Source organism: Oncorhynchus kisutch, linkage group LG5, assembly GCF_002021735.2.
Source record: "Oncorhynchus kisutch isolate 150728-3 linkage group LG5, Okis_V2, whole genome shotgun sequence".
NCBI classification, from domain to species: Eukaryota; Metazoa; Chordata; class Actinopteri; order Salmoniformes; family Salmonidae; genus Oncorhynchus; species Oncorhynchus kisutch.
In genome coordinates, this window is record NC_034178.2 from 51,882,343 (window position 1) to 51,944,866 (window position 62,524).

Genomic DNA, 62,524 nt, shown 5'->3' on the forward strand with positions numbered 1-62,524 from the left:
AGCCATGAGGTCAAAGGAATTGTCAATAGAGTTCCAAGACAGGATTGTGTCAAGGCACAGATCTGGGGAAGGGTCCCAAAACATTTCTGCAGCATTGAACGTCCATTCTTAAATGGAAGAAGTTTGGAAACACCAAGACTCCTCCTAGAGCTCTCCGCCCAGCCAAACTGAGTAATCAGGGGAGAAGGGCCTTGGTCAGGGAGGTGACCAAGAACCCAATGGTTACTCTTGACAGAGCTCTATAGGTCCTCTGTGGAGATGAGAGAATCTTCCAGAAGAACAACTGTCTCTGAAGCACTCCACCAATCAGGCTTTTGTGGTCGAGTGGTCAGGCGGAAGCCAGTCTTCAGTAAAAGGCAAATGACAGTCCGCTTGGAGTTTGCCAAAAGGTACCTAAAGACTCTCAGACCATGAGAAACAAGATTCTCAGGTCTGATGAAACCAGGATTCAACTCTTTGGCCTGAATGCCAAGCGTCACATCTGGAGGAAACCTGGCACCATCCCTACGGTGAAGCACAGTGGTGGCAGCATCATGCTGTGGGGATGTTTTTCAGCGACAGGGACTTGGGAGACTAGTCAGGATCGAGGGAAAGATGAACAGAGCAAAGTACAGAGAATCTTGATGAAACTTGCTCCAGAGCGCTCAGGACCTCAGACTGGGGCGAAGGTTCACCTTTCAACAGGAAAACGACCTTAAGCACACAGCCAAGACAACGCAGGAGCAGCTTCCTTCAGATCCTCTTGTGGTATTATGTATGCATGTAATAAGACCTCAAAGTCCAATATAATAACATGTCCTAGCTACTCAGTAGCTCACCATATAAGACGCTTCTAGCCCCTTCTAATTGGTATCTGTTGCTTTTATACATGTCTTACTACTCGAAAGTCGCCTTTATTCTCGCTCAAAAAACTCCTGTGGCTTATTTTTCAAATGGTCATGCTTTGTTTCTAAATGTCTGCTTATGAGTGAAGGTTTCCCGCGAGAGAGTAACGGTTAATGTGATTGGATGTTAATTATTTGACTAGGCTACCTGTATTTGACATTGTGTTGTTATTTCGCTGAACACTAGATAATTGTATTTTATTTTTGGCAGTGAAACGAGGCTACTCAGGTGAGAGAAAAAAACTCACTTGTTGAAAAATATAAATATACTGTTGGAAAATGAGAAGAAAAAATCATTAAAAAAAAAAAGTTAATCACATTTTTATTTGGCGTACCCTCGACAGCATTGCGCGTACCACAGTTTGGAAATACCTGGTCTGGAGGATTAAGAAATGTAGAATATCTGTTATATTGGCAATCACAGAATCTTTGCAACACCACCTGCAAAACAATGCAATACCAGGCAGAAATGTAATTAATCTATAATGATGGTATGTTTGCATATGGGTCTGTTGGATTTTTATTTTTTTTACTAATTGTACTAAGCGATTAAGATATTGAAAGTGTTCACCAGCTGATACAACACAGCTGGAAAATAAATGTATCAAATTAAAACAGAAAACAACATGCATAACAGAAATGTCAGGAAAAAGTTTAAACAAACAGCAAGTAAAGAACACAGGAAGTGTGGTTTTTTATAAGATAAAAAGCTCATGAAAATACAGCAGTCTGAATAGGCTGCAGATAAGAGCTATACATTAATTATATGAATTTCATTGTGATATACAAACAAAATACATTGCAGCGAATAATAAATAGGCCAACATGTCTATAGTTGACACCAGGATGATAGATGTTTTCTATATGTTGTTTCATCATGGCCTCTGAGGACTAATGTAATGGACTAAACTTTCACATGTAATGTCTCACTCTCTGACAACATACTCTTCCAACAACCTGTGCCTGATCAGCAATATAGTGTGCTGTGCATTGTGCGAGGTACTGCTTGGCCTTGAACTATAGATTATCCTATACATTGACCTATAGGGAGAGAGACTGAAGAAAAAAACACGTGCAGGCAGGAATGAGGTAACAGGGAAACCAAAGGTTGTGATACTGGATGCCCATTGGTTGAATATGAGGAATTTATGGAAAACCTATACAGAGGTCACGTGATCCTCAGGGTCTGGCAGGAATGAGGGGGCTGGAGAGAGGGAGACAGGATAAGCAGAGAACACCAGAACTCACAAGGGTGGGGCAGGCTGACACACATAACGAAGCTAACTAAAACAGTGGTGTAGAAATACTACACAAAGCTGTGGCAGGATGGACACATATGTGTAGTTGGCATATCAGGGTAATCGCCCACTGTACTCCATGCTTCCATTTATCTCTCAACCACATCGTAGACCACAAGCTGAACTCATTTAAGACAAGAAGTGAAGGCACCTCCTGTACCATGTGATTTGCAGGAAGATGCCTGTTCCCCCTACTCCTTCCCATCTTGCCCCGAAACATGCCCCGAAACATAGTGCCGTTTCCAGGAAAAGGGTCCTAGAAGGCAAACTGTGACGCCTGGGTTGAGCGAAACAGGGGGATATGAGAGAGGGAACGAGATAGAGAATGTGAGAGTGAGGAGAGAGAGACAGCCCAAAAGAGAGGTGTAGTGAACAGAGGTGATGAAACAAGAGAAGCAAACAAAATTGCCCAAATGGAGAGAAGGAAATAAAAGGCGCGAATACCCTCCCATCTTACATACCTCCCAAAACAATCTCACTGCCCAGCAGTGCAGACTGCTCACTTTGGGATAATTGGCATTTCATTGAAATAAACCATCTGTAAAGTACACAAGTCGCTGTACCTGTAAAATGGTATAGAGCAGGTATTACCCCAAGGGTACGTGCAATGCCGTCGGCGGTACGCCAAATAAAAACGTGATTCTCATTTGAAAAATATATAAACTCCCTTTTAAATATATAAACGTCCCTTTTCTGGACCCTGTCTTTCAAAGATAATTCGTAAAAATCCAAATAACTTCACAGATCTTCATTGTAAAGGGTTTAATCACTGTTTCCCATGCTTGTTCAATGAACCATAAACAATTAATGAACATGCACCTGTGGAACGGTCGCTAAGACAATAACAGCTTACAGACGGTAGGCAGTTAACTTCTTGGTGACAGGGGAGCATTATTGAGTAGCTTGGATGAATAAGGTGCCCAGAGTAAACTGCCTGCTACTCTGTCCCAGATGCTAATACAGTGGGGCAAAAAAAGTATTTAGTCAGCCACCAATTGTGCAAGTTCTCCCACTTAAAAAGATGAGAGAGGCCTGTAATTTTCATCATAGGTACACTTCAACTATGACAGACAAAATGAGAAAAAAAATCCAGAAAATCACATTGTAGGATATTTAATGAATTTATTTGCAAATTATGGTGGAAAATAAGTATTTGGTCAATAACAAAAGTTTATCTCAATACTTTATTATATACCCTTTGTTGGCAATGACAGAGGTCAAACGTTTTCTGTAAGTCTTCACAAGGTTTTCAAACACTGTTGCTTGTATTTTGGCCCATTCCTCCATGCAGATCTCCTCTAGAGCAGTGATTTTTTGGGGCGGTTGCTGGGCAACACGGACTTTTAACTCTCTCCAAAGATTTTCTATGGGGTTGAGACTGGGAACTGGTTAGGCCACTCCAGGACCATGAAATGCTTCTTACGAAGCCACTCCTTCATTGCCCGGGCGGTGTGTTTGGGATCATTATCATGCTGAAAGACCCAGCCACATTTTATCTTCAATGCCCTTGCTGATGGAAGGAGGTTTTCACTCAAAATCTCACAATACATGGCCCCATTCATTCTTTCCTTTACACGGATCAGACGTCCTGGTCCCTTTGCAGAAAAACAGCCCCAAAGCATGATGTTTCCACCCCCATGCTTCAGAGCATTCTTTGTCCTCCAAACACGACGAGTTGAGTTTTTACCAAAAAGTTCGATTTTGGTTTCATCTGACCATATAACATTCTCCCAATCTTCTTCTGGATCATCCAAATGCTCTCTTGCAAACTTCAGACGGGCCTGGACATGTACTGGCTTAAGCAAGGGGACACGTCTGGCACTGCAGGATTTGAGTCCCTGGTGGTGTAGTGTGTTACTGATGGTAGGCTTTGTTACTTTGGTCCCAGCTCTCTGCAGGTCATTCACTAGGTCCCCCCGTGTGGTTCTGGGATTTTTGCTCACCGTTCTTGTGATCATTTTGACCCCACGGGGTGAGATCTTGCGTGGAGCCCCAGATCGAGGGAGATTATCAGTGGTCTTGTATGGCTTCCATTTCCTAATATTTACTCCCACAGTTGATTTCTTCAAACCAAGCTGCTTACCTATTGCAGATTCAGTCTTTCCAGCCTGGTGCAGGTCTACAATTTTGTTTCTGGTGTCCTTTGACAGCTCTTTGGTCTTGGCCATAGTGGAGTTTGGAGTGTGACTGTTTGAGGTTGTGGACAGGTGTCTTTTATACTGATAACAAGTTCAAACAGGTGCCATTAATACAGGTAAAGAGTGGAGGACAGATGAGCCTCTTAAAGAAGAAGTTACAGGTCTGTGAGAGCCAGAAATCTTGCTTGTTTGTAGGTGACCAAATACTTATTTTCCATCATAATTTGCAAATAAATTCATTAAAAATCCTACAATGTGATTTTCTGGAGAAAAAAAATCTCATTTTGTCTGTCATAGTTGAAGTGTACCTATGATGAAAATTACTGGCCTCTCTCATCTTTTTAAGTGGGAGAAGTTGCACAATTGGTGGCTGACTAAATCATTTTTTGCCCCACTGTATATGCAGATTATTAGTAATATTGGATAGAAAACACTCTGAAGTTTCTAAAACTGTTTGAATGATGTCTGTGAGTATAACATAACTCATATGGCAGGTGACAACCTGAGACAAATCCAACCAGGAAGTGGGAAATCTGAGGTTTGTAGTTTCATTTATCCTATCCAATATGCTGTGTCTATGGGAACAGATTGCACTTCCCAAGGCTTCCAGCAGATGTCAACAGTCTTTAGAAAATAGTTTGAGGCTTCTTTTGTGGAAGGGTGTCGAATAAGAGCTGTTTCAACAAGTGGACTAGGCTGAGGCCAATCAGTTGTTTACTGCGCGGTCACGCGGGCGAGCGCCGTTCCTTCTTTTTCCTCTGTAATGAATACGCTATTGTCCGGTTGGAATATTATTTAAGATGTATTATAAAAAAGACCCTAAAGATTGATTGTAAACATCGTTTGACATGTTTATACAAACTGTAATGGAACTCTTTTGACTTTTCGTCTGGATTTTGCACTCGCGCATTGTGCCTTTGGAATAGTGAGCTAAACGCGCAAACAAAATGGAGGTATTTGGACATAAATATGGACGTAATCGAACAAAAACATTTCTTGTGGGAGTCCTGGGAGTGCATTCCGACGAAGATCAGCAAAGGTAAGTGGAGATTTATAATGCTATTTATGACTTTTGTTGACTCCACAATTTGGCGGCTATGGCTTGCTTTTTTGGCTGAACGCTGTTCTCAGATTATTGAATATTGTGCTTTTGCCGTAAAGCTTTTTTGAAATCTGACACAGCGGTTGCCTAAAGAACAGGTTTATCAGTATTTATGTTATTTTATGTGGCCCTCTGTAATTTCTCTGGATGTTTTGGAGGCATTTCTGAACATGGCGCCAATGTAAACTGAGGTTTTTGGATATAAATATGAACTTGATCGAACGAAACATACATGTATTGTGTAACATTGAGTCCTAGGAGTGTCATCTGATGGAGATCGTCAAAGGTTAGTGATACATTTTATCTATATTTCTGCTTTTTGTGACACCTCTCTTTGGTTGGAAAATGGCTGAATGCTTTCTGTGACTAGTTGCTGACCTAACATAATGATATGTTCTGTTTTCATAGGAAAGCCTTTTTGAAATCGGACACTGTGGTTGGATTAACGAGAAGTGTATCTTTAAAATGGTGTAAAATACTTGTATGGTTGAGGAATTTTAATTATGAGATTTCTGTTGTTTTGAATTCGGCGCCCTGCAATTTCACTGGCTGTTGGCGAGGTGGGACGCTAGCGTCCCGGATGATCGCAGAGAGGTTAAGGTCACAGTTATGAAAACTTAGAACACTTAAAGAGACTTAAAGAGACCCTTCTACTGACTCTGAAAAACATCAAAAGAAAGATGCCCAGGGTCCCTGCTCATCTGCGTGAAAGTGCCTTAGGCATGCTGCAAGGAGGCATGACGACTGCAGATGTGGCCAGGGCAATAAATTGCAATATCCGTACTGCGAGACGCCTAAGACAGCGCTACAGGGAGACAGGATGGACAGCTGATCGGCCTCGCAGTGGCAGACCATGTTTTACAACAACTGCACAAGATCGGTATATCCGAACATCACACCTGCGGGACAGATACAGGATGGCAACAACAATGGCCTGAGTTACACCAGGAACCGCACAATCCCTCCATCAGTGCTCAGACTATCCGCAATAGGCTGAGAGAGGCTGGACAGAGGGCTTGTAGGCCTGTTGTAAGGCAGGTCCTCACCAGACATTACCGGCAACAACGTTGCATTCGGGCATAAATCCACCGTCGCTGGACCAGACAGGAATGGCAAAAAGTGCTCTTCACTGACGAGTCACGGTTTTGTCTCACCAGGGGTGATGGTCAGATTTGCGTTTATCGTCAAAGGAATAAGCGTTACATCAAGGCCGGTACTCAGGATCGATTTGGAGGTGGAGGGTCCGTCATGGTCTGGGGCGGTGTGTCACAGCATCATTGGACTGAGCTTGTTGTCATTGCAGGCAATCTCAACACTGTGTGTTACAGGGAAGACATCCTCCTCCCTCATGTGGTACCCTTCCTGCAGGCTCATCCTAACATGACCCTCCAGCATGACAATGCCACCAGCCACACTGCTCGTTCTGTGCGTGATTTTCTGCAAGACAGGAATGTCAGTGTTTCTGTTAGTCAAGTCTGTGGAACTTGTTCAGTTTGTCTGTTGTCGAATGTTATGTTCATACAAATATTTACATGTTAAGTTTGCTGAAAATATACGCAGTTGAGGCTTTGAGTAAGAAGTTGGAGCTCTTCTCTGTCTGCATTAACAAGGACAACACACAGATCTTTCCATCATTGTATGATTTTGTGTGTGCAAATTAACTCAAGCTTACAGACAATGTCAAATGTGATATAGCAAAGCACCTGAGTGAGTTGCGTGTGCAATTACGCAGGTACTTTCCCGAAACAGATGACACAAACAACTGGATTCGTTATCTCTTTCATGCCCTGCCTCCAGTCCACTTACCGATATCTGAACAAGAGAGCCTCATCGAAATTGCAACAAGTGGCTCTGTTAAAATTTAATTTAATTAGAAGCCATTGCCAGATTTCTGGATGGGGCTACGCTCAGAGTATCCTGCCTTGGCAAATTGTGATGTCAAGACACTGATGATGCTTTTTGCAACCACATACCTATGTGAGAGTGGATTCTCAGCCCTCACTAACATGAAAACTAAATACAGGGACAGATTGTGTGTAGAAAAAGACAGACTCTCTAATACAACCCAACATTGCAGTTCAAGCACACCCTTCTCATTAAAGGTTATGTAATATTGAGCCGGGTTGTGACAAACTCACACTCATTCTTATGTTTAATAAATGTATCGTAGTGTGTGTGTGTGGCAGGTTTACAATGGTGGCAAAAAAAACAACATTTGGGAGTGCGCTGACCCTGGTGACTATTAAAAGTTTCGGAACCACTGGTATAGAGCATTATGTTTGAGGAAGAATGTAAAAAGTATGTAAAAATTATGTGGTTTATTTGATCGAATACAGGTTTCGTAATGATTAGGTTCTTACACGTGTACTGATTGATATAAGTAGGAATCGTGATAGCCCTGTGTCGATGCCAGATCTAATTGCCTACCGAATCTGAATGACCGCTGCACTGATCTGCGCCACAATTAAACGTTTTGCTGCGTCTCTCCCACAACTCCGCTCAATAGTTGACGTGGAACCCCGTATTACCGGCATATTCAACAGCGTTTCAAGAAATATATTACCTTCAACGGTGTTATCTTGTGATCGAGCCATCAATGTTTTGTGATTATTGGTGTCGTAAAATGTTAGTTAACGGGTTAGCAAGTAGACATTTCTGTTTGACATTTCTGTGGCAATACTATCCGCTTTTTGATAAGCGGTTTAGCAAAATAAAAAGACGTCCCGTATTTTCGGCATACGGTCCCCGCCCAGTTATTGCCCACCTTACTATTTTGTTAAATTACAAGACATATCCGTTTAATTTTGTTCCAAAAATAGACCGCAACCTCGTATCCGAAGTGTTTACTAGATAATTGACTAGTTGGTTAGTCTACCGGTTTTAAAAAATTAATAAAATTAGTTGCTCGTCAACTTTTCGTTGCGTAGCCTGGTGCGCCCTCCTGTGGACTCTTAAAAATGGTTCTTCACCAACATCTTCAGTGTTTTATCCAAATAATCTCTCAATTTGTTTACCAGATTAATTTTATATTTTGAGAAAGTAGATACCAGTTTAATAGTAAAATATAAATGAGTATGAAAAATTTACATGAAATAAAACTTACATTTTATTAATGTGCATTGACAAACAATGAAAACACTGTTGTAGTTTGTGTTGCAGACATGCACTTGGAAAGTAAAGGAAGAAATACACAAAATGGGTTGAATAAACACACACACATATATATATATATATACACACACATTTTATATATATGTTTATTTTTTTATACAAATAAATAATTTCATCTGAAAACAAACAAAGCAAACAATTAAATCTCAACCTCCATCTTTATATTGTCACAAAAATAATGATAAAAATCCTTCTCCACCGCTACCTATGGATCCTACTGCACACACTTACAGTGGAACCAATGCTGGCAGAAGTCACAGCACACCCACGGCACCACGGACCTGCACTCCTGAGGGGAACTTGCAGGCGGATCACGCTCTCCGCAGCGAGCACAGCAGGTGGTGTCTACTTTTATCTGAAAAAACAAATCAAATTGATGAACATGAGAAGTACTACAGCAACAATAGTAATTGATACAACTGAGAGAAAAACAAACAGATGAAGTACCTGAGGGTGGTGCCATGGGTGGTATAACGGGGAAGGCTTTCCATTACATGTTGTAACATTGCTGTGGGGACTTGCTTCGAAGAGCATTAGTCAGATCAAGCACTGATGTTAGACAATTAGGCCTGGCTCCTAGTCGGCATTCCAATTCATCCCAAAGGTGTTTGATGGGGTTGAGGTCAGGGCTCTGTGCAGGCCAGACAAGTTCTTCCACACCAATCTCAACAAACCATTTCTGTATGAACCTCGCTTTGTGAACAGGCATTTTCATGCTGAAACTGGAAAGGGCCTTCCCCAAACTGTTGCCACAAAGAATCGTCTGGAATGTCATTGTATGCAGTAGTTTTAAGACTTCCCTTCACTGGAACTAAGGGGCCTAGCCCGAACCATGGAAAACAGCCCCAGACCATTATTCCTCCTCCTCTAAACTGTATAGTTGGCAACATGCATTGGGGCAGGTAGCATTCTCCTGGCATCTGCAAAAACTGTCGGACTGCCAGATGATGAAGCGTGCTTCATCACTCCAGAGAATGCATTTCCACTGCTCCAGAGTCCAATGGCGGCGAGCTTTACACCACTCCAGCCAATCTGGGGCTTTGGTAACAAAATGGATGGCACTGTGATAGACTGCATCTGATTTTCTGAGCCGTTGTTGCTCCTAGACATTTCCACTTCACAATAACAGCATTTACAGTTGACCGGGGCAGCTCTAGCAGGGCAGAAGTTTGAGGAACTGCCTTGTTGGAAAGGTGGAATCCTATGACGGTGCCACATTGAAAGTCAATGAGCTCTTTAGTAAGGCCATTTTACAGCCAATGTTTCTCTATGGAGATTGCATGGCTGCGTGCTCGATTTTATACACCTGTTGCTGAATCCACTAATTTGAAGGGGTGTCCACATACTAGCTAATGTTAGCTTGGTAGATTATATCCACGCTAATGTTAGACAGCAATAAAAACCTAGTATACATACATCAAAGACACAGCTCAAAGTTAATGAGCCTTCCTGAACCCACCCTTATGTGGCGATACGAGCCCTCTGATCTCCAAGAAGTAAGTTAGCCTCTCTGTAATAATACGTTCCATAATCTTACATACATGTAATGTTAAAGCCGTTGGCCTCGTTGGTTCCTTCCCTGGCTTCCGGATTGGTACCACTACTGCCTCCCTCCAACTGTCTGGTAGTTTCCCCTCCTCCCATACTGTGTGGTAGAACCCCAATACCTTATCCAGGGCCTCATCACTAATATGGGCCAACATAACATAGCACACCTAATCTTTCCCAGGTAAAGTTAACCCAGCCTTACCTATTGCCCTTTTCATCTCTGTCATGGTAAATGGTGCATTCAACGCATCATTTACATCCTCCCTCCTATCCAGCACACCAGAATGCTCCTCTCTCGTCCTCTCCGCTTCTGCCCCTCTGCCAAATTTGCAGAGCTATGCACTTTGACAAAAGCTTTGGCCATCATCTCTGCCTTCTCATCTGTTACTGCCACATCCTTCCCACTCGTCAACACTGGATAATTCCACTCCCTTCTGACCCTACTCATCCCCCACACTTCTCCCACAGGTGTCGCCATTCCAGTGGTGTCACAGAACCAATGCCAACATGACCATTTTGCCTGACGGATAGTTCTCCTTTTTTAATTTTCACCTTTATTTAACCAGGTAGGCCAGTTGAGAACAAGTTCTCATTTCTAACTGCGACCTGGCCAAGATAAAGCAAAGCAGTGTGACAAAATCAAACAACACTGGGGTGTTACTGGGGTGCAAGAGGGTAAGTAATAATATGGTGTGAGGTATTTGGGTGTGCTATTTACAGATTGACTATGTACAAGTACAGTGATCGGTAAGCTGCTCTGACAGCTGATGCTTAAAGTTACAGGGAGATATGACTCCAGCTTCAGTGATTTTTGCAATTCGTTCCAATCATTGGCAGCAGAGAACTGGAAGGAAAGGCGACCAAAGGAAGTGTTGGCTTTGGGGATGACCAGTGAAATATACCTGTTGGAGTGCGTGCTATTGGTGGGTGTTGCTATGGTGACCAGTGAGCTGAGATAAGGCGGGGCATTACCTAGCATAGACTTATAGATGACCTGGAGCCAGTGGGTTTGGCGACGAATATGTACTGAGGGCCAGCCAACGAGAGTGTACAGGTCGCAGTGGTGGGTAGTATATGGGGCTTTGGTAACAACATGGATGGCACTGTGATAGACTGCATCCAATTTTCTGAGTAGAGTGTTGGAGGCTATTTTGTAAATGACATCGCCAAAGTCAAGGATCGATAGGATAGTCAGTTTTATGTGGGTATGTTTGGCAGCATGAGTGAAGGATGCTTTGTGCGAAATAGGAAGCCGATTCTAGATTTCATTTTGGATTGGAGATGCTTAATGTGAGTTTGGAAGGAGAGTTTACAGTCTAACCAGACACCTAGGTATGTATAGTTGTCCACATATTCTAAGTCAGAACCGCCCAGAGTAGTGATGTTGGACAGGCGGGCAGGTGCTGGCAGCAATCGGTTGAAGAGCATGCACTTAGTTTTACTTGCATTTAAAAGCAGTTGGAGGCCACGGAAGGAGTGTTGTATGGCATTGAAGCTCGTTTGGAGGTTTGTTAGCACAGTGTCCAAGGAAGTGCCAGATGTACACAGAATGGTGTCCTCTGCGTAGAGGTGGATCAGAGAATCACCAGCAGCAATAGCGATATCATTGATCTATTCAGAGAAAAGAGTCGTCCCTCCTCACCAGGGCCTGGGCCTGCTTATACTGAGTCAGAAATACTTGGAAGTTAGGCATCCTTTTCAGTACTCTAAATGCCCTGTTCCTACTCCTCACCATTTCCCCACAATCCTCCGTCCACCATGGGACTGCTTCCTCCTCCTCCCTGAACTCTTAGGTATAGCCTCAGTAGCTGCCTCATTAATGCTGTTCTCACCCAGTTATTCATACTATCCACATCCCCTCTCATATCCACCCGAGCCATCACCTGCTCACTCAGCTCTCGAAACTGATCCCACATTGCCCTTCCAAACACCCACCTGCCTACTCCATCCACTGACACCTCCTCCTCCTTCCGTCCTACTGTGCATACTATGGGGTAATGATCACTCCCTACTGTCGTCGACTCCAATATTTCCCACTCACAGATTCCTGCCATCGCACTAGATACCAGAGAGAGGTCCAAGGCAGACTCTTTCACTGTGGTTACATCAATTCTGGCCCCTTCGCCATCATTCAGGCACACCAGATCTTTCATTCCTATCAGATTTTCCATCACTTGGCCATTTCCATTAAAATCCCCACACCACATTACCTTACTTCTATCCTGGCCCTTCCCCCTCTCCAGCACTTCTAAATCCAATATCTGACACGGATTATAGTAGTTCACTACCACCCCCCTCAACCACACCTCCATACATTCCTGTTCAATACCTTTTCCATAACATCCTGTAAGGAAGTGCATGCTTTATGAAGGTGGCACATCCTCCCCAAAAATCTCCGTCCCTACAAACCACTACATATCCCTGTATGATACACGCCACATTCGGTTTGAGCCATGTTTCCTGCACACAAATCACATCAGGCTTAGCTGGCATATCTACAATGAACTGCTGCCCATTAGTCAACAGGCTTCAAGCATTCCATTGTGGCACTACCACCATAACTAAGATCCAGTAATACATGACTCCACTAATTGAGATCATCCCGAACCTCATCCCATGTCAACCCTGTCATACTCAGATGTGTCCCAGCAGCTTTCACTATTAGCTGAATCCTCTCTGTTTTAGACTCTACTTTGCTATTGATAGCTCCTGCTATGAACGTCACCAGCATTCTTTTATCTATGTATACCATATCGCCTCCCACCTGCCCCGTAATCCCTGGTCTAGATGCTCCTTACCCATCTCTCCCTTGAATCTGTATGTCCCTGGACCTGGTCCACCCTCACTGCCTCAGCATATGACACCCTTCTTGCCACTCTCACTTGTTACACCTCCACTGCCTGCTTCATAGCCTCACACCAACTATATGCCACACTATGAGCACCCCCACAGCTGCAGCACTTTGGTTGTACAGCATGGCACACTTCCTATACTCCCCTCCACACCTTTTTTTCCCTTTACAGGCTGTTGCCACATGCCCAAACCTTTAGCATTTATAACATCTTAAAGGCTTCGGTACATAAGCTCTCACATTACACATATAACACTCACAGAAACTCCTGTTGTCACCACTACTTCCCTGCTTGATCAGTCCAGCTGCTCAACACCACCCTCCTTTATTTGTACCACCATGCTCCATACTTGCTTTACTTTCTTCTCCATCCCTATCTCCAACTATATCTTACACAGTCACAGCACAGCCGAACCACCACCATCAAAACTATGAAATAACACATGGAATAATGTAGTAACCAAAAAAGTTTAATCAAATCAAAATATATGTTATATAGATTCTTCAAGTAGCCACCATTTGCCTTGATTTCAGCTTTGCACAGTTTTGGCATTCTCTCAACCAGCTTCATCTGGAATGATTTTCCAACAGTCTTGAATGAGTTCCCACATACGCTGAGCACTTGTGGGTTGCTTTTCCTTCACTCTGCGGTCCAACTCATCCCAAACCATCTCAATTGGGTTGAGGTCTGGTGATTGTGGAGGCCAGGTCATCTGATTCAGCACTCCATCACTATCCTTCATGGTCAAATAGCCCTTACACATCCTGGAGGTGTGTTGGTTCATTGTCCTGTTGAAAAACAAATGAAAGTCCCACTAAGCGCAAACCAGATTGGATGGCGTATCGCTGCAGAATGCTGTGGTAGCCATGCTGGTTAAGTGTGCCTTGAATTCTAAATAGATCACTGACAGTGTCACAAGCAAAGCATCCCCACACCATCACACCTCCTCCTCCATGCTTCACGGTGGGAACTACACATGTGGAGATCATCCATTCACCTACTCTGCGTTTCACAAAGACACGGCCGTTGTAACCAAAAATCTCAATTTGGACTCATCAGACCAAAGGACAGATTTCCACAGGTCTAATGGTCATTGCTCGTGTTTCTTGTCCCAAGTAAGTCTCTTCTTCTTATTGGTGTCCTTTAGTAATGGTTTCTTTGCAGCAATTTGACCATGAAGGCCTGATTCACACAGTCTCCTCTGAACAGTTGATGTTGAGATGTGTCTGTTACTTGAACTCTGTGAAGCATTTATTTGGACTGAAATTTCTGAGGCTGGTAATTCTAATGAATTTATCCTCTGCAGCAGAGATAACTCTGGGTCTTCCTTTCCTGTGGTGGTCCTCATGAGAGCCAGTTTCATCATGGTTTTTGCGACTGCACTTGAAGAAACTTTTAAAGTTCTTGAAATTTTCCAGATTGACTGACCTTCATGTCTTAAAGTAATGATGGACTGTTGTTTCTCTTTGCTTTTTTGAGCTGTTCTTGCCATAATATGGACTTGGTATTTTACCAAATAGGGCTATCTTCTGTATACCACCCCTACCTTGTCACAACACAACTGATTGGCTCAAGAAGAAAATACATTTTTAACAAGGCACACCTGTTAATTGAAATGCATTCCAGATGACTAAAGATCAAGAAAAACCCTTGAATGAGTACATGTGTCCAAACTTTTGACTGGTACTGTATACAGTATCACTTGTTGGCCTATCCCTCTGTACTGGTAAAGATCTACTACTCACACCACTCCTCTCAAGTTCCCTCCCCCTTGACCCATCTTCTACCAAAACCATGACAAAGACTCACTGAAGGTTTGACAAGCAGCCACGCAAAACGGTCTTGAGGGACAACAAATCTGCCCAATTAGCTCGTTCACTTGAAATACGGCCTCTTCGATTTACCTGCCCACTTTGGTTGACACGCCCACTTCCAGAGACACTCCAGGTACCCATGACTTTGGCATACGGCTTCTACCATTCCTTGATGACTCAGGCATACTTGCTGACTGAGATCAATCAGCACCTTTTATTCATTTGAAATAAACAAATAAAATCTTCAAAAAATCACAGGTACCTAATGTTACCTACATAAAAAAATAGAAGAAAATAAAATATTGGATAATTTTGTCCTTTTTTTATAGTATATTACACCACACTAACATTACCGCAGCTGTTCTAACACAAAAGGAATATTGCCATGCGAGAGAGGCAGGTTGAGGTTTCCAGGGTTAGAGTAGTGCAGAAGATATCATAAGCTGAGGCAGTGAAGAAAATATAGGAATATGGGTCAAGGGGGAGGGATCCTGAGAGCAGTGGTGTGAGTAGTAGATCTGTACCAGTACAGAGGGATAAACCAACAAGTTATTTTTATTTTTTATTTAACCTTTATTAAGCTAGGCAAGTCAGTTAAGAACAAATTCTCATTTACAATGAGGTACAAACATTATTGGGCAAAGACATCAGCACAACGGGCTTGAAGGTAGAGGCAACAATACATCAGGCAAAGCAGCCGCATCTGTCAGTAAGAGTGTCCATGATTGAGTCTTTGAATGAAGAGATGGAGATAAAACTGTCCAGTTTGAGTGCTTTTTGCAACTTCCTTCAGTCGCTAGCTGCCGCGAACTGAAAAGAGGAGTGACCCAGGGATGTATGTGCTGGCAGAACGGGTGTTGTATGTGGAGGATGAGGGCTGCAGTAGGTATCTCAGATAGGGGGTGGGATGAGGCCTAAGATAGTGGGGGTTTCAGTAAGATATAAGATATATGTATAAGGTATGGGTGATTATGCAACTTCGGGCACTTTGGCCGTGCAAACTTTCAGAAATTAAAACTTATTCAAACAACATTTTACCAGTATTGTACTTGTCTTTGATTTGTCTAGAAATTATATCTGATAATGGCTGTGATCGTACTTCAGGAATTTATATATTTTTGTCAATTTTCCCAGACAGCCATACACATGTATGGAAATGTAATTTCCATCATGTCATTAAACATCAATTTTAGTTGAAAATGAAATATCATACAATTGATTTATTATGGATTTCTTATACATTTGTACATGAACTTGAATTGAATATTATTTAAAGTGATTTTTAAGGTTTTCCTAATATTAATAATTCAACACAACACCTGAATGTATAAACTTGCCTTTGTGAAAGCTGAAAACATTTATTTATCATGAAAAATAATATATTTCCATCCGACCTTTTTATGCGATTATGATAACAACCATATGATTTCCATATCTAAAATAAATAAATGTATGTAAATTATACATAATATACTCATTTACCTCAAAATATGGGTTGTGATGGAAATGACAAGGTTTGGTGGAAATGACATCTATGTAAAAAAAAATCGTATGAAAACAATATTTTATTGCAAACATTTTGAACAACAACCATTGTTAAACATTTCAGACCGATACTGGGTTGTAAGGCCCATCACTCACAAAGTGTACAGTAGTAGCTGATGGGCAGGGCTCAAGGAAGTAGGCCAGTGTTTTTGAGAGATGGGCCCAAATAACAAAGGGGTCATGCCGCATAGAATAGCTCAGTGAGTAAAGTGAAACTGTATCATTTGTGGTATATCCAACACAGGTGTGGAGGGTCACCTGCTTGTGAGAATCACCAAAGTGAACTGCCTGGATTTCACTGGTGTACTTACACAGTTAACTCTCTGCAAAGTCAATATGCACAATGATCTCCTCTTTCTCCAGATTCTCTTAATTCTCTCAGTTGAGTATTTGTGTTGAATGTTGTACACGTGTTTCCCCAACTTCTCTTTCAATCCTTTGGAGAAGCCCTACAGTAGAATATGCAGTGTGCCACATAGCTTTTCTTTTACTGTCAAATGTACAGCGAACATCTCTCTCTCTTCAGCTTTGTTTTTCCACTCAAACCACCATGCCTGCTCACCAGCATCAACGTCAGATGTTTTAAGCTCTTTGGCTTGACAAAGGGAGCACTCTGTATTCATGCACTCTTTCCTCAGGTTCTCACAGCACAAGACTCATTAAGGTTCTCAATGTTGCTGCAGCTGATCACTTTGTGATACTGTAGTTTGTCCGCCATGAACTGGAGGTTGGCGTGGGTTTTGCAGAGACATGTGTCCCTATCCTGGACTGTTGGCTTGACAACCCAAAAATGACATATTTAGCAGAATTCACAATAGGAAATTTGAATTTCTGAATATTCCCTCTTAAACTTCTGATAAAAATTCTGAATTGTGCCATTCAAGAAGTGCTTCTGCTTTTTCTTCTTGTTCCTCATTAGTGTGTCCCTTTTCCCTGTTGTCATAGAATCTAGTGATTTTCTCTTCTGTGGCTGTGCTAATTTTGTTACACAGATTTTTCCTGGAGTATTGAAGACTTGATAGCCTGTTTTCATTTGCCCTCATTGCTTTTGCTGAAAATCCAAATTCTCTGTTTGCAGCTTTGACCAGGCCATACTTTTTCAGGATGTTGCCTCAGAGAATTTTTTAAGCCACTTGTTTGTCTTTGGCACTGCACATTTTTTTATACTTTTGTTTTAACTCTGCAATGATGGCATTTTGAAACAATAAAATCATTTTCACGTTCTATGGAGTTCTCTTCATTTGCTGTTCTGTCTTTGTCTTTGGGGAATCTTGTCTCTTCATTTTGTTCATCAGTCGATCATACCTTTTTTTGTATTTTTAACTTTCCGTAAAGCATTATCAAGTTTGACATTTGTCATACTAAGATCTCTGTATGCTTTTGAGCGACCTCTTCCAACCTTTTTCCTTCCAGAAAGTATTTGACTTCTCATTCCTGTTGCAGACGATGAGGAAGGGGTATCAGGGTGTGCATCAGGGGTAGGTAAGTTAGGGGCAGGTATGTTAGCCTCATGTTCTGGCTGCAAGTCATCTGGTGACTGAGGTGGTGTGTTGCCTGATAGGTAGGTCTCCATTGCAACTGTTCTCTTTAAAGTCTGTCTACACCGTTGGTTACATTTCCATTGCCATCTCTTGTTTCTTTGTTCTCGCTTTGTAAGCTCAGAGATAGATTTCACTTCTCCCTTCTCTTTTTTCTTCCAGTATCTCTCCCTGTCTTTTTGCAGATGTTCCTGGTATCATATAGAACCATTTTTTATTTTGTTTCTATGTGTCTGTGACTTCTGTGTTGTTTTATGTGGCATCTTCTAAAAATAAAGACAAATACTACTTAGTTTTTAACTTGTGCACACCTTGGAGCATTTTCTAGATACAAATAATTTAAAACATGATTAAATAAGGCAAAAGTTTTTTTTTTTAAAGTTAAGTAAAAACTAATAAGATAATGGATTTGTGTCATTTCCACCACTTTGTCATTTCCACCACACTTAAGTTTGTGATGGAAATAACATTTCTGCAGTTTCTGGAGAAAATTGACAGACAGCTTAGCATGGTTTGATTAGTATTACAGTTAGCATATCATTTACCTTAAATACATAAAATATATATTTTTTAAATCAAAAGTTCTACCACAAATTAAAGAAATTATAGCCTGTTTGGAAATGACTGACAATTAAAATATTCTCTACACAAGCAATATTTACCTTGACTTTTCTTAAAATTCAGGACATCACATCTGGAACAACTGTCCACTGCAGCCATGTTCTTCAGTGTCACAATATGTTTCCATGGTAACTAAATTAACATTCTCTTGAAAAAGCTTTATTAATGAGTAATTTCCACCTCAATGGTGGAAATGACACCACTCCCAAAGGAAAGGTATATTTTGTGTAAAAAAAAACAATATAAAGGGCATACTTACAATAAATATTGATATAGATTTTATTTAATTGCCTCTTTCTGTAGTACATAACATTATATAATGCATAATTATTCATATTTTCTCATAGAAAAACATAGTAGAAGCTTAAAAGTCTGGGTCAGGGACAAGGGCAAAATAGGGAAATTGAGGTATAAAATGCATCTAAAAAGTAGCTAAAATACTTGATAGAGAGGTTTTTAAAAAAAGTGACTGACTTAACTGACTTGCCTAGTAAAATAAAGGTAAATGTAAAATAGCAGAAAATAGAGGTTGTGGTGGTAGCTGCAGAAAGGTACTTGGATGTGTGAGACTTGACGTCAGAGTTACAGGGTGTGGTTAAGAGTTAAGTGGTTGTGTCCCATCCTTTCAAGCTGTTGGCCTGAAGTAGGACTAAATAGATTTAAATCCTGGAGTATTGTGTATATATATTATTATTTAAAAAATGTGTGTGAGTGTGTGTTAGATGGTAGGGTATTTGTTTTATTTATTTATTTTTCAAGCGAAGTATAAGGGAGTTATCCTCCAGTCTGGGTAGGTGGCGGTAATGCAACATTTATTGGATGCCAATTGCCTTTAAACCTCACCGAAGAAGAATATAGGAATATTGCGTATTACGGATACGATAAATTGATTTGACTTCGAAGGTTGGAATAGACAGCAACAGGTAGCCGAAGAGAGCGTCTTCAGCATTTAACCGGATCGTTCGACAGAGCACGAATGTAAGTTATTAATCTACTAACGTTAAAGCTCACTCGAAGGGCTGTGTAATGTCAATACTTAGAGATGATGTTGTGAATGCTGAACCATTATTGCCAGATAAACCCTGATTCTGTCTTTGAAGGGATGTTAGCTAGTAGCTATTAATAACTTTAGGTGACAATCTAAGGTCACGACGACAAATAACTTGTTATGAAAACAAAGCGGTGTCTAATGATTGTCGAGCATCATCTGTTAGTTTAACATGCGAGTCACCGGGCAGAAGCTCGAACTGGGGGCCCATCGGTCTAGTAGTGAGTCTGTGCTGTAGTTGATTAGTAAACTGGAACAGATAAATTCAAGGCGTTTTCCTGCTATGTGTCACGTAGCTAGTATGTTGTGTAAGGACATGTTGTGTTATAAGCAATGTATATGGAATATAAATTATGACTAAATTATTGCATTTTTAATGGACTTGAAGGAAAAACTATATACATTAATTTAGCAAGTCCGCATAACAGATTCTGCAACTCTTTCCTCCCAGTTACCATGTCCTCCAACAACAATTTTTCATCATTTGATGAGAATGAATCAAAATTTATGAGGAAAGCAAAGGAGTCGCCGTTTGTCCCAATAGGTAAGTGAAGCTGTAGAATTTAAAAAAAATATTCAAGGGCAGGAATTATGTTGGGGGCTTCATTGTAGTGGAGGTTTTCCATAGTGCATGTTTGAGTGAATCCCAGTCAGTCATGGAATAAATTGCAATCCACTCTTCCAACCCTGGTTAGATATCATACACCCAGTAACCTAACGTGGCAGGCATAAAACAAACCGAGTAGTGGAGTTCCCACATCCGATTTTAAGTTGAAAAGGAAGCTAGGTTGAATTAGCTGTGTCCCTGAACCAAATGCATCCGGTTGTCAACTCCACTAAGTTCAGTGCTTGACTTGGGCAGGAGCTCACTGGAACTGAGTACTGGCACCTCACATTTTCTACAGCTTGAGGTCCTGCACATCCCTAGAAAAACAGATCAAAATGATTGTGGAGCTCCTGCACCTAATAGTTAACGGTACCCAAAATAAGTACCGGCACCTATTTCAGTCCAAGTCGAGCACTGGGTAGGACTACACCCACCCAGTCATCATTACATTTCCCATGTGTGTGTTTGACAGGCATGGCAGGATGTGCTGCAGTGGTAGCCTTTGGTCTGTGGAGGCTGAAGTCACGGGGGAACACAAAGATGTCAGTCCACCTCATCCACATGCGTGTTGGAGCTCAAGGCTTTATAGTAGGCGCAATGACATTAGGTAAATCCTAATCCAATATGTGCTGTATAACAGATACACAGGTCCAACAGCTAATATCTCTATCAATTTACAGGGGGAAACATGTACCACACAAGACTGACTGTGTTGTCCTTACACACTAACATAAAATAGACCGCTAACATGACTTTGTTTGTCTATTTGTAGGGGTGATCTACTCCATGTACAAAGAATACAGTGCCCACAAGGACCTGGGTAAAGATGGCAAGTGAGCCAATCAGCAACTGGCTTGACCAGAGAACGCATCAAGCCTGCCATTCCTGCATTGTACTTTTTAAAATGGAAGTCCTAGAATGGATCATATCTGTCAAAGTAACATTCCATTGATGGCAAGTAATTTATACTGAACAAACATATAAACACAACATGCAACAATTTCAAAGATTTTACTGAGTTACAGTTCATATAAGGAAATCAGTCAATTGTAATAAATTCATGAGGCCCAAATCTATAGATTTCACATGGCTGGGCAGGGGTGCAGCCATGGGTGGGCCTGGGAGGGCATAGGCCCACCCAATCAGAATTAGTTTTTCCCCACAAAAGGGCTTTATTACAGATAAATACTCCTCAGTTTCATCAGCTGTCCAGGTGGCTTGTTTCAGACAATACCGCAGGTGACGAAGCCAGATGTGGAGATCCTGGGCTGGCGTGGTTACACATGGTCTACGGTTTTGAGGCCATTTGGAAGTACTGCCAAATTCTCTAAAACGACATTGGAGTCTGCTTATGGTAGAAATTAACATTTATTTCTCAGGCAATAGCTTTGGTGGACATTCCTCCAGTCAGTATGCCAATTGCATATGCCCTCTACTTGAGACATCTGTGGCATTGTGTTGTGTGCCAAAACTGCACATTATAGTGGCCTTTTGTCCCCAGCACGAGGTGCACCTGTGTAATGGTCATGCTGTTTAATCAGCTTCTTGATATGCCACACCTGTCAGCTTGATGGATTATCTTCGCAAGCTAGAAATGCTCACTAACAGGGATGTAAACACATTTGTGCATAGAATGAGAGAACGCTTTTGCTTCTAGAACATTTCTGGGCTCTTTAATTTTTGCTCATCAAACTTGGGACCAACACTTAACGTTTAATATTTTTCTGTATATTTTGGATGAGGTTGTCTTTTTGTTTAGTAGCATTTCAATCTGGCAATGACTTTGAAAAAGTATATACATGTCAGGAAATTGGCCAGCACATCCATTGTGTGTTCTGTTTATCATTCTCTCTCTGCTAGACAGCTGCTGTAAACCACTAGTAAAATATCACCTTTTAGGTAACTAAACCCATAGACTACTATAGTTAATCCATACACTGTTCCTCGCCATGAGTTATTTGTGTGTGTGTGTGTGTGTGTGTGTATATTACACACATACTTTTACATGTGAGTGAACTGTTTTTTTTATTTTTTATTCTACATGAACAGGTACAGAAATAGGTTGTACTTTCAACTAACTATCCACACACTAACTAGTCTAACGAAGTATTGGCAAAAAACCTTATCGAGCTCAGGTGGTCACTTTGTCCAGCCTCACTGTTCATGAGTTTGTACTTTGAAAAATAAATATATTTTTGAAAAGTGACCAGAAATAAGTATTTTTCTGAGCATAACTTGTACTTTTATTCATACAAAATGTATGGTACATTCAACTTGTAACATCCAAACTGTTACTTTGGTTTTCCTTAAAATATATACAAAAATACACTAGTCAAAATATCTACTTGATTGTTACAATTGACAAATTACGAGTACTGACCTGGCTTTCTACAGTACATAAAATCAGTTTAACTATATACCTTACAGTGGATGATTCCTGTTAGAATGACAAAACAATCCAGAGTAATAACTTGACTAAAGTGGTGGCCAGGCAGAGACCTTATATTTATGATCTACACTCAATATCAGATGGAAACAACATTGATCACTATTGTGTCATGGTTGATTCATATTGTCATCAGGAACTGTATTTAGCAGTGACACCTGACTTCAGACAGCGCCAAGCAGCAGAAAAGGCCTACATCTTTAATTTGTTATGGGCTTTGGAGACAACTTACACTAACGGAATTTCAATGGGTAGAGTTCTGTTAAAAACAATGGCTTACACAAAGGTTAGTATCACATCGTCCTTAACTGATCCTCAGGTAATGGGATAATTTGGGCATGACGAGGGTTTTGATTCAACAGTTTTACTGCGGTGCTTTGACCACAATAGCAGGAAATTAGTAAAAGGGTCAAATTATACAGATTTTCAATGAGTACACCCAATATATCTATTTGTGCCTTGGGTGTGAAATTGCATTTGATAAAATGTATAATTATTTTGAGCACCCCTGTCCCAGTTTAAGCAGGGCAGTGGGTGCATCTGCATGCATATCTTTTGAAAATAAATAAAAATGGTGGCCAATATATTCCAAGTGCCTGACCAATTAGGTTAGGAAGTTAAAAAATAAAAAGACGTTAATAACAATGCCGTCACCCCACCTGTGTTTTGTAAAAAGCTGAGGTATGGGCCTGGAGAAATGTAACGCAAATTCATAGACCGAGCTATGAAAGCAACCTCTGACCTTCCAAGATATCAAAATGATAGCTTTAAGCATGTGTCGAAGATATAGAGTTTGTTTACATTTACAATGTTTCCAGACATTGCAGTAAAACAAGCTTATATTTTTGGTTCTGATGGGGTATACCAGTTGAATTAAACTCATGAGGCATTTCTAAGAAACAATATTCCTCAAGAATCAACATACACTGAGTGCATAAAACATTAGGAACACCTTCCTAATATTGAGTTGCACCCCCCTTTTCCTTCAGAACAGCATCAATTCGTTGGGGCATGGACTCCACAAGGAGAGAGCAGGTGTTCCTAATGTTTTATACACTGTGTATATTAATTTATATGCAAAACAATTTATGTAGCAACTTGGCCCTTTAAGTATTATATATCTTCTCAATTCTTACCAAAGTGAAGTTATTTGTTCTCATAAATAAAAAAAATCTACAACATATAGTACCAGTCAAAAGTTGACACCTTATTTAGGGTTTTTTATTTTTACCATTTTATTTAATTTGTACTATTTTCTACATTGTAGAATAATAGTTTAGACATCAAAAATATGAAATAACACATGGAACCATGTAGTAACCAAAAAAGTGTTAAATCAAAATGTTATATTTGAGATTCATCAAAGTAGCCACCCATTGCCTTGACAGCTTTGCACATGCTTGGCATTCTCTCAACCAGCTTCACCTGGAATGCTTTTTCAACAGTCTTGAAGGAGTTCCCACATATGCTGAGCACTTTTTGGCTGCTTATCCTTCACTCTGTGGTCCAACTCTTCTCAAACCATCTCAATTGGGTTGAAGTCAGGTGATTGTGGAGGCCAGGTCACCTGATGCAGCACTCCATCACCCTCCTTCACCTAATCTGTGTCTCACAAAGACATGGTTGAAAAACCCCCCCACAAATTTGGACTCATCAGACCAAAGGACAGATTTCCACAGGTCTAATGGCCATTGTGCGTGTTTCTTGGTCCAAGCAAGTTTCTTCTTATTGGTGTCCTTTTGTAGTGGTTTCTTTGCATCAATTTGACCATGAAGGCCTGATTCACGCAGTTTCCTCTGAACAGTTGATGTTGATGTGTGTTACTTGAACACTGTGAAGCATTTATTTGGGATGCAATTTCTGAGGCTGGTAACTCAAATGAACTTATCCTCTGCAGCAGAGGTAATTTTGCGTTTTCCTTTTGTGTGACGGTCCTCACGAGTGCCAGTTTCATCATTGCGCTTGATGGTTTTTGCGACTGCACTTGAAGGAACTTTCAAAGTTCTTGACATTTTCCAGATTGACGGACCTTCATGTCTTAAAGTAATGATGGACTGTCATTTTTTTTTTGCTTATTTGAGCTGTTCTTGCCATAATATGGACTTGGTCTTTTACCAAATGGGGCTATCTGCTGTACACCACCCCTACCTTGTCACAACACAACTGATTGGCTTAAACGCATTAAGAAGAAATTTAACTAATGAACTTTTAACAAGGCACACCTGTTAATTGAAATGCATTCCAGGTGACTACCTCATGAAGCTGGTTGAGAGAATGCCAAGAGCATGCAAAGCTGTCATCAAGGCAAAGTGTGGCTACTTTGAATAATCTAAAATATAACAAATTTAGATTTGTTTTTGGTTACTGCATGATTCCATATGTGTTATTTCATAGTTTTGATGTCCTCTATTATTCTACAATATAGAAAATAGTAAAAATAAAGAAAAACCCTGGAATGAGTAGGTGTCCAAACTTTTGACTGCTACTGTACATGCTTATTAATTGGAGGACAAACAAACAAACTGTGTAATACATACTGTGTATTTCCCATCTAAAATTATAACAGCGTTTCAAAGTCATATGGAAATGCTGACCTGAGAAATGGCCGGCGTACTTGCAGAATTTTAAAAGCATGCTCAACATGATAAAAACCAACAACTCATTGGTACTAACTTTAAGATGCCAATCATAGTTAGTGGAATGTCAAGTGAGGGGTTCAAGGCTTCTTGTAAGGGATAGATGATGACGAAGGGCACTTACAAAGGTCTCGTTGGCACCAAGGCAAAGAAGGAGCCTCCACCATGTTAGGTCACCCCTGTCTAGCTACTGACTTTACCACTGCTAATATCCACCCCTCCAACATGGCCTCCTTATCTCTCCACCATCGTGTTGCTGTCCATGTCATTCAACAGGTAAACGTCTGTGTGGCCCGTCAGCCTCATCTGTTGAGAAGAGAGGAGGGTGAGAGATGGCCCATCTCATGTAATCTGAGTTTGATTATCTTATTACTACGAACTGTAAGCAGCAAAGCACTTTATCAAGTTTTGCGACTGGGATTGTGATTGGCATCTATAGTCTCAAATTTTGAGACACTGACACCAACCAAAAACATAGTATGTGCTTACCAACACAACACTTTTTGCTCATTGGGCCTGGTGGTATGTATTAATTATTGTGAAATTACAGTACAAGTTCAGGAGCATAAAATGTGGTCAGTGCAATGCGTAGCTGCGGGAGTATGGGATCAGGACTTTTATTATGTAGTGGTTGCTACAGACCACTATTGTGTGTAGATTGATGAGGAAAAACATTTATTTAATACATTTTAGAATAAGGCATTAACGTAACAAAATGTTGAAAAAGGGAAGTGGTCTGAATACTTTACAAATGCATTGTAAGTAAACAGAAACGGGCGTAAAATACTTAACCCAAATACAGACATTGGAGTGAAACAAGCTTATATTTTTGGTTCTGATGGGGTATACCCGTTGAACTAGGCTCATAAGGCATTTCTAAGAATTTGATAAATTGATAGTGTACAAAACATTAGGAACACCTTCCTAATATAAAGTTGCACCCCCTTTATCCCTCAGAACAGACTCAATTAATCAGGGGATGGACTCTACAAGGTGTCGAAAGCGTTCCGCAGGGATGCTGGCCCATGTTGACTCCAATGCTTCAAGCTGGCTTGATGTCTTTTGGGTGGTGGACCATTCTTGATACACACGAGAAACTGTTGAATGGGAAAAACCCAGCAGCATTGCAGTTCTTGACAAACTCAAAGCAGTGCGCCTGGCACCTACTACCATACCCCGTTCAAAGGCACATTTTATCTTTTGTTTCCCATTCACCCTCTGAATGACACATACAATCCAAGTCTCAATTGTCTCAAGATTAAAAATCCTTCTTTAACTGGTCTCCTCCCCTTCATCAACACTGACTGAAGTGGATATAACAGGTCACATCAATAAGGGATCCTAGCTTTCACCTGGATAGTCGATGTCATGGAAAGAGCAGGTGTTCCTAATGTTTTGTACACGGTTTCATCAATACAGAACCTTCTAAGTAGGTTTGCATGGGTGGGAGTTTCGGCTTTCCATGATGACATAACCATGTGGTAAATGTATTAATAGACCAATAACAAATAGTTCCGGTGTGGATTGCCCCCACCCTGGCAGTACTGGCAACACTAGCTGCAGTAACCCATGGGGAGGGTCACACTCCGACATTCAGAGAGGGGGCATATTATTGTGGCCCTGGTGGCACAAAATCAAAGGTCGGACTGTTTCAGGGGAAGGGGGTATATCTGATCTCCATCACCTAGGACGTGACACCTAGGACGTGAATCTAATCTCCCAATTTTGTCAATTTTTGCTCAGTTTTGAGGGCCTTCTCATACAGTTGCAACTGTATATGCATTTGTAAATCAATACCTTTTTTTTTTTTGCCCCCTTTTCTCCCCAATTCCGTGGTATCCAATTACTATCTTGTCTCATCGCTACAACTCCCTTACGGGCTCGGGAGAGACAAAGGTCAAAAGTCATGCGTCCTCCGAAACACAACCCAACCAAGCCGCACTGCTTCTTAACACAGCGCGCCTCCAACCCGGAAGCCAGCCGCACCAATGTGATAGAGGAAACACCGTGCACCTGGCTACCTTGGTTAGCGCGCACTGCACCCGGCCCGCCACAGGAGTCACTGGTGCGCGATGAGACAGGGATATCCCTACCGGCCAAACCCTCCCTAACCCGGACGACACTAGGTCAATTGTGCGTCGCCCCACGGACCTCCCGGTCGTGGCCGGCTGTGACAGAGCCTAGGCGCTAACCCAGAGTCTCTGGTGGCACAGCTAGCGCTGCGATGCAGTGCCCTAGACCACTGCGCCACCCGGGAGGCAAATCAAGACCTTTCTTGAGTTGGGCTCTGGGATGGTGCAACTGTTGAGCATCTGAGTCTATGGTTGTTTGTGGGGGAAAGGGGCTAAGTGTGTATGAGTGTTTGTGTGTCTATCCCACAACTGTTGCGAGGGAGTAAAAGATTTTAGGGACAATATAGGATGAATCACAATAATTCTTTGCTAAAATAATAATTGCTTGCCAAAATGTAACTTTTGTAATTGCAATACTAGTAAGAGATAACAATCCTTTGCATAATCTGCATACATTACTACAAATATTAATTGCTCATTATAGAAAGATAAATATTTTAAAATCCTGTTTAGTAGCTATACATAATACAAAGCGAGGTGAGGGCAATGGAAATGCTTTTGGCGGTCGATCTGCTTCTGTTCTGTGGGTGGCACTGTGTGCTCTTTTCGAAGGATGGGTCCCGGTCTCTCTGGGATCGGGGGGTCTGCCGGTCATTAGGATGACAACCCAACGCAGGATGAGGGGTTTTAGCAGGTCGAATAGTGGGTACCAATTGTGGGTTTACTTAGTAGCAATGCAAATATCATGGTGCAAGCTATATAGACAATCATCATGTTACTTTTTAATGGTACGTTTACAAACATATACAGTGGGGCAAAAAAGTATTTAGTCAGCCACCAATTGTGCAAGTTCTCCCACTTAAAAAGATGAGGCCAGTAATTTTCATCATAGGTACTCCAAATCCAGACCTCCATGGGTCGATAAATTTGATTTCCATTGATAATTTGTGTGATTTTGTTGTCAGCACATTCAACTACGTAAAGAAAAAGGTATTTAATAAGAATATTTCATTAATTCAGATCTAGGATGTTATTTTAGTGTTCCCTTAATTTTTTTGAGCAGTGTATACAGTGGGGCAAAAAAGTATTTAGTCAGCCACCAATTGTGAAAGTTCTCCCAATTAAGATGAGGCCTATAATTTATCATAGGTACACTTCAACTATGACAGACAAAATGAGAAAAAAAATCCAGAAAATCACATTGTAGGATTTTTTTATGAATTTATTTGCAAATTATGGTGGAAAATAAGTATTTGGTCACCTACAAACAAGCAAGATTTCTGGCTCTCACAGACCTGTAACTTCTTTAAGAGGCTCCTCTGTCCTCCACTCATTACCTGTATTAATGGCACCTGTTTGAACTTGTTATCAGTATAAAAGACACCTGTCCACAACCTCAAACAGTAACACTCCACTATGGCCAAGACCAAAGAGCAGTCAAAGGACACCAGAAACAAAATTGTAGACCTGCACCAGGCTGGGAAGACTGAATCTGCAATAGGTAAGCAGCTTGGTTTGAAGAAATCAACTGTGGGAGCAATTATTAGGAAATGGAAGACATACAAGACCACTGATAATCTCCCTCGATCTGGGGCTCCACGCAAGATCTCACCCCGCGGGATCAAAATGATCACAAGAACGGTGAGCAAAAATCCCAGAACCACACGGGGGGACCTAGAGAGCTGGGACCAAAGTAACAAAGCCTACCATCAGTAACACACTACGCCGCCAGGGACTCAAATCCTGCAGTGCCAGACGTGTCCCCCTGCTTAAGCCAGTACATGTCCAGGCCCGTCTGAAGTTTGCTAGAGAGCATTTGGATGATCCAGAAGAAGATTGGGAGAATGTCATATGGTCAGATGAAACCAAAATAGAACTTTTTGGTAAAAACTCAACTCGTCGTGTTTGGAGGACAAAGAATGCTGAGTTGCATCCAAAGAACACCATACCTACTGTGAAGCATGGGGGTGGAAACATCATGCTTTGGGGCTGTTTTTCTGCAAAGGGACCAGGACGACTGATCCGTGTAAAGGAAAGAATGAATGGGGCCATGTATTGTGAGATTTTGAGTGAAAACCTCCTTCCATCAGCAAGGGCATTGAAGATGAAACGTGGCTGGGTCTTTCAGCATGACAATGATCCCAAACACACCGCCCGGGCAACGAAGGAGTGGCTTCGTAAGAAGCATTTCAAGGTCCTGGAGTGGCTTAGCCAGTCCCAACCCCATAGAAACTTTTTGGAGGGAGTTGAAAGTCCGTGTTGCCCAGCAACAGCCCCAAAACATCACTGCTCTAGAGGAGATCTGCATGGAGGAATGGACCAAAATACCAGCAAGTGTGTGTGAAAACCTTGTGAAGACTTACAGAAAACGTTTGACCTCTGTCATTGCCAACAAAGGGTATATAACAAAGTATTGAGAAACTTTTGTTATTGACCAAATATTATTTTCCACCATAATTTGCTAATAAATTCATTAAAAATCCTACAATGTGATTTTCTGGATTTTTTTCTCTCATTTTGTCTGTCATAGTTGAAGTGTACCTATGATGAAAATTACAGGCCTCATCTTTTTAAGTGGGAGAACTTGCACAATTGGTGGCTGACTAAATACTTTTTTGCCCCACTGTAGAGATATATATATATATATATATACATACATACTACCATTCAAAAGTTTGGGGTTTTTGAAAGAAAAGCAAATATTTTGTCCATTAAAATAACATCAAATTGATCAGAAATACAGTGTAGACATTGTTAATGTTGTAAAGGACTATTGTAGCTGGAAACTGCACATTTTTGATGGAATATCTACCTAGGCCCATTATCAGCAACCATCACTACTGTGTTCCAATGGCATGTTGGTTGTGTTAGCTAATCTTCTAGGCAGAGTTGCAAAGAAAAAGCCATCTCTCAGACTGGCCCCCAAAAATATCAAGATGAGCAAAAGAACAGACACTGGACAGAGGCCAGAATCCCGGAGGTGCCTCTTCACTGTTGACGTTGAGACTGGTGTTTTGCGGGTACTATTTAATAAAGCAGCCAGTTGAGGACTTGTGAGGAGTCTGTTTCTCAAACTAGGCACTAATGTACATGTCCTCTTGCTCAGTTGCGCACCGGGGCCTCCCACTCTTATTCTGGTTAGAGCCAGTTTGCGCTGTTCTGTGAAGGTAGTACACAGCATTGTACGAGATCTTCAGTTTCTCACATTGAATAGCCTTCATTTCTCAGAACAAGAATAGACTGACGAGTTTCAGAAGAAAGTTCTTTGTGTCTGGACATTTTGAGCCTGTAATCGAACCCACAAATGCTGATGCTCCAGATACTCAACTAGTCTAAGACGACCAGTTTTATTGCTTCTTTAAATCAGTAAAACAGTTTTCAGCTGTGCAAACATAATTGCAAAAGGGTGTTCTAATGATCAATTTTCCTTTTAAAATTAAAAACTTGGATTAGTTTACACAACGTGCCATTGAAACACAGGAGTGATTGTTGCTGATAATGGGCTTCTGTACGCCTACGTAGATAATCCATTAATACATTTTCATTTTATTTAAAATCAGCCGTTTCCATCTTCAATAGTAATTTACAACATTAACAAATGTCTACACTGTATTTCTGATCAATTTGATGTTATTTTAAAATGGACAAAATAAAAGTGCTTTTCTTTCAAAAACAAGGACATTTCTAAGTGACCCCAAAAATGTATGGGGGATTGGAAATTATTACAAAAGACAATTACTGATGGAAGCAACAATCTATCCGCAATATTAAAGCTTATCCACCCCCTAATAAAAAGAAAAAAGTTCCAAACCACTAGTTAACAGCTAGTTTTCAGGTTTCCCCGCACCAGACCACTCCCAGACAGTCCTAGCGCAATTCTTGCTTGAGAAATAGTTTTTTGCTGAAAAGCAGGTATTTAAGATGGCACCGAAGATGTTGGCTGACATTTTACATGCTCCTAACCAAATTGTGCTATTTTGTTCGTAAACTACTTTTTAAAAACTTATTATGTACAACATTTTTTGCTGCTACCGACTCTTATGACCGAAAATAACTTCTGGACATCAAAACAGCAATTACTCACCACGAACTGCAAGAAGCTGTTTCCTTTAACGAGTCCTTCTGAGAATCCGTGGGTGAGCGAGTAAACTCTCAATGCCATCTGTCCTACTTGCTAACATGCAATCATTGTAAAATAAAATAAAATGACCTACGTTTAGCCTACCAACGGGACATTAAGAACTGTAATATCTTATGTTTCACCGGCTGAACGACGAGACATAATATATACATCAATAGACATCTGTATAAATCAATGATGTCGCTTTGCGGATGGTGAGTCTCTGATCCACCTCTACGCAGACGACACCATTCTGTATACTTCTGGCCCTTCTTTGGACACTTAACTAACCTCCAGATGAGCTTCAATGCCATACAACTCTCCTGCCGTGGCCTCCAACTGCTCTTAAATGCAAGTAAACCTAAATGCATGCGCTTCAACCAATCGCTGCCCGCACCTGCCCGCCCGCCTAGCATCACTACTCTGGACGGTTCGGACCTAGAATGTGTGGACACCTACAAATACCTTGGTGTCTGGTTAGACTGTAAACTCTCCTTCCAGACTCACATTAAGCATCTCCAATCCACAATTAAATCTAGAAATCTGCTTCCTATTTTCGCAACAAAGCATCCTTCACTCGTGCTGCCGAACATAGCCTCGTAAAACTGACTATCCTACCGATCCTTGACTCGGCGATGTCATTTACAAAATAGCCTCCAACACTCTACTCAGAAAATTGGATGCAGTCTATCACAGTGCCATCCGTTTCGTCACCAAAGTCCCATATACTACCCACCACTGCGACCTGTTTGCTTTTGTTGGCTGGCCCTTGCTTCATATTCGTCACCAAACCCACTGGTTTTAGGTAATCTATAAAAGTCTTTGCTAGGTAAAGCCCCGCCTTATCTCAGCTCACTGGTCACCATAGCAGTACCCACCCGTAGCACGCGCTCCAGCAGGTATATTTCGCTGGTCACCCCGAAAGCCAATTCCCCCTTTGGCCGCCTTTCCTTCCAGTTCTCTGCGGCCAATGACTGGAACGAATTGCAAAACAAAAAAAAGATCACTGAAGCTGGAGTCATATCTCCCTCACTAACTTTAAGCATCAGATCTTTGCACCTGTACATAGCCCATCTGTAAATATCCCATCCAACTACCTCAACCCCATGTTATTTATTGTATTATTATTTCTTGCTCCTTTGCACCCCAGTATCTCTACTTGCACATTTATCACTCCACTGTTGATTTGCTAAATTGTAATTATTTCGCCACTATGGCCTATTTATTGCCTTACCTCCCTAATCTTACTTCATTTGCACACCCTGTATATAGACTTTGTGTTATTGACTGTACGTTTGTTTATTCCATGTCTAACTCTGTCGCACTGCTTTGCTTTATCTTGGCCAGGTCGCAATTGTAAATGAGAACTTGTTCTCAACTGGCTTACCTGGTTAAATAAAAAATATAGAGCTGGCGGGATTTTCCATGCACAGGCAGAACAGAGAAGCCATGTCAAAAACAGCTGGTGCGCAATGTCTTCTATTAAAGAAGTCTCAAGGTATTGCTTGTTTGAGGCAGAGTGCCTTATGATAAGCCATAGACCACACTATCTATATTATTCGTAGCCATCTATTTACCACCACAGACCGATGCTGGCACTAAGACCGCACTCATCCAACTCTTTAAGGACATAAGCAAACAAGAAAATGCTCATCCAGAAGCGGCGCTCCTAGTGGCCAGATACTGTAATGCAGGCAAACTTAAATCAGTTTTATCAGCATGTCACATGCAACCAGAGATTTTTTATTTAATTAAATAAACTCAAGACCACATTTACTCCACACGTAGACATGCATAAAAAGCTCTCCCCCACCCTGCATTTGGCAAATCTGACCATAATTCTATCCTCCTGATTCCTGCTTACAAGGAAAAACTAAAACAGGAAGTGCCAGTGACTCACTCAATACGAAAGTGGTCAGATGACACGGAAGCTACGCTTACAAGACTGTTTTTCTAGCACAGACTGGAATATTTTCCAGGATTCATCCAATACCATTGAGGAGTATACCACCTCAGTCATCACCTTCATCAATACGTGCATCGATGACGTCGTCCGCACAGTGACCGTACGTACATATCCCAACCAGAAGCCATGGATTACAGGCAACATCCGCATCGAGCTAAAGGCTAGAGCTGCCGCTTTCAAGGAGCACTAATCCAGACGCTTAAAAGAAATCCCGCTATGCCCTCCGACAAACCATCAAACTGGCAAAGTGTCAATACAGGATTAAGATTGAATACTACTTCACCGGCTCTGACCGCTCGTCGGATGTGGCAGGGCTTAACTACTACGGACTACAAAGGGAAACTCGGATGCGATCTGCCCGGTGAGCTAAATGCCTTTATGCTCGCTTCAAGGACAGCAACACTGAAGCATGCACAAGAGCACCAGCTGTTCTGGATGACTGTGTGATAACACTTTCGGTAGCCGATGTGAGCAAGACCTTTAAACAGGTCAACATTCAAAGCCGCAGGGCCAGATGGATTACCAGGATGTGTACTCAAAGAATGAGCGGACCTCAACTAGCCTGTACCCCTGCACACTGACTCGGTACCCCCTGTATATAGCCTCGTTATTGTGTTACTTTTTTACTTTAGTTTGATAAATATTTTCTTAACTTAAGGGCTTGTAAGTAAGCATTTCACGGTTTAAGAGTGGTAGACCAGTAACCCAAAAGGTCAGCACCGCAACGACTAGGTGAAAAAAACATCTGTCTGTGCCCTTGAGCAATCCTAACTGCTCCAGGGTCACCGTCAATGGCTGATCCCTGGATCTGACACCACTCTGAGGGTGTCTCGGGAGTGGGATTTGCAAAAAACACACATTTTCAATCCACACATGCGTATAATACACACTTGTGCATGTGTGAAATAGGACAAACATATACACCCAACTATTTATTATTAAAAGGGGGGAAAAAGTTAAAACGTAAATCCTTTCATCGAACACCAAGACACGAGACATCTAGAAATATCCATGTTTGTTTTGATTTTTATTTTTGATACATGGTGTTGCTTTATTCAGTAGTGAGACAGACACTGTCGTATAGCTTATATCTACAATATGCTTCACTTGGTTCTGCTGGGTTCAAACACACCTCTAGTCAGAACAATGCACTGCTAAGAGAGTCTGCCTGGCTGTATTACACAGAGAGCGAGATGCACTGGTGTGACACTACAGATAGTTACATTGGAGTTCTCTTAAAACCTTGGTAAAAACATAGTAAAATCCTTAAAACCTTTTATAGCTGCTGAATATTATTCTTAGTCAAATAGATTGAGCTTGACCATGCAAGAACTGCATGAATTAAGTTTACAGATTGGTCTGTTGCATTAAACATCAGCAAGAAACCAGTTCTTTATATGCATGTTCAATCTTAAAACAATATATTGCTGACAAGCAAAACATTGAGACTTTGTCAACAGTGGACTAATGAACCAAATAACAAAATATATTTTTGGGATGTCATTTTTCTTTAAAGCGATGTCCCAGTCAAATTAACTTGTGGATACCATTTTTATGTCTCTGTGTCCAGTATGAAGGAAGTTAGTTTTGCGAGCCAATGCTGATTAGCATTAGCTCAATGACTAGACTTCGTCATTGCGCTAATGCTAGTTAGCAACTTCCGTCAAAGTGGCAACATCCGCATCGAAAGACATAAAAATGGTATCCACAAGTTCATCCTACTGGGGAAGTAGATAAAGGGCCTCATTGCCAAAATCCTGAAGTATCCCTTTAAGGGCAATCAACTTGTTAAAATAGAATTTCAGCGTTTGACTTCGATCTCACTTGGAATTATAGGTTTTTGTTATCTATCCAAGGATTTGTTGGAATGAAAACAATCATAGAATCTTATGAAAAAGCATTGAGGCATTCTAGGAAATTACTCATGAATGCTTTTAACAGTCCTGTAATTCCAATCTGATGTTTATCAAAAACAGTACAACTAACATTCAAGATATAACATACCACTTGAGGTTAGTTTTAACATATGTAATTTAGTAAAGGTAGCAAGGGGCATGTTATTAGTACCACATTACAAAAAGTCTACCACAGTGTTAGACAATTGGCAAAACTCTCAATTAAAAGATATGCGAGAATTCTTTATTTACTCGCCATATCAAGGATATTACACTTAAAAAGTTTGTTGTCCTTCCTAGTCACATCAAATTGTACATACGTGTCCATTCCAAATCCTCACTTCTAGTAGGGAACAACCCCAATTTACGAACATATTATATTAACAGTTTTGAAGTCAAAACACATGCACTCTGAAAAAAAATCAGTTTGAATGGAGAGATGTGTTGAAAATACTGACTAAAAAAGGTCATTTTTAAATTATGCTCAACCCAAACTAAAAGTGTCCTCTTCCCATGGTTTCTTTTGCTGAAAAGGTGAGAACTGTAATTATAATGAACAAAAATCTAAAATGAATTCAATAATAAAGCAAGGAGAGATATACTTCAGTTCTACATTTGACCAAATAATCATAAATGGTGTCTTCACACAGAGGTACAATAACGGAAAAAAGTAAATTACCAAACAGACCGATAGCAGCTGCCAAATACTGTAGACTTCAGCTTATTATGTCAGCAGGTTAAGAATTGCCATTTTGCCAGATCATAACTTGTCACATCTTAACCTGGCATAGGAATGCAATAATTTGAGAAATAGAATTCAAACTTAATTTTCCAATTGAAAAGCATAAGAATGTCACACCCGCTCTGCTTGAGCAAGAAAATACAGGAGATAGGATATAAAACTATAACTGAACCCTGAGGACTCTAAAAAGGGACAGGGGGTCATCGTAATTGGGTTTTACATAATAAACCCCACATACCAGTAGCTCAACAGAACACGATAAAACCATTAGAACAGTGGAGGGAAAATGTTCTCTGAAGTGTTGATCTCATGATTAGAGATATCGGGATAGGTCTTAAGATCTCTCTATAAAAAGGTGTACGTCTCTCTCAAAGCCTGAAGGACATGACAGACCAACAAGAACATTATGTGCAGCGAGTGCGTCATTTTCTGTTCATTTCCCAACGATTCTACATCTCCAACGTTTGTCGACACGTAGCAGGTGATCTGCTGTGCACAGCCAACGTTCGTCTTGGTCTGTCTTGTCCTTTAAAACACTGTCCTGTTCCGTTTTAGGTGTCATACGCTGGCTGTTCCTCAATGAACACAGCGTGGCGGTTGTTGCTTACCCTGTTGCCCAGACAGGACACGTCCAGACAGGACACACCGAGGGCTATCAGACACTGCCACGCCTGTAGACACACAGAGGGGAGGTCAGAAGAGGATCACTGTACTCCTTATAATAGTTTTACAATCCATCTTTTCAAACCATATCCCTGCATTCAGTATCTAGTATTCCACATCGAAGGGTAGCCTCTTTATTTGGGAATTGATCTACAGTGTTGTATGTTTATCCAACCCAGTCCATGCTGTTATAATGACTACTACAGTAACTCACCAGGTAGCACACAAAGCTTAGGTAGGCTATGCAGAGCAAGGCCACCAGCACGTAGAGCGCCACACTGTTCAGGCTGGTCACGTAGACCACCACAAAGTACATGTTTATGGCACAGACCACCAGGATGACCACCCCTCCGCCAATCTTCCACACCCTCAGGAGCACAGTCACAGACGAAACGGTTAGGCATCAATGATAAAGGGTCAGTCATCACATTTATTAATTAGTTGGTTGATCAGTGAAAATACAGAAATAAATCTGATTACGTCCCAAATGGCACCCTATTCCCTACAGAGTGCACTAGGTATGGCACTATGTAGGACATAAGGATCCATTTGAGATGCTTTCCCCGTCATCACATTTATACATTTTTTGGTCTATCAGTGCAAATACAGAAGCAATCTTCAGTGTTACATGGGTTGAGGGTTATGGTGACTCACAGTCCATTAGCAAAGTCATCCATGATGGATGTCAGACTGGTGAAGGTCAGGATGGGGATCAGAGCAAACGGCAGCTGTGGAACAAAGAGAGACAGAAAGAACTGATGACATTCTGTCTCTGTCCCTTCAATAGCTTTTAATACTACTTGCATCAGTTTAACACCCCCAAAGACTCCCAAGCCAGCCCAGAGTAGCTGCTACCCCTCTCTCTAACCTGCAGTCCCTAGCCCAAGTCTTCACTCTCTCCGTCCTGCACCCTTCTCCCTAATCAAGCAAATATATTTATAAAGCCCTTTTTACATCAGCCGATGTCCAAGTGCTATACAGAAACCCAGCCTAAAACCCCAAACAGCAAGCCCCGTCTCTTCTCTCTGCATGTTCCCAGACCCCTTCGGCATCACAAATGGCAACCTAGTCCCCATTTTGTGCACTACTTTTGATAGGGCTCTGGTCATGTCTTCTCTCTGACCTGCATGCTCTGCAATACGTTGAGGAAGTCGTTCATGCCCGTTAGGTGCTGTACGTCCTGAAAGATGGCCACCAGCAGGGTGGGGAAGATTGCGATGGAGCGGGTGAGAAGCACCCGGGCAAAACGGGACCAACGCAGGTTCAGGAAACCCTGAGGCAGGGGAAGAGAGAAAATAGTCAACATACAGACAAATACACATCCCTACTGACAAAACACTGAGGTGTTTACATACAAAACACACGCATACACAAGGATTGACTTAGAGGTTAACAATACAATGTGCACTCTCACATACACAAACAAACACGGTAGTTGGGTACTTGTGCACGTTCTCACCTCCATGACAAACTGGCCAGAGTAAGTGCCTGTCATGGTGGAGCTCTGTCCGGCAGCCAGGATCCCGATGGCCCAAATGTAGAGGGCCGCAGGGCCAAAGAAACAACCCAGCACCACACCCTGTATAGAGTGAGTGGGAGATTATGAATAACCATGGAGGGAATTTCTACATTATCAACACCAAACAAATGTTCATTTCATGGCAAAATGATTGACTGAGATAGCAGGTATATACAGTATCAAAGTGATTTCATATCACAGATTATATAGATTGTTGTTAATCCTTGAAAGATGTACCCCTTTGAAGATGTCCACCTGTAGCGTGCTGTTGTCCAGAGGGAAGAGGTCTGTGTGAGGACTGCCTGATGCATTGCATTTTGCATTCTGTGACACACAGAATAACAGCAGCACATCACAAACAAGGGAGGTCACTGGTTTAGAGGTGAAATACTGATGCTATATTAATGTATAAACCATCTGTAAAGGATTGCTACAGTCCGAGACAAGGAGACATGCTGGGTCTGGTTAGTCATTATACCCACCACCTCAATGTTGGTTTTGTCGTAGAAGGCCTCAGCAAACACTGCTACAACAAAGACGTTGATGAGGAAGGAGATGAAGAGAGCAATAGTTGACTCGATGAAGTAGTATTTGTTGGCCTCCTTCACCTCCTTCTTGTTCCCACGATCTATTTGCCGAGACTAGACAATAAAATATCATTAAAATTAACGAATTAAAATATAAATCACAATTCCTGTGACATTGTACTTTCTGGTTGTTTGGCCCAAAAATGTATAAATGATTGTTTCAATCGTTACCAATATTTTATGTCATAGTAAAGGTCAATGACGACCCTCTACTATGTCATAGTGAAGATCTTTGACTCTGTAGTAAGTCATAAAGCAGGTCTTTGACTCCTATGTCATACTATAGAGGAGTGTAAGACTTTCACTATGTCATAATGCAAGAGACCTACCTTGACGAGGGCAGAGTGCAGGTAGATGTTGTGGGGCATGATGACCGCTCCTACGATGCCCACAGCCTGCTCCATCTGGGCAGAATCACAGTTCTCACAGTACGGCAGAAACATCCCCTTCAGCAGCTCCCCCTGGTCCGGACGCACCATCACATACTACAGGCACACACACAAGAGATGGCAGTCAGATACACATAAATACAGAAAAAAAAACTACCAAATTCTATCAAAGCTGCACTCTATACTACAAAAACCAGCTGGCAGGTTTACAGAAGGGTATTTTTTATAGATGAACACAGGGAAAAGCTTCTTCTTACCTCATATCCAAAGCTTACAGCCATGATGGTGATGAGAAACCCAAAGAAGGCTTCAAGTTTCCTCAAGCCTAAAAAACAAAAAAGTCGGAAATAATTTTGAAACACGCCCAGACAGAAATGCATACACACACACACCTGTGCTCAAGGACTTAAAATCACAGACATCTTAATGTGTCAAAGAAACACTCACCATATTTATCTAGAAAAAGGAACACAAAAGTGTCAATGATGGTGATGAGGACACCTCCCCAAAGTGGAATCCTGGTAGATAGCAAACAACAATGTTAGTTTGACCCCAATACATTGACCTCTAGAGCACCCGTTGTATGCCTTTGTCAGCATCCCAAATGTCACCCTATATAGTGCACTACTTTTGAACAGGGGGCACTATATAGGGAATAGGGTATCATTTGGGACACACTCTTTGTGTAGTGTAGTACAGTGTGGCTTGGTTGGGCGCTGGCGGATGGTACTGTAGCTACCTGCCCATAGAGAGGAGGTTGAAGGCGATGGCACAGCCAATGACCTCCTGCATGTCTGAGCCGATGATGGCCAGCTCCACCATCAGCCACAGGATAATACGAGGAACCTGGGAGTGAGGAGGGGATGGAGGAGTGAACAACAAGACTAGATATAACACAAAGCAATCACATTCAATTAATTTAAACCCTTGTATATGGTGTAGGGCGAGGGCGGGTTACTCACAGTGGGGTACTGGCGGTTGCAGACCTCTGCGAGGTGCATCCCTGTGACAACCCCCAGGCGCGCAGCCAGTCTCTGCAGGAGGAGGCCGATGATGGTGGCCCCCAACAACACCCACAGGAGCTGAGAGAGAAAGAGAGCGAGAGTGGGGGACAAAAATAATGGTGATGAAGCATTGGAGTAAATTAAACATAATCAAGAGCATAAAGACCAGATGTAATAGGGAATGCTGATTATAGAATAAAAAAACATTACTGTCCAACTGGAGATAGAACTGCCTTTGAGTAAATTATTTGTCTTCAAATTTGAGCATGGTTCAGAAATCTCTACAGTTGCACCATTGAAAGCATCTTGACTGGCTACATCACCACGGAGTTTGCCAACTGCTTGGCATCCAACCGCAAGGCACTACAGAGGGTAGTGCGTATGTCCCAGTTCATCACTGGAGCCGAGCTCCCTGCCATCCAGGACCTATATATCAGGCGGTGTGAGGAAGGCTCTAAAAACTGTCAAAGACTCCAGCCACCCAAGACAGACAGTTCTCTCTGGTACCGCACAGCAAATTTTACTGATGCACCAAGTCTGGAACCAACAGAACCCTGAACAGCTTCTACCACCCCCCAAGCCATAAGACTGCTATATTTGACAATAAAATCACAATAGATCACACATATGGATACATTGCAAATCATCAAGGATAAAAAATATAAAAAAATGTTTAGAAACTTATGCTAACATTAATCAACAAATGAAAGATGGAAAACGAATGGAGTTGAGACAGTTTGGAAAACTCTATGGCTTGCGAGGGAGCATCAATGCTACAGTACAGCCAGGGAGAAAGTCAGTCTGTCAGTCAAGCCAGAAGCTCTTCATCAGGGTCCATCCCTTTGTCAGAAGTTCCCAGTTCCTTCATAGTAGCCACTCCTCCATAGGTAGCTGATCCTCCATTGTCGACAGTGTAACACCCAACTGAGTGATGCTTCTACTGCAATAAAGCACCAGAAAAATCAGCCACACATCGGCAGTGGTCAGGAACAGTCCCTCCGCCTCGGACACCGTAGTCTCCACCTTCCAACCGGCAGGTGAAACAAAAAGCCAGAGCTACTGCTGCATTATTTAAAACGCAAACATTAGCCATTAGGCATGGCCGATTAATTGAAAAATCAAGTCAAAGTTTGTCACGTGCGCCCGAACACAACAGGTGTAGCTTACTTACAGGCTCTAACCAATAGTGCAAAAAAAAAAGGTATTAGGTGAACAATAGGTAAGTAAAGAAATAAAACAGTAAAAAGACAGGCTATATACAGTAGTAGAGGTCGACCGATTATGATTTTTCAACGCCGATACCGATACCAAAAAAGCCGATACCGATTGCTCTGACAATTTTAAAATATTTTTTTATTTGTAATAATGACATTTACAACAATACTGAATTAACACTTATTTTAACTTAATATAATACATCAATAAAATCAATTTAGCCTCAAGTAAATAATGAAACATGTTCAATTTGGTTTAAATAATAAGTGTTGGAGAAGAAAGAAAAAGTGCAATATGTGCTATGTAAGAAAGCTAACGTTTAAGTTCCTTGCTCAGAACATATGAAAGCTGGTGGTTCCTTTTAACGTGAGTCTTCAATATTCCCGGGTAAGAAGTTTTAGGTTGTAGTTATTATTAGGACTATTTCCCTCTATACCATTTGTATTTCTATTGGATGTTCTTATAGACACTTTAGTATTGCCAGTGTAACAGTATAGCTTCCGTCCCTCTCCTCGCTCCTCCCTGGGATCGAACCAGCAACAACGACAATTAGCGCGCGCTAACTAGCTGGCCATTTCACTTCGGTTACACAAGCCTCATCTCGGGAGTTGATAGGCTTGAAGTCATAAAAAGTGCAATGCTTGACGCACAACGAAGAGCTGCTGGCAAAATGCACGAACGTGCCGTTTGAATGAATGTTTACGCGCCTGCTTCTGCCTACCACCGCTCAGTCAGATACTTGTATGCTCAGTCAGATTATATGCAACGCAGGACACGCTAGACAATATCTAGTGATATCATCAACCATGTGTAGTCAACTTGTGATTATGATTGATCGTTTTTTTATAAGATAAGTTTAATGCTAGCTAGCAACTTACCTTGGCTTACTGCATTCGCGTAACAGGCTCCTTGTGGAGTGCAACGAGAGAGAGGCAGGTCGTTATTGCGTTGGACTAGTTAACTGTAGGTTTGCAAGATTGGATCCCCCGAGCTGACAAGGTGAAAATATGTCGTTCTGCCCCTGAACAAGGCAGTTAACCCACCGTTCCTAGGCCGTCATTGAAAATAAGAATGGTGTTCAAAACTGACTTGCCTAGTTAAATAAATGTATTTATAAAAAATAAAAATAGGCAAAATCAGCGCCTAAAAATACCGATTTCCGATTGTTATGAAAACTTGAAATCGGCCCTAATTTAAAAAAATCGGCCATTCCGATTAATCGGGCAACCTCTATACAGTAGCGAGGCTATAAAAGTAGAGAGGATACATACAGACACCGGTTAGTCAGGCTGATTGAGGTAGTATGTACATGTGGATATGGTTAAAGTGATTATGCAAATATGAAGAACAGAGAGCAGCAGTAGCGTAAAAGAGGAGTTGGCGGGTGGTGGGACACAATGCAGAAAGCCCGGTTAGCCAATGCGCGGGAGCAAATAGTCCGGGTAGCCATTTGATTACCTGTTCAGGAGTCTTACGGCTTAGGGGTAAAAACTGTTAAGAAGCCTTTTGGACCTAGACTTGGCACTCCAGTACCGCTTGCCATGCGGTAGTAGAGCGAACAGTCCATGACTGGGGTGGCTGGGGTCTTTAACAATTTTTAGGGCCTTCCTCTGACACCGCCTGGCACCGCCAGCTTAGCCCCAGTGATGTAGTGTGTATGGCCCAGTACCCTCTGTAGTGCCTTGCGGTCAGTGTGCGAGCAATTGCCGTAGTCACTGAATAGCATTGTCACATAAGTGTTCCTTTTGTCCAGGTGGGAAAGGGCAGTGTGGAGTGCAATAGAGATTGCATTATCTGTGGATCTGTTTGGGCGGTATGCAAACAGGAATGGGTCTAGGGTTTCTGGGATAATGGTGTTGATGTGAGCAATTACCAACCTTTCAAAGCACTTCATGGCTACAGATATGAATGCCACGGGTCGGTAGTCATTTAGGCAGGTTGTCTTTGTGTTCTTGGGCATAGGGACTATGGTGGTCTGCTTGAAACATGTTGGTATTACAGACTCAGTCAGGGACATGTTGAAAATGTCAGTGAAGTCACCTGCCAGTTGGTCAGCACATGCCCGGAGCACACGTCCTGGTAATCCGTCTGGCCCCGCAGCCTTGTGTATGTTGACCTGTTTAAAGGTCTTACTCACGTCGGCTACAGAGAGCATGATAACAGTCATCCGGAACAGCTGATGCTCTCATGCATGCCTCAGTGTTGCTTGCCTCGAAGCGAGCATAGAAGTGATTTAGCCCGTCTGGCTCATGTCACTGGGCAGCTTGCAGCAGTACTTCCCTTTGTAGTCTAATAGTTTGCAAGCCCTGCCACATAAGACGAGTGTTGGAGCCGGTGTAGTATGATTCAATCTTAGCCCTGTATTGACGCTTTGCCTGTTTGATGGTTCATCACAGGGCATAGCAGGATTTCTTGTAAGCTTCCGGGTTAGAGTCCAGCACCTTGAAAGCGGTAGCTCTACCCTTTAGCTCAGTATGAATGTTGCCTGTAATCCATGGCTTCTGGTTGGGGCATGTATGTACAGTCACTGTGGGGACGACGTCCTCGATGCACTTATTGATAAAGCCAGTGACTAATGTGGTGTACTCAATGCCATCGGAAAAATCCCTGAACATATTCAAGTCTGTGATGGCAAAACAGTCCTGTAGTTTAGCATCTGCTTCATCTGACCACTTTTTATAGACCAAGTCACTGGTGCCTCCTGCTTTAATTTATGCTTGTAAGCAGGGATCAGGAGGATAGTGTTGTGGTCGTATTTACCAAATGGAGGGCGAGCTTTGTACCCGTCTCTGTGTGGAGTACAGGTGATCTAGAATTGATTTCCCTCTGGTTGCACATGTTGATAGAAATTTGGTGGAACTGATTTAATTTTCCCTACATTAGTCTCTGGCCACTAGGAGCGCCGCCTCTGGGTGAGTGGTTTCCTGTTTGCTTATTTCCTTATACAGCTGACTGAGTGCAGTCTTAGTGCAAGCATCTGTCTGTGGTGGTAAATAAACAGCCACGAAAATTATAGCTGAAAACTCTAGGCAAGTAGTGTGGCCTGCAATTTATCACAATAAACTCTACTTCAGGCGAGCAAAAGCTAGAGACTTCCTTAGATTTCGTGCACCAGCTATTTACAAACATGCACAGACCACCCCCCCCCCCCCCCTTACCGGAGTGTGCTGTTCCATCTTGCCGGTGCAGCGTATATCCCACTAGCTGAATATCCATGTCATTCAGCCACGATTCCGTGAAACATTGGATATTATACAGCTTTTGATGTCCCGTTGGTAGGATATTTGTGATCGTACCTCGTCTAATTTATTGTCCAATGATTGCACGTTGGCGAGTAGTATTGACGATAACGGCAGCTTTCCCAGTCGCCTTCTCCGGGTCCTGACCAGGCATCTGGCTGTCTGACCTCTGTACCTGCGTCGCGTCCTCTTGCAAATAACGGGGATGTCGGCCCTGTGGGGTGTTTGGAGAATGTCTTGCGCGTTGTCCTAGTTGTAGAAAAAAATCTTTGTCTAATCCGAGGTGAGTGATCGCTGTCCTGATATCCAGAAGCTCTTTTTTGCCGTAAGATACAGTTACAGAAACATTATGTACAATATAATTTACAAATAACACACAAAAAAAAACCACAATAGCACAATTGGTAGGCGCCCGTAAAAAGCTTCCTGCCATTTCTTCCGGTGCCATTTTAATTTGAGCTGATTTCAAATTCTCACAACAAAATCAGTAATCAGCATTTTTTGCAGGCTGACCACCTGTTACGCAAGTGCAGCAAGAAGCCAAGCCAAGCCAAGGTAATTGCAAAAGGGTTTCTAATGATCAATTAGCCTTTTAAAATAAACTTGGATTAGCTAACACAACGTGCCATTGCAACACAGGAGTGATGGTTGCTGATAAATGGTCCTCTGGATTTTTGCTCACCGTTCTTGTGATCATGTTGACCCCACAGGGTGAGATCCTGTGTGGAGCCCCAGATCGAGGGAGATTATCAGTGGTCTTGTATGTCTTCCATTTCCTAATAATTGCTCCCACAGTTGATTTCTTCAAACCAAGCTGCTTACCTATTGCAGATTCAGTCTTCCCAGCCTGGTGCAGGTCTACAATTTTGTTTCTGGTGTTCTTTGACAGCTCTTTGGTCTTGGCCATAGTGGAGTGTTACTGTTTGAGTTTGTGGACAGGTGTCTTTTATACTGATAACAAGTTCAAACAGGTGCTGTTAATACAGGTAACGAGTGGCGGACAGAAGAGCCTCTTAAAGAAGTTACAGGTCTGTGAGAGCCAGAAATCTTGCTTGTTTGTAGGTGACCAAATACTTATTTTCCACCATAATTTGCAAATAAATTCATTAAAAATCCTACAATGTGATTTTCTGGATGATTTTTTTTCTCATTTTGTCTGTCATAGTTGAAGTGTACCTATGATGAAAATTACAGGCCTCTCTCATCTTTTTAAGTGGGAGAAGTTGCACAATTGGTGGCTGACTAAATACTTTTTTGCCCCACTGTATCTACCATAATTACCTCGTACACCAGCACATCAACTCGGTATTTGTACCCCATGTATATAGCCAAGTTATTGTTACTCATTGTGTATTACTTATCTATTATTTCTCTATTTTTCCTTTCCCTGAATTGTTAGGAAGGGCCCGTAAGTAAGCATTTCACTGTTAGTCTACACCTATTGGTTACAAAGCACGTGACGAGTAACATTTGATTTGACTTGGTACCCCGGTCCCTTGAATGAAGGTTTGTGTTCACCTTAAAGCCAGCTTTAGCTCCAGACTGCAGGTCGGACTCAATGTTCCCTGGGTCAAGATAGGCGATGCTCATCAAGAAACCAGGTCCCGTAAAGGCCCAGAGTTTACGGAAACTGAACACCTGAAAAGAGAGGATCGCAAATATTACAATCAACGCCTGAAAATAAATCTTAGCATGAAGTATTACCAGTCATTGAAGTTATAATTTCTAAATTATTCTATACTAATAGTATCTTCGTGTATCACTTTATTCAGGTCATCAGCTTAGCATAATATGCTCTTTGAGGTCATACGCACTTAGAAGATAGGCCCTGTGATGTCATAGGCTCTATGACTCAACTGTGATGTAATATACAGTACCAGTCAGAAGTTGACGTACTACTCAAACAAGGGTTTCTTAATTTTTACATTTTTCTACATTGTATAATAGTGAAGACATCAAAACTATGTAACACATGGAATCATGTAGTAAGCTAAAAAAAAAGTGTTAAACTAAACATATTATATAGCCACCCTTTGCCACAATGACAGCTGTGCACACTTTGCATTCTCTCAACCAGCTTCATGAGGTAGTCACCTGGAATGCATTTCAAATAACAGGTGTGCTTTGTTAAAATAATTTGTGGAATTTCATTGCTTCTTAATGCGTTTCAGCCAATCAGTTGTGTTGTGACAAGGTAGGGGGTATACAGAACATAGCCCTATTTGGTAAAAGACCAAGTCCATATGGCAGGAACAGCTCAAACATGCAAAGAGAAACGACAGTCCATCATTACTTTAAGACATGAAGGTCAGTCAAGCCGGAACATTTCAAGAACTTTGAAAGTTTCTCCAAGTGCAGTCGCAAAAAAACATCAAGCGCTATGATGAAACTGGCTCTCATGAGGACCGCAACAGGAAAGGAAGACCCAGAGTTACCTCTGCCGCAGAGGATAAGTTCATTAGAGTTAACTGCAACTCAGATGGCAGCCCAAATAAGTTCTTCACAGAGTTCAAGTAACAGACACATCTCAACATTAACTGTTCAGAGGAGACTGATTGAATCAGGCCTTCATGGTCAAATTGCAGCAAAGAAACCACTACTAAAGGACACCAATAATAATAAGAGACTTGCTTGGGCCAAGAAACACAAGCAATGGACAATAGACCAGTGGAAATCTATCCTTTGGTCTGAGGAGTCTAAATATGAGATTTTTGGTTCAGTAGGTCAACGGATAATCGCTGCGTGTGTGGTTCCCACCGTCATAGCTGAACGACGACATTAAGAACATACAGCTGGCAGGTTATACACTATCGACAGGACAGAACAGCAGCCTCTTGTAAAACACCTGTGTTTTTCTTACCACCACAGACCGATGCTGGCACTGAAACCGCACTCAATGAGCTATATACAGCCATAAGCAAACTGGAAAACCCTCATGCAGAGGCGGCTCTCCAAGTGACTTTAATGCAGGGAAACAAATCAGTTTTACCTAATTTCTTTAGCATATTACATATGCAACCAAAAAAGACCACCTTTACTCCACACACAGACGTGTCCCTCGCCCTCTATTTGGCAAATCGGTCCATAATTCTATCCTCCTGATTCCTGCTTACAAGCGAAAATTAAAGCAGGAAGCACCAGTAATTCAGTCTATAAAAAAAAGTGGTCAGATGAAGCAGATGTTAAACGACAGGAATGTTTTGCTAGCACAGACTGGAATATGTTCCAGGATTTCTCCGATGGCATTAAGGAGTACACTACATCAGTCACTTGCTTTATCAATAAGTGCATCGAGGACGTTGTCCCCACTGTGACGGTATGTACATACCCCAACCAGAAGCCATGGACTACATTCAACATTCGAGCTTAAAGGGTAGAGCTGCCGCTTTCAAGGAGAGGGACTCCAACCCGGGGGATTATAAGAAATCCCGTTATGCCCTCCGACAAACCATCAAACAGGTAAAGCATCAATACAGGACTAAGATTGAATCGTACTACACCGGCTCCGACACTCGTCGGATGAGGCAGGGCCTGCAAACTATTACAGACTGCAAAGGGAAGCACACCCGAGAGCTGACCAGTGACACGAGCCTACCAGACGAGCCAAAAAACTTCTATGCTCGCTTCGAGGCAAGCAACACTGAGGCATGCATGAGAGCATCAGCTGTTCCGGACGACTGTGATAACGCTCTCCATAGCCGACATGAGTAAGACCTTTAAACAGGTCAACATACACAAATCCGCAGGGCCAGACGGATTACCAGGACGTGTACTCCGAGCATGCGCTGACCAACTGCCAAGTGTCTTCACTGACATTTTGAACCTCTCCCTGTCCGAGTCTAATACCAACATGTTTCAAGCAGACCGCCATGGTCCCTGTGCCCAAGAACACTAAGGTAACCTGCCTAAATGACTACCGACCTGTAGCACTCACATCTGTAGCCATGAAATGCTTTGAAAAGCTAGTCATGGTTCACATCAACATGATTATCTCAGAAACCCTAGACGCACTCAAATTTGCATACCGCACAAACAGATGCAATCTCTATTGCACTCCACACCGCCCTTTCCCACCTGGACAAAAGGAACACCTTTGTGAGAATGCTATTCATTGACTACAGCTCAGCGTTCAACACCATAGTGCCCTCAAAGGTAATCACTAAGCGAAGGACCCTGGGACAAAACACCTCCCTCTGCAACTGGATCCTGGACTTCCTGACGGGCCACCCACAGGTGGTAAGGCTAGGTAACAACACATCCACCACTGATCCTCAACACGGGGGTCCCTCTGGGGTGCGAGCTCAGTCCCCTCCTGTACTCCCTGTTCACTCATGACTGCACAGCCAGGCACAACTCCAACATCAATATTAAGTTTGCTGATGACAACAGTGCGAGGCCTGATCACCAACAATGATGAGAGGGACCTACTCCCTGACCGTGTGGTGCCAGGACAACAACCTCAAAGGGATCAAGACAAAGGAGATGATTGTGGACTACAGGAAAAGGAGGACCGAGCACGCCCCCATTCTTATCGACAGGGCTGTAGTGGAGCAGGTTGAGAGCTTTAAGTTCCTTGGCATCTACATCACCAACAAACTAACATGGTCCAAGCACACCAAGACAGTCATGAAGAGGGCACGACACAACATATTCCCCCTCAGGAAACTAAAAAGATTTGGCATGGGTCCTCAGATCCTCAAAAGGTTTTACAGCTTGAGCAAGTCAACTACACTGGTTGCGTCACTGCCTGGTATGGAAACTGCTCGGCCTCTGACCGCAAGGCACTACAGAGGATAGTCCGTACGTCCCAGTACATCACCGGGGCCAAGCTTCCTGCAAACCAGGACCTATATACCAGGCGGTGTCAGAGGAAGGCCCAAATAATTGCCAAAGACTCCAGCCACCCTAGTGATAGACTGTTCCCTCTGCTACAGCAAGCCATACCAGAGTGCCAAGTCTAGGTCCAAGAGGCATCTAAACAGCTTCCATCCCCAAGCCATAAGACGCCTGAACAGCTAATCAAATGGCTCCCCAGAGTATTTGCATTACTTTCCCCCCTCTGGAACACTGCTGCTACTCTGTTATATCTATGCATAGTCACTTTACCTATACCTACATATTACCTCGACACCAGTGCCTCCGCACATTGACTCTGTACCGGTACCCCCTGTATATAGCTCCGCTATTGTTATTTACTGCTGCTCTTTAATCATTTGTTATTCTTTTCTCTTTTTTCTTAAAACGGCATTGTTGGTTAAGGGCTTGTAAGTAAGCATTCCACTGTAAGGTCAACTACACCTGTTGTATTTGTCACATGCGCCGAATACAATTGGATTTGATTGATGGTTTGGGATAAGTTGGACTGCAGAATGAAGGAAACACAGCAAACAAGTGCTCAGCAGATGTGGGAACTCCTTCAAGACTTTTGGAAAAGCATTCCTCATGAAGCTGGTTGAGAGAATGCCAAGAGGGTGCAAAGCTGTCATCAAGGCAAAGGGTGGCTACGAATAATCTAAATGATAAAATATACTTTGATTAACACTGTTTTGGTTACTACATGATTCCATGTGTTATTTCATAGTTCTGATGTTTTCACTATTATTCTTAATGTAGAAAATAGTAAAAAGAAAAGAAAAACCCTTGAATGAGTAGGTGTCTCCAAACTTTTGACTGGTACTGTATTTTATAAGGTCATAATTGCACGTGATGCCATAGGCTCTGGGTTCATCTGTGTGAGGTCATAGACGTTGACGTCATAACCCTCTGAGTTAATACTTACTGTGATGTCATAGACCCTGAGATCATAGGCTCTGTGTTAATAATCCCTGTGGTTTTCTAGACTGTGTTAATAATCTGTGTGAGGTCCTGGGCTCCGTTTTAATAATGCCTGTGAGGTCATAGGGCACATGGCCTCAGTACCTGGGTGACATCCTCTGGAATGGGCACCTTCTCCTCAAAGTATGTGGAGAAAGGCTCGTCGTCTGAGGCCGGAGGGGAGGTGGAGCTGTACAGGCCCTGGGTGCTCTGGATGACCCCATTCTCCTGAGGAGGTTCCTCTGTGTGTGTGAGAGAGAGTGTGTGAGTGACATGAAAACTATTGTGATCACATGACCCTGAGCAATATGAAGAGAGATTCTATTCTACCCACACTCTTCCCATGACCAAGCTATGTTCCACACCATTTGATTCGAGACAAGCAACACTGAAGCATGCATAAGACAATCAGCTGTTCCTTGACGACTGTGATCATGCTCTCCGTAGCCGATGTGAGTAATACCTTTAAACATGTCAACATTCACAAGGCCGCAGGGCCAGACGGATTACCGGGACGTGTACTCCGAGCATGCGCTGACCAACTGGCAAGTGTCTTCACTGACATTTAACCTCTCCCTGACCGCATCTGAAATACCAACATATTTCAAGCAGACCACCAGTCCCTGTGCCCAAGAACACTAAGGTAACCTGCCTAAATGACTACCGACCCATAGCACTCACATCTGTAGCCATGAAGTGTTTTGAACGGCTGGTCATGGCTCACATCAACACCATTATCCCAGAAACCCTAAACCCACTCCAATTTGCATACCGCACAAACAGATACACAGAGGTTGCACTCCACACTGCCCTTTCCCACCTGGGCAAAAGGAACACCTTTGTGAGAATGCTACTCAGTGACTACAGTTCAGCGCTCAACACCATAGTACCCTCAAAGCTCATCACTAAGCCTAGGACCCTGGGACTAAACACCTCCCTCTGCAACTGGATCCTGGACTTCCTGACGGGCTGCCCCCAGGTGGTAAGGGTAGGTAACACCACATCTGCCACGCTAATCCTCAACACAGGGGCCCCTCAGGGGTGCGTGCTCAGTCCCCTCCTCTACTCCCTGTTCACCCATGACTGCACGGCCAGGCACGACTCCAACACCATCATTAAGTTTAACAATGACACAACAGTGGTAGGCCTGATCACCGACAACGATGAGACAGCCTATAGGGAGGAGGTCAGAGACCTGGCAGTGTGGTGCCAGAATAACAACCTATCCCTCAACACGATCAAGACAAAGGAGATGATTGTGGACTACAGGAAAAGGGAGGGCTGAGCATTCCCCCATTCTCATCGACGGGGCTGTAGTCAAGCAGGTTGAGAGCTTCAAGTTCCTTGGTGTCCAGATCACCAACAAACTATCATGGTCCAAACACACTAAGACAGTCGTGAAGAGGGCACAACAAAGTCTATTCCTCCTCAGGAGACTGAAAAGAATTAGCATGGGTCCTCAAATCCTCAAAAAGTAAGTTCTACACCATCAAGAGCATGGTTGCTTCACCGCCTGGTATGGCAAGTGCTCGGCCTCCGACCTCAAGGCACTACAGAGGGTAGTGCGTACGGCCCAGGATAAGCTTCCTGCCATCCAGAACCTCTATACCAAGCATGTCAGAGGAAGGCCCAAACAATTGCCTAAGACTCCAGCCACCCTAGTCATAGACTGTTTTCTCTTCTACCGCACGGCAAGCAGTACCAGAGCGCCAAGTCTAAGTCCAAAAGGCTTCTTAAAAGCTTCTACCCCCAAGCCACAAGACTCCTGAACAGCTAATCACACAGCTACTGGGACTATTTGCATTGCCCCCCCCCGCATGTGACAAATAACATTTGATTTGATTCAGCTGCAAATTAAAGCAGACATTCAATGGCAACCGTGCCACAGTCAAGAGATTGAAAGCCATACTTTCTGTCTCTACAAGCCATCTATAGTCACTTGAAAGCATGTATGACTAATGACAGAAGCGTTAGCCAACTTCAACAAGGAAGTGCCACATTAAAGTCCCCTTAAAGGGAGTGTCAATCAACTCTCTTAACCTGGCTGAGTCTCCAGGAAGGGCCAACAAACCCGTTTTTATGACACATTTTGAAACACTTCAGGTTATAAAGTAAAAGATACTTAATGTAAAACATTTTTTACAATATTTTTATTGTCACATACACCAGATAGGTGCACTGAAATGTGTTGTTTTACAGGGTCAGCCATAGTAGTACAGCGCCCTTGGAACAAATTAGGGTTAAGTGCCTTGCTCAAGGGCACGTCGGCTAATTTTTCACCTTGTTGGCTCTGGCAATCGAACCAGCGACCTATCCTTTACCAGACCAATGCACTAACCGCTAGGCTACCTGCCACCCAATAGCTTAATAGAAGGTGTCATTTCTCTTTCAATGCACTTTTTACATAAATAGGCAACATCATACCTCTGAAAAGTAGGCTAAACAAAGAGCAATACTAAGGCCAAATATCTATTTGCGTAACAGGTTAAATATGAACAGAGTGATCACATGAATTGTCACATCATATGAATCAAAAGCCCAATAATCACATCATTACACAAGAATTCTAGACCCTTAATGCATCCTCCTCCTTACACTCTTACACTAACAGTGTACCACTCTACCGATGGTCTGATACAATGATCTGTACTTACTCAGGTTGGAATGTTCATTGGGTTTCTCTTCCTTCATCTCCCAAAGGTTCCTCTCGCACTACAGTCTCTTTGGGTCCAAGTCTACTTCTTCTAACAGGAGCGTTGCTTACATGGGCTATATGTAGCCTAACTCAATGAATGGCTCAATAACTTCCTATTTCAATACACGAGTCAGACTCAGGATGACAAAGACTAACTTACTAACCCGTTCCCCTTCAACCCAAGGAAAGAAAGCTTGGTCACAAACTCCTGATTTCTATTGCCACATCATCATCATCATCCCCCCCCACACACACACACACACAGTCATGCAAGAACATAATAACACATCCCTTCTAAGTCCAAGGCACAAGTTCCTAAATTGAAAACAATGACCATGCTGTTTCCCAAAAAAGCAGTGTCACTTCTTGACACTTTAGAAGAGGGTTATCACACACACTACCACCAAGCTTATCTCATTGTGGTGCTGGGAGTTAATGCCCTAAAAACAACAAGGTGAATCTCACTTTGTCTTGGAAAAAGGTATTGGATCGAAAATGTGCAGAGGTAAATTGTGTGTTCGGGAGTTATTTTTTCTACAATGTATTGTGTATACTGGCATAGAGCCTATAGTGCACCATGTTTGCTGAGCTGACCACAGTAAGTCGTGGGAGTTAGTGTGGTGGAATGTCTTGTTTCTGTTAACGTTACCTTCCAGGAGGTCGGCTTCCCGCTCTGTCTCCATCAGTGTGGGTTGGGTTTAAAGGGGGGTGGAGGGGGAGCTCTGGAAACGCAGAGACTGGAGATCTGTCTGGAAACAGGCAACTGAAATTAAACTAAATATTAAGATAAATATATATAATACAACACTGCAGAGACCAGTCACACTTATTTTGGGTTTGAAAAAAATATGCTTCCATCTCTAGCCTTAATTTCTGACCAATTACCCACAATGACCCGAGTTTATCTGCAGGCTGTCACTCCAGTCACCCACTGAATCACTGAAGGATCAGTGTTAGTAAACAGTTTGTTTGGGATTTTATTAGGATCCCCATTAGCGGTTGCAAAAGCAGCAGCTACTCTTCCTGAGGTCCACACAAAACATCATTTGACAAGAACAGCAAGGACAGAACTACATTTTTTTTTTTAAAGGCACACGTAGTCTACATATCAATGCATACACAAACTATCTAGGTCAAATAGGGGAGAGGCGTTGTGCTGAGAGATGTTGCTTTATCTGTTTTTTTTAAAACCAGGTTTGCTGCTTATTTGAGCAATATGAGATGGAAGGAAGTTCCATGCAGTAAGGGCTCTATATAAATAGTGTACGTTTTCTTGAATTTGTTCTGGATTTGGGTCTATGAAAAGACCCCTGGTGGCATGTCTGGTAGGATATGTGTGTGTCAGAGCTGTGCGTAAGATGACGATGAAAACAATTTGGGATTTTCAACACAATGTTTCTTATAAAAAGAAGATGTGATGCAGTCAGTCTGCACTCAACTCTTAGCAAAGAGAGACTGGCATGCATAGTATTTATATCAGCCCTCTGATTACAATGAAGAGCAAAATGTGCCGCTCTGTTCTGGGCCAGCTGCAGCTTAACTAGGTCTTTCCTTGCCGCACTGGACCACACGACTGGACTATAATCAAGATTAGACAAAACAAGAGCCTTTTGGAGTGTGGTGTCAAAAAAACAGAGCATCTCTATATTAGAGCAGTGGTTCCCAAACGCCCAAGGGGTCTGTGTGTGGGGGGCGCTCGCAAACTCGGCTTTAAAACTTTCATCTTCAAAGTTTTAATAGTAGAATGCACAAGGTGCAATTTTGAAATTGAGTAGTGCATCATTAGTTCCTTTTGTTACGTTAGTCACTGCATACCTTAGAGAGCTATTTAGAACTTAGCAGAAATGTCCAGATCAACTAGAATATGTCAGCGAATGTTTTTTTTATTGGCTTTTTTTTTGCCCATAGATATAGTTGTATTTTTTTTGTCACTCAAATAACACGAGTACACAGACAGGGCAAATGTATAAAATTACAGCAACAAAAAATGCTTTAAAACAGCAACGTTTTCTTTGCACCTCATGACAAAATGTGTAGAATTGCAGGAAATAAACTTTAAACCTGCAATATTATCTCCACCAACAAAACAGGTGTCAACAGTTTGTCATGAACAGTGCTTGTGTCCATTGAAAAATACCAATGCTGGAAGCCCCCCCCCCCCCCCCCCCACAATACAAGATAAACTAAAAAAAGGTAACCTAGAAAAAAGGTATTCATTACAATGGGAAATAAGCACTCTTGAAACTTGTATCAATAACCCATGACAGGAGACGACTGATATTGATGCTGCTGAGTAACTAGTTCTGCAACAGCAAAATGACTCAGCAAATGCACATGACTACTTCATTCAAGTTTAAAGTCACATGTACAAGTACAGTGTAATGCCTTTCTAGCAAGCGCTAACCCCAAGTGTCGTAATCAATAACAATGTAATACAAAAAAATATTACCCTGTGAGAATATTTGGTACAAAAGCCTTAAATTGACCTCAACATGGTCTCTGTGGTTAGAATACATATTATTCCGTAGCCACTGAGCAAATTTCACTTCCCTCAACGAGAAGTTAACAAAAACCTCCTGACATTCACAGTGTACCTTCAACACTTTACAAATGCCCAAACAAGAAAAAAAACAAATCAGGAGACGCTATCCTGTCAACCTTGGGCAAACACCCCTATCAATGTAAATAAAATAAGTTGTACAACACCTGTGTATATACTCAGTTAAAATGGTCAAATAAGAAGCCTGATCATTCATTCTTCCCAAGAAACAGAAGCATGAGGCTGAGGAGATTGGGGGGGTTGTGAAAGCGTGCAACTATAAAGTCATGACTCGTTGAAAACTTGGGGTGGGAGAGAGAGAACAGAGTGGGAGCAGTTTGCTCTTCCCCTAACCTGGGGCCTTTCCTCTCCCCCCTCCTCTCTCCAACAGACCTAATCTGTGAAAAACAGCTCACTCTATATCACCTCCCTAACGGAACAAGGACCTTGCACACACACACCCATCTCTTTTAAGGTATAGCAGCCTAGGAAGAAAACACAAACCTTTAGGCTATATTCCTCACATGACAAGGAGTAGGCTTGAAATCAGGAAACAGAACAGTTTGGCCTAGAAATGTCTGAGGGCTGAATAAATGCCTGTGGCAACAGTCTGGCAAGTTTAGAACATGTTATAGTTTGTCCAAATCAATGATTAGGCCTACATATCTGTCAAACCAAGGTCAGACTGACCATTTTCAGATCAAATCTCAAAGGTTGTGGTTTAAACAGTGAAGTGATTAAAGGTATTTGATATTTATTCAAACTTGTGCAATGTAAAAACTGTCCATTAATTTCCATCTACACTGCATATACTAGATGTGTTTATTTTAAGCTGTTTGGTGGCATGGGCTCACTTTGACATTGGAACCCAGTCAAATCATGGGCTCACTTTGAAACCCAGTCAATAACAAATGACTAGCAAGCAAGCGTGGTTAATAACTGGATAGGAAGGGAGTGCAGAAAGTCTAGACATTTCTATGGCAGCTATCTGAAATTAAGTAAAAGTAAGCGTCAAAGGAGTACCATAATAAACCAATGGAATCTGAGCAAATGTAAGAAGTCAGTTGAGTAACTACATCAGCCAAATTTCCTGGCTGAACAGTATTCTGACGTCTATACTAACTGTTATATATCTTAAGAAACATAGATTATCGCCAAAACCTTGGATAGGTAGCTAGCAAACCACAGGTAAACTAACTACATTCCCCGGCTAGCGCTGGAACATTGGGCAACTAACGTTAACATGGACTCTAGCTGGCTAGTTACCAAACGTGTAACTTAGCTAGCTAACTTATGCTGCATTAATAATATAATACTACAAATAAGTGTTATTTAATTTACATAGCTGTCTACTTACATTTTACAGTAAATAATTGACAGCTAACTAACTAACCAGCAAGTTAGTTCACTTTGACCTATGATGTGGCAAGCAATTAGCCTAGCTAGCTAGCTAACGTTAACTTGGATGCCATGGTGTTAGCCGGCTAGAAAGCTAGATGTAAAGTTCAACTAAAACAAGCACCGGAATGAATGTATCAGCGTCGTCTTACCTGGATATAGCTTATGTACAAAGCGTGTGTTCATGTCAATTTCATTACGTTAAATAACGAATAGATAACCTGACATAACACTAGGACAGTAGGACGGTGTCCATTGACCCAGGTTTATTCGACAAAAGAAATGTCGCAAAAACAAAAATAAATAAAATCATTGCGACATGTGTAATGCAAACGGCAATTTCTAAAGATCGAAATTTTTATCCGTTAGACTGAGGTGGATTTTTATTTTGTCGAACTTTCTTCATTGCGACAAATTATGGAAACATTTTTTCCCTCGAATAAATAATGATTGCGGAATCATTTGAAGATACACGGGGCACGCGATGTAACCGCGTAACGTAACTATAAAGCTCCACTCCACGATTAATTCTAAATATATATTTTTTCTAATATAAAAATGTGTCTTTGCAGGACAATGATTGTCCTGACTTTCAAGAATGCCTGAATTGCTTCACCTTGCATTTCTGGTTTGCTGGCAATATTTGTGTAGCCTACATTATGAGATGATTTGTATTTGTCAAATGCAGCCAAGCATCGATCATCATGTCACCAGAATAAGACCCTCGATATTTATTGGAATGGTGCAACAAGCTCATCCCCTTGCACTTTCACCTCCCTATGAAGTTCATCATCATTCATTTAATCTGTAGCCTAACAAACTGCATGTTTTCCTGACGAGTCGTAGTGGGAGGACCACACAAAATGTCTCCAAGTTTACTTTGATATGGTTATTATATCAATATTTTCGCATAAAAGCGTTTCTACCGATATATTTAATATATAATTATTAATATACGCCTACTGTATGATTACTAGCAAATTAATTAGTTAACTAAAGTTAGCCTGCCTAGCTGGAACTTCTGAAAAATAACATATTTTATTTCTACAATTTCCAAAAGATAACACAACAAAAACATATGTACTTTTTACAAGACGTGTTTGTGCCTTCATGTGCATTAGTATCACAATTTCTAACTTATTTGCATTCGTTTTTACTTACACTTGTATGTTGACTTCTCTATTGACGTTGTTTTTAAGTTTTGGCGGACATTTCTTAGCGGATGTACAATCGTCGCGAATTTAATTATGGGGAGTTTCAGGCCCTGGAGTAAACCTATATGCACACTCTGTCTACCGTCCAAACACTTAAAAGACACACCCTCGTCCACTAACCCTCGCCTAAAACCCTTGGGGGAATACCCGTCGCCATCTTGGTGGGTGGTCCAAATGATTAGCCAAGCAAGGGAAGTTTGCAACGTAAGCCCCTCAGCCCTCGTTTTCAGTCGGCTTTGCGAGTGTACAATTATGTTATCTCCGAGGCCTGAAACTCACCAATTAGTGATGGGCATTCCGGGTCTTTTCAGTGAGCCGGTTCGTTCGGCTCTGCTCACCAAAAAGAACCGGCTATTTTGACTCCCAAACGGCTCTTTAAAAAAATATGTTTTGTATTTTTTCAAGTCAAACAGTTTGAGATAGTTTGAATATGATTGGTGTTAAAATCAAATCAAATCAAATCAAATTTATTTATATAGCCCTTCGTACATCAGCTGATATCTCAAAGTGCTGTACAGAAACCCAGCCTAAAACCCCAAACAGCAAGCAATGCAGGTGTAGAAGCACGGTGGCTAGGAAAAACTCCCTAGAAAGGCCAATACCTAGGAAGAAACCTAGAGAGGAACCAGGCTATGTGGGGTGGCCAGTCCTCTTCTGGCTGTGCCGGGTGGAGATTATAACAGAACATGGCCAAGATGTTCAAATGTTCATAAATGACCAGCATGGTCGAATAATAATAAGGCAGAACAGTTGAAACTAGAGCAGCAGCACAGTCAGGTGGAAGTTGAAACTGGAGCAGCAGCATGGCCAGGTGGACTGGGGACAGCAAGGAGTCATCATGTCAGGTAGTCCTGGGGCATGGTCCTAGGGCTCAGGTCCTCCGAGAGAGAGAAAGAAAGAGAGAAGGAGAGAATTAGAGAACGCACACTTAGATTCACACAGGACACCGAATAGGACAGGAGAAGTACTCCAGATATAACAAACTGACCCCAGCCCCCCGACACATAAACTACTGCAGCATAAATACTGGAGGCTGAGACAGGAGGGGTCAGGAGACACTGTGCAAAACAATTCTAATTAAATTATTAAATTAAATCATACTCTACCTTAACCACAATGTATTTAAAAATGCATTGGTTTGTTATGAAAAAGAATGCTATTAAACATGTGCATTTAAAGTATAACTTTTTTATGTATATTAACAAAGTTCATATAAATATAACAATTCAAAGCGAATACAATCTGAACAACATAATAATATAATATTGCACCATATCAAAGAAAAGTAAATAACAATGTGCAAAACTGCAGCATCCCACTTAAAACATTAAACTGGTCCCTCTTTTCTCTCTCTTCTTTATTACCATGTTATAACCAGCAGCACACAGAAATGCTGACCATATATTGCTTTTCTGAGAGATTTGCATTCAGAAATGCAAGCTGCCTCACTTTCGAGGGGCTGATTGGGTTTCTTCTCTCAGTAATTATTTGTCCCGTTTTGGAGAAAACCCTCTCAGAGGGAACGGATGTGGCCACTATGCAGAGTCTCCCTGTCATGACTTTAGTAAGCAGTGGATAGACAGAGGCCTTGTTCTTCCACCAGCTCAGAGGATCTGAAGATCTATTTGGAGGGGCTCCTCCAAATAGGATCGGACCTCCATTATGGCATCTGCTGAGGGATTCCTTCATGCCTGAGCCAGCTGACTGCTGGGGCTGTCCCTCCCTGCTGATGAGGTTATTCTTTGAAGAGCCTCATCAATCGCTCTGGCATTACTGAAGGCTAACTTCTTAAACCTGGTGTCAAGTGCAGCGGTTTCTAATAGCACGTGATTATATTCCATTCTGTGGAACTTTCTGTCCATTGATGAACATAGGGTATCCATCAACTCTGTCACATGTCCTGTGGTTACATTTGCTTCTCTCTGGCGGCTGGCTGTGATTCGCTGCAGATGCTTACACAGGAGTATCATTTTTGAGGGTGTCACATAGCTGAAAAGAGAGAACAGTAACTTATTAGTTCAGGTTCATGTTTTGTCTACTGATACTACATTCTCATCTACTGCTCATATACAGTGGGGCAAAAAAGTTTTTAGTCAGCCACTAATTGTGCAAGTTCTCCCACTTAAAAAGATGAGAGAGGCCTGTAATTTTCATCATAGGTACACTTCAACTATGACAGATAAAATGAGAAAAAAAATATTTAAAATTTTTTGAATTCCACCTTGTAGTGCAGTCTTGTTTAGGCCTCAGTTCTGGCATCCCCATCTGGCATTGGGTAGATTTTAGTTTTTCAGCACCTACTGTGCTCCTGTGGAAGTATTCCACAGCTGCTTTCACTTTGTCCACAGTGGGCTTCATCACCTTCAGAGCATCACTTACAATCAGGCTGATTGTGTGGGCAAGACATGGATGATGGTTCCATTTTAAGATATTCATGAGTTTGGTTATGTTAGCTGCATTTTCGCTAACACAACAGACCACTTTTCCATATACTTGCCATTCTCTGGCCACTCTCAACAGTTCCTCTGCCAAGTTCTCTGAGGTGTGTCTGTCGCAGTCCAGAAGACAGCTAGACATTGAAAAATCTTCAATGAAGTGACATGTAACCGACATGTAAGAAGTGGTTACCCTTGATGTCCAGGAGTCAGTGGTAAGGCTTTTTGGACTCTTTCCCACACTGAAGCCTGTGTGCTCTCATACAGTTGTGGAATAAGTGATTTTGAAAGGGTTTTCCTGCTTGGAATTGTGTACATTGGATTTAGACTATTGCTATAATTTCTAAAAATCTCTGTCCTCCACAATTGAAAATGGCTCGAAATTGGTGGCAATTATTTTAGCCAATGCAATATCAATTTGGCCTTGTTTTGCTACAGACATAGACTTTGGCATAAACTGGTCTATAGAAAACTGCGTTGCTGTAGGTCGCGGAGTAGGCCTATTTGACTGAGTGGCTACATCTCCACGTGTGGAGGTGCTGGGTCCACCACTATCACTAGCAGGCCCGCTAGTTCCTCGAAGCTCCGCTACAGCTAGCTTCACAGTTGTGTGCACAGTTCGCATATGCCGATGTAGGTTGTGCGTAGAACAGGCTTTATATGAGATTTTGTTTTTGGCAAATTCTACACTGTGCTCTGACATTGTCAACATTATTAAAATGCATCCAAATGCTACTGTGCTTCAGACTCATTTTCCAGCTGTTGTTTTCACAGCTCCCCTTCCTCTCTCTCCTCAGCTGTTAAGTGTGTGACTGTGAGTGAGTTGGCTCTGCCTGCCAAAACTTAAAAACAACATCGATGGAAAGGTCAACATACAAGTGAAAGTAAAAACAAACGCAAATAAGTTAGAAATTGTGCTACTACGTAAAAAGTATTATTTGGGAAATTGTAGAAATAAAACATTTCCCTTCTTCAGAAGTCCCAATTAGGTTAGTTAGCTAATTAATTTCCTAGCTATCATACAGTAGGCGTATATGAATAATTATGTTAAATATAAGTAGACATGCACTCAATTGAATATAGCAAAAAACACCCACAAGCTACCGGTTGCTGAAAACACAATCATCGCGGCATGAACGAGTGACGAATTTCCGGAAGAAAGAGTGGTCTATTTAAAAATAATTTCTTCAATCCAAATGTATTGATAGTGAGTGTGTTACTACAAATATTTGTACTACTCCCCTCACAGACCATTGGGCTATTTACATTGATACTTCCGGCGCCGACAAAGATGGCCGCCTCGCTTCGCGTTCCTAGGAAACTCTGCAGTTTTTAATTTTTTTACATTGGTACCCCAGGTCATCTTAGGTTTCATTACATACAGTTGAGAAGAACTACTGAATATAAGAGCAGAGTCAACTCACCATCAGTACGACCAAGAATATGACTTTCCCGGAGCGGATCCTGTGTTCTGCCTTCCACCCAGGACAACGGAATGGATCCCAGCCTGCGACCCAAAACAACGACGTCGTAAAAGAGGCAAATGAAGCGGTCTTCTGGTCAGGCTCCGGAGACGGGCACATCGCGCGCCACACCCTAGCATTCTACTCGCCAATGTCCAGTCTCTTGACAACAAGGTTGATGAAATCCGAGCAAGGGTAGCATTCCAGAGGGACATCAAGGACTGTAACGTTCTTTGCTTCACGGAAACATGGCTCACTGGAGAGACGCTATCGGAGTCGGTGCAGCCAGCTGGTTTCTCCACGCATC

At 42.0% G+C, this 62,524-nt stretch overlaps 2 protein-coding genes across 5 annotated transcripts; one reads left to right on the forward strand and one right to left on the reverse strand.

Moving 5' to 3' along the window:
• The first annotated feature begins 19,356 nt into the window (after positions 1-19,356).
• Positions 19,357-22,372, forward strand: LOC109891207 (HIG1 domain family member 1A, mitochondrial-like). Its single transcript, XM_020483568.2, has 4 exons — positions 19,357-19,489; positions 20,011-20,103; positions 20,639-20,773; positions 20,939-22,372. The coding sequence occupies exons 2-4, from the start codon at positions 20,016-20,018 to the stop codon at positions 21,001-21,003; spliced, it is 288 nt and encodes a 95-aa protein (XP_020339157.1). The 5' UTR covers positions 19,357-19,489; positions 20,011-20,015; the 3' UTR covers positions 21,004-22,372.
• Positions 22,373-22,385: 13 nt separating this feature from the next.
• Positions 22,386-58,541, reverse strand: LOC109891210 (natural resistance-associated macrophage protein 2). Of its 4 annotated transcripts, none has more exons than XM_031825338.1 (17): positions 58,267-58,459; positions 53,818-53,917; positions 50,579-50,715; positions 46,178-46,297; positions 40,164-40,283; positions 39,941-40,047; positions 39,649-39,719; positions 39,459-39,526; positions 39,142-39,297; positions 38,708-38,866; positions 38,463-38,549; positions 38,166-38,285; positions 37,830-37,979; positions 37,361-37,434; positions 36,921-37,074; positions 36,652-36,714; positions 22,386-25,554 (listed from the first exon to the last, which is right to left on the reverse strand). In XM_031825338.1, the coding sequence occupies exons 2-17, from the start codon at positions 53,849-53,851 to the stop codon at positions 25,483-25,485; spliced, it is 1,692 nt and encodes a 563-aa protein (XP_031681198.1). In that variant the 5' UTR covers positions 53,852-53,917; positions 58,267-58,459; the 3' UTR covers positions 22,386-25,482. The 4 variants fall into 4 exon arrangements, with proteins under 4 accessions (XP_031681198.1, XP_020339159.1, XP_020339158.1 ...); XM_020483570.2 differs by lacking the exon at positions 58,267-58,459 and adding an exon at positions 57,258-57,541; XM_020483569.2 differs by lacking the exons at positions 53,818-53,917; positions 58,267-58,459 and adding an exon at positions 53,128-53,261 and having other exon boundaries at positions 25,138-25,554.
• Between the last annotated feature and the right edge of the window lie 3,983 nt (positions 58,542-62,524).

Coding starts and splice junctions, on each gene's coding strand:
- LOC109891207 (XM_020483568.2), top strand. CDS start 20,016: ATGTCCTCCAACAACAATTTTTCATCATTTGATGAGAATGAATCAAAA. Junction 20,104..20,638: donor GTCGCCGTTTGTCCCAATAG/GTAAGTGAAGCT, acceptor TGTGTTTGACAG/GCATGGCAGGATGTGCTGCA. Junction 20,774..20,938: donor AGTAGGCGCAATGACATTAG/GTAAATCCTAAT, acceptor GTCTATTTGTAG/GGGTGATCTACTCCATGTAC.
- LOC109891210 (XM_020483569.2), bottom strand. CDS start 53,164: ATGAAGGAAGAGAAACCCAATGAACATTCCAACCTGA. Junction 38,550..38,707: donor ACAAAACCAACATTGAGGTG/GTGGGTATAATG, acceptor TGTGTGTCACAG/AATGCAAAATGCAATGCATC. Junction 25,555..36,651: donor TGTCCTGTCTGGGCAACAGG/GTAAGCAACAAC, acceptor TCTTCTCAACAG/ATGAGGCTGACGGGCCACAC.